The 53,515-nt window shown below is 41.0% G+C and overlaps 4 protein-coding genes across 5 annotated transcripts; 1 reads left to right on the top strand and 3 right to left on the bottom strand.

Moving 5' to 3' along the window:
- Nucleotides 1-13,058: 13,058 nt before the first annotated feature.
- Nucleotides 13,059-16,025, bottom strand: LOC115228225 (mucin-3A-like). Its single transcript, XM_029798864.1, has one exon. The coding sequence runs from the start codon at nucleotides 16,023-16,025 to the stop codon at nucleotides 13,059-13,061; it is 2,967 nt and encodes a 988-aa protein (XP_029654724.1).
- A 13,502-nt stretch (nucleotides 16,026-29,527) lies between these two features.
- Nucleotides 29,528-30,391, top strand: LOC115228224. Of its 2 annotated transcripts, none has more exons than XM_029798863.2 (4): nucleotides 29,528-29,655; nucleotides 29,749-29,880; nucleotides 30,065-30,161; nucleotides 30,213-30,391. In XM_029798863.2, the coding sequence occupies exons 2-4, from the start codon at nucleotides 29,761-29,763 to the stop codon at nucleotides 30,347-30,349; spliced, it is 354 nt and encodes a 117-aa protein (XP_029654723.2). In that variant the 5' UTR covers nucleotides 29,528-29,655; nucleotides 29,749-29,760; the 3' UTR covers nucleotides 30,350-30,391. The 2 variants fall into 2 exon arrangements, with proteins under 2 accessions (XP_029654723.2, XP_036354767.1); XM_036498874.1 differs by having other exon boundaries at nucleotides 29,637-29,655; nucleotides 29,729-29,880.
- Nucleotides 30,392-35,824: 5,433 nt separating this feature from the next.
- LOC115228223 (26S proteasome regulatory subunit 6B-like) lies at nucleotides 35,825-38,489 on the bottom strand. The gene is made up of 2 exons (XM_029798862.1): nucleotides 38,277-38,489; nucleotides 35,825-36,996 (listed from the first exon to the last, which is right to left on the bottom strand). Exons 1-2 carry the CDS (start codon nucleotides 38,487-38,489, stop codon nucleotides 35,851-35,853), a joined length of 1,359 nt encoding a protein of 452 aa, XP_029654722.1. The 3' UTR covers nucleotides 35,825-35,850.
- A 698-nt stretch (nucleotides 38,490-39,187) lies between these two features.
- LOC115228222 (SEC14-like protein 1) lies at nucleotides 39,188-40,135 on the bottom strand. Its single transcript, XM_029798860.1, has one exon. It carries the CDS (start codon nucleotides 40,133-40,135, stop codon nucleotides 39,188-39,190), a length of 948 nt encoding a protein of 315 aa, XP_029654720.1.
- Nucleotides 40,136-53,515: the final 13,380 nt, after the last annotated feature.

Here is a 53,515-nt window from a genome sequence, read left to right as displayed (position 1 = left end):
TATCAATCGAGCTCATTTTTTCAGGGGATCAGTTTGAAATATTTCTCGATAATATGCGCTTTTTACAGCTCGTCTAAAACTTTTTTATCTACTCTATTCTGGCGATTTAAAATTTTCAGCAAGATTTGCGTAATTATAAAGATCCCTACTCAGTTCTCCACGTGTGTGATAACAATCGAGCTCATTTTTTCAGGGGATCAGTTTGAAATATTTCTCGATAATATGCGCTTTTTACAGCTCGTCTAAAACCTTTTTATCTACTCTATTCTGGAGTTTTAAAATTTTCAGCAAGATTTGCGTAATTATAAAGATCCCTAATCAGTTCTCCACGTGTGTGATATCAATCGAGCTCATTTTTCAGGGGATCAGTTTGAAATATTTTTCGATAATATGCGCTTTTTACAGCTGGTCTAAAACCTTTTTATCTACTCTATTCTGGAGTTTTAAAATTTTCAGCAAGATTTGCGTTATTATAAAGATCCCTACTCAGTTCTCCACGTGTGTGATAACAATCGAGCTCATTTTTTCAGGGGATCAGTTTGAAATATTTTTCGATAATATGCGCTTTTTACAGCTCGTCTAAAACCTTTTTATCTACTCTATTCTGGCGTTTTAAAATTTTCAGCAAGATTTGCGTAATTATAAAGATCCCTACTCAGTTCTCCACGTGTGTGATATCTATCGAGCTCATTTTTTCAGGGGATCAGTTTGAAATAATTTAGGATAATATGCGCTTTTTACAGCTCGTTTAAAACCTTTTTATCTACTCTATTCTGGCGTTTTAAAATTTTCAGCAAGATTTGCGTAATTATAAACATCTATACCCAGTTCTCCACGTGTGTGACATCAATCGGGCTCTTTTTTCAGGGGATCATTTTGAAATATTTCTCGATAATATTCGCTTTTTACAGCTTGTCTAAAACCTTTTTATCTACTCTAATCTTGCATTTTAAAATTTTCAACAAGAGTTGCATAATTATAAAGATCCATACTGAGTTCTCCACGTGTGTGATATCAATCGAGCTCGTTTTTTCAGCTGATCAGTTCTAAACCTTTTTCGACAATATTTGCTTTTTAGAGCTCGTCTAAAACCTTCTTACCCTCTCTAAGCTTGCGTTTTAAAATTTTCAACAAGATTTGCTTAATTATAAAGATCCATACTCAGTTCTCCATGTGTGTGATATCAAGAAAAGCCAGGAATGCTGAAGGTCCTTATTTATCCTCTACTAACAGCCTCTTTAAAATAAAAATTGTTCGTTAAATTTCGTTTTCGTTCCGAATCCTTATAAAGTAGCCTTATGCTTTTCCTTGAGGATTTAACATAACTCTGATTTTTTTCTATTGAAACAAGAACGAGTGCTTCTTAGTGATTTCAACTTATCAGTCGTTCTCATCAGCCCGGACAGTATCAACAACCCGGACGCTATGACATTAGTTATCTGGGAGATTTTGGTCAAATTGTCATCATCTGATTTATCAATACAACAATTCATTACAGTGTTCGTCGGGAGTATTTAAAAGATAGGTCACTCTGGTATCTGAACCAAGAACAACCCCTCTCACATAAGGTACGGCTACCACTGTTGTGAAACTTGTTGGATTCTATAACAAAATTATAAAATTTTAATTCACCATTCGCAACATTGCTATTAACTTAACACGCTAAAATATTCATAAATATTACTTTAATCACGGTGTAGTGTTATGCCTACAACTTCAAAGACGCCACAGTCTGAAATTTCAGTATTTATTTATTAGGACCAAAAACACCTGCTTATTTTGCAAGCAGTATTCGATCAATTTAGAAGTTCCGACAAGATTCAGTGGGCCACAGAAGTGGTCCATTCGGCCAGGCAAAGATTTGGAAGGATTCCTCGTTTTGGATGGCTTCATATAACATATGGGATAAAACAGTCTTGGAAGTTGAAGACACACTCCGTTCAGTCGACTGTCTCTAATGAGGTGGTGGAAATACGCGTGGACACGACAATCAAGACGGATACTATAGTCAATAATAATAAACCGGACATTCTACGACAAAGGTCGGAACATTATTACGATATCGAAGTTGGGATTATTTCTCAACAATCTTTGAAGCATTTGAAAGTTGAGAAATTACATAAATACGACCGTTTGACAAGCGAATTAAGGCTAATCCATAATTTCAAAGGTGAATGTCGTACCGTTGGTTCTTACATGGATGGAATAACATCCAAATTCTATAAGCACTACCAGAACTCCCTACAAGTCCATGACTCTACGCGAACTTATATCCAGTCAATCGTGATCAAGAGAACATTGGAAAGAATGCGCCTGAGTACAAACTCCTGCCTACAGCGACTAAGCATGCAATTAAATCGGAGTCAAGAACAACCACAAAAGTGGCCTGCCCTTTAAAATGAATAAGTGTACCCGTCAAAGACATTTGCTCGGCCTCGAAGAGGATGAGAATCGACTGAAAACAGACGCAATAATTACAAATCAATTTTATCTGAACTTTTCAAATAAATTCATGATAACTTATTGCAAAATTAAATATTTATTTTTTGTTTAAATGGGTTCTTGTTATACACACGATATCCGAATTATAGAAGTAGTTAAAATGCAAAATAATGACTGGAATTATATTAAAAACAAACTCTCAAATGTATTGCACGATAATTATTTAAAAGCGAATTCCATTTATTATTCGAAATGCGGACGTCGGCTCCTGTACACACAAATGGACACCCGAATATTTAATTAATAAAGTCGGCACTAAAAATATCGTTGCTCACGTTTCTGACCAATCTAATCTTAATTTTTTGGAAAAGAACTTTAAATATAAGTTTGTATGTTTTCTAATACACCAAGAACGATGACTATAGCCGAACTCATACAGGATGAGCCATATCGGTACTATATGAGAGCCTTGGGGACTAATGCCAGGAAAATTCCCGCTAATTTCAAAGAAAATTTTCCCGAGTTGATACAAGATTTTGTTCGGCCTCCAATTATCGAGGAGGATAAAGTTTTCTCAGAGGTTTTACGACTGGCATCCCCGAATGTACAGTTGTGGACATGATATAATGGACAATATTTTGGTGCAGATTGTCGGGCGAAAACGTGTCGTGCTGTTCCACGACGCAGTGCATTTAATAGGTACCCCCACATTATAATATTCAAGGAGACAAATCTGCTGTGACTGACATCGACAACCCCGATTTAGAAAAGTACCCCAATTTTTCAAAGGCCGAAAGAATTGAGGGAATCCTGGAGCCTGGCGATATGATTTTTTTACCGGGTTTAGAATTGTGTTAATTTTAGCTTTATGGTTCCACAATATGTTGTCACTGGATTTTTCCGTGGCCTTGAATATATTTTGGCGACATATGCCGAGGGAATTTTATGACCAAGGAGATGTGTACGGCAATAAGGACCCTGTCTCCGTTCAACAGGCCTTCCAGTCGATTGACAGAGGAATCAATCTCCTTTCTGCCCTTCCAAAGGAATATGCACATTTCTTTATGTCCCGTGCAAAGGCAAAAATTGAAGATAAGTTAAAACTTTTGTGATTTTTTTATTTTATCCTGTGATCATACCAGAAAGTGTAATTATTTATTTATTTGCTCAGTCCCGGTCTGCATGTCGAGGTTAGGAGGTTCCTTTGCTAATTAACACATGTCTTCCTTTGTATACTTGTTTTTGAAGGGGGTCTCGTTGATCGATGTGTCGCATTAAATTATATGCAAACGATAATATCCGCCTGGAATATTTTATTTGGACTTGTTGCCGTTACATGGTAATTAGAGTCGGATACCTAAGTATATTTATTCAATAATATGTCGATCAAATTTTGCAGTCTTTTATAATTTTTCCGATAATAGGGCATTTAACAGAAAAATAAAATTCACTGCACTTCTTATGAAGCATTAGTATTGACATTCTTGGTAAATAGCAAGTGCCAGTATCTTTCACTTTCCAAGCAGATAATCAATTTGTGTTTTTGGTTGTTATCATGCTTTAGATAAGGACTATTATTTAGAAATTGAAAATATACTGATCATCAGTTATCATTAATTGATTTGCTTTATTTATAAGTTTTTATTTTTCGTGTTTAGATGTAGTTTTTACGGGTTTTTTGAGTAAAGATTTTGGTATTCACTATCATTTTTCACGTGGCCTAAGAATTGAGACTATACTAATACAAAATCTTTCGGAAGGTAGCATCTTTAATTAAAAAATCTACCTTTGTTTTTTTATCGCTTAAAATTTTTCTTTTCAAATAATTGATCTATTCGGACAACATAAGTAACAAAACCCGCAAAATCTGTTTCCTGCTTTTTGGACATCTTCAAAATAAAAGTTCCATGAACGTTCTCTTTCCCGGTCTTAAGTCAATAAATGTTCTCATGTTGATGATTTTTTAGTTTAGAGGCGTAAAATTGGCGTGTTTCCTGAATAAAATATCCGAATAGCACTAGTATTGATTTTTAGATGACAGATCAAAAACTGTATTGGCGTGTTTGTCTACAAATAAAAATACACTACAGTGTCTTGTCGATTTCCAGCACGACAGACGTATTATCTTTATTCATACCCTTTTAAACTGTGACTTATCTTCAGATTATTTTTCACAAGCAGTACGACAATACTTTCACTCAACAAGCGTAGGGTGCTCATGCTCATGCGCACATGTGTTTAAGAATCCATCGACAAACAGCAGAACAAACATAACAAACTCTTTCATCCTTTAAAACTTGGTTTCATATTCAAAAATATTTTAGGTCCCTTAACTGGATTACCCGTGAAGAATAGAATATATATAGAATAGAATAGTGTTTATTGACCGAAAAGAAAAAGAAAAACAAGGAAGAAATCATCAACGGGGAGATAAAAACAAGGCACCGAAGTGTCTCTTTCCATGCGTATCCCCAATTGTAGTCATAGTTGACAACGATTCTCCAAGACCATCCGGATCGTGGGCACAGAGGATTCTTGTGAGTCTTTTAACCTTCCGTCAAGTTGTACTCCGTAAGCCAATTTCATAGCGAAACGTCTTGTCTTTTCCAACTGTTCGATCAGGTAGTCACTCTCCTCCGTACCGTACCAGCCCTCGTAGCCATATGTGAGGACTGGCTGCACACACGTTTTGTATACGTACGTTTCCGGATCCAGATGGAACCTGGTTAAGCTTTTGAGGATCCTCACACTCCTCTTTCTCTGATTTGCTATATGATCTGCGTACGAGCCACGACAGTTGATGATTGCTCCCAGGTAATAAAGATTTTTGCTTTTCGAGAGATCCATCACATAACTACTCATCGCATATGCACACGACTCCGCATAGCGACTCCCTCTCCGCAACCATGAAATGGTGCTCTTCTCCGGTGCTAGGGTCAAACCCTTCTCTATAGTCCACATCTTTAGCGTTGCAATGTATGATTTCAGTCGTCTCCAAGACTGCGATATCCTTTTCGAGGTATCCATGACCAGGATATCGTCAGCATAGATGACGAGCTTGCCAGTACGTGTCGACGGCAGAGGAATGTCCGCCAAGAAGAGGTTGAACAGAAGTGGACTCAAGATAGATCCCTGCGGGACTCCCCTTCTAAGTTTCACACACCCCGATAGGCGGTTTCCACAGCGGACAAATGATTGTCTTCCTGACAAGAAGCTCTCCAGCCATCGATAGGTCTTTATCCCGGCTCCGATGTCATGGACTCTGGAGAGTAGCCCCAGGTGTCACACGCTATCGAAGGCTTTGGCCAGGTCTAGACACACTACAGTTAGCCATGCTTCATTTCTGTCAGCACGGGATAATTGGTGCTCTAACTCCCTGAGGCATTCCTCTGTGGATCTTCCTTCACGAAATCCCCATTGTTCGGGTAAAAGCAAATTTTGTGATTCTATATGACCAGAGAGTCTGTTAAAGACAATCTTTTCCATTGTCTTAGAGAAAGCACAAATGAGGCTAATTGGCCGGTAGTTCTCTGCCAACAGTTCGATTTACCAGATTTTGGAATCATTCGAACAATCGTATGCTTCTACACCGATGGAAGGTGTCCGAACGTCCAGCTGGCGTGAAACAACATAGTCAATGCTCGTATCAAAATTTCAGGGGCCTTCTTTAACAACTTCTGAGTGATGTAGTCGAAGCCAGGCGCCTTGTTTTTCAACCCAGCAATTGCCCTTTCAACCTCTTCCTGTGTTATCGCCCCACATAATGGTCCCTCCGATAATTGCGAAGAGCCAAGCTTCTTCACAATTCGGTCATAAGTCCCTCGTGGAACGGTAGATTCGACCTCTTAAACCTGACTGAGTTGGTTCCTGAGTACTTCCGGGATACGATCAGAGGAGATATATTTCCCGTCTGGTTCTTTTAGTGAAATTTCAAATCCTTTGGCATCATTTCTGGTAAGGCGTTGATATGCTTTCCAGAAATTAGGTTTTCGCTTATCCAGTTTTCTGCATTAGACCACCATTTACTTTCGACCTCAGTCTTGGCCATTTTTGCAATAGTAGATTTTATCTTGTCGATCTCCAATTTCAGGCGGCATTTGATTGACTCAACCCGACATCTTCTCCTGCGATTTTCCAGGGTACCTTTCGTTCTGATCAGAGTGACAAGTTTCAAATTCATCTGCTTTTGTACTAAGTTCCCGTTACCCGTGAAGGATTACATTTATGGGATAATTTTTAAACTAAATAATGCTTTTAAAAATATTTTAATTATAAAAACAATAATTAAGTGATGGCGTGGAGGTGGAGATGTGTTTTGATTATACTAACACTTATATTCCTCACACACTACAACCCCAAAAAATATAAATTTAACAAAAATGTACTCGCACAGTGTATTCAATACGCGAAAGGTGAATCTTTAATCTCACTCCATAGATATTACAGACCAACCACTACACGTCACTGTTGCAAGATATCTCAGAAATCGATTTCCTTCACATATTCTTCCCGCCAAGACTATGAGATGGCTTCCTACTTGTTTGAATGGACATAGTTCTCGTTTGAGCATCCTTCACCTGTCCCTGTTCGAGTCGGTGGGTGTCCTTCATTTCCCAATGAGTGGGTCCTTCTACATTTGTCCCCAATCTGAGACGTACATGGTCTTGGAAGGACACGTGACAATATATGATACCAATTTAAGACGAGTGGATTACTACGATGGAGACACTGTGACCATCCTAGGTCGTGGTCTAATTAATGTGGAAGAGGGGACTCATTTGCTCATTTATTCCCGCGGATTTATACTTACTAAAGTTTGGAGTCTATTTTGGCACGTGGTTGTGACTAGTCCTGATTGCTTTGGAGTGGCTGAAACGTGTTACCACGTCGTCACTTCTTTGTTGTTTTCATACACTCAAATGGCTCTTCCTCCGATTACTTTTTATTAATTTGTACTTTGTGATTTACTGTTTTGTAATTTTACCATCGAATGACTTGACTACAACGAATGAAACATATTTTCTGTCCAATATTCTTTATCACCTGTATTCCTTAATCGTGTGGTAGCTGCCTATATCAATGAGAATCCACCTAACTCACTGGACCAGAATTCGACTTAGTATATGCTGAACAAGTCTGCTTTTAAATATTTTTTTGAAAATTAATTAGTTTATTACGAAAAAAGAATTCGGTCAAGTGTTCGAAAGCTTCATGGACGGGAAGGCGACGCGATCGAGAAAGAATTAGAGCATACTATCGAAAGTGATATCCGCTCGAAAAACCATGCGGGCGTCTTCTGTGAGAGCAGACATGCGGGACCCAATCTCCTGAACGAAGCTGATTGCCTTACTGCCCAAGGAACCGGAAGTCTCGACTGCGAATGGGAAGAATTGGAACTTTTCCATAAGTGAGGAGTACTTTCGCATCTTTTTGCTTTCCGCGGTTGTGGCAATAGATCCGGGGGCGGATGCGGACATCAGCAGGTTCAGGACTAATCACAACCTTTTAAATATTGAGTATGGAAAATTCGAAAAAGTCTAATTGGAATATTAGTATAGAGGGAAAAATTAAGCAGTGGAGAACAAGGCTAGAGCATATCGAAAAGTTCTTTGCAAAATCACTCACGACTGAAGAAAAGCCGCTTGCCTGCCATACATTATCCCTCTTTAGATATAAAAAGAAAAACTCTAGAGAAAGAGCAAGAATAATCTCCTTAATAAATTGAAAAATCATGACGATTAAAAAGAGCTTATTTACGTACGAGACAAGAAAAAGATTCCGACTAGAAAATCACAAATTTGAACTCAATCCGAAAGCTTTTAACAGAGGATTGATAGGAGATAAGACTGAAAATCTTATCCAAGTGGATAGCAAAGAGTGTGGAACATATTGGGAAAATATGTGGGAATACACCAGCTGAGTGGTCAGACTATGGTGATTGAGAAGAGGATGATTGGAGTAAAAGGCGTAACAGTCAAAGTCTCGAAAAGTTTATTTCAGGTAAATCGTAAATAGCCCTGCCGCAAGATGTAAACGACATGTTGACATCTCGCTCAGACAGAAAGAAAACACGTTACCAAGGAACTAACTAATCCAAACGAAGTTATGTGTCTCTGCTCCATCTTGTCCCTCCCCCCCTTTTGTTCTGTGGCCGATCAAGAAATTCGGTTCCGCAGTGATAACACTGATGACGGCGTCACTTACCAATCCGGGTTGCATGTTGGATGCATGGAACCTTCAGCCGAAGTGATAACAATGCTGCTAGTAGTCGTAGGAGGTTCGCCCTGGCAAAGGAAAGAAATTGCCTTAAGAAATCCAACCGAATGACTTCTGATATAATGATCCTTATCAGATCATTGAACACTGAAAAAAGACTAGTAAAAACAGACACACCTGTTTGAAATGGAATCGGATCCCTACAGCCGTAAATCGAAATCGTTCAACAGGAGAAGTGTGGAAAGCCATTTGGCCCGGACAAAATCTCGGTCATTTGATTAAAAAATCTTGATGTCAAACGAATCACGTTTTTAACAGCTATCTTCAACTATTCAATCAACCATAATGTGATTCCGTCATTATGGAAACACGAACTAATAAGAGCAATACTGAAACCTGGAAGACCAAGAGACGAACGGGCATCTTTCAGGCCAGTTTCCCTGTTGACGGAATTCATTGCAACCAAATCAAGGCACCAAAAAAACGTTTTTGCCCCCGTAAACACCCACAAAGTGTTCTTGAGGAAGCTCCTTTCAAGGAAGATATTCCAAACTGAATTTACGCGGAAACTCAAACTATGGATCACCAACCTCCTAAGTGGACGAAGGGGAACAATTGGCCTCGGAGACCGGAAGTCCATGTCTTGACTCCTGCCCAACGGATTACGCCAGGGATCCCCTTTATTCTCGGCCCTCAGCCCTTTCCTGAAGATCTTCTGCCCCCTCTCGACAATTTTATCCTTTCATAGGCGGATAACATCGTATTGGCTGCACGGGACCGGGACATCCAGAAGGCCTTTAAAAGGCTCTAAGCTAACTTGGATCGGCTTAACGCATGGCTAACTGACAACCGGCTCGTGGTAAACGCGGCCACTCGGTCACGTCAGTTTTTACATCTGATAAAAGATTGGGAAGGGTTTTGGTCGACTTGAAGTTAAATAATAGAAGTCAGACAATGCTACTTGGTATGCATTTCTGCTTCTCTCCGAACGCAGACAACCTACTTTGTAAATGTGAGAAAAAAATGAACGTGCTCAGAAGCCTATCCGTTTATAGAAAAACGGTTCCCACCCGGTATTGGCAAATATTTATTTTCAATACTTTGAACCGTTTATTTCCTACGCCTGTGGGTCATGGGGGCGCGGTTATCTTGGTCCAGCAGGAGGCGAATCGAAAAGGCCCAAAAATAGGCTCACAGATTAACCGAACGTTGGTTGCATGATAATAAACGCCACGGACCGGCCCCTCTGGGGGATCTGATTAAGCAGAACTTTGGTTCGTTTGTAAATCCGGCTAGCCGCTGGGTACGATCTTCTATGGGCTCGTGAAAAGATCATTAAGCAAGGATGAAGTCCCTGGTTGAGTATATCGGGATCACGTGACTTTTGTTCGGTTTTTAGCCTCAACAAAATCCAGATCTCCATCAAATCGAGCATGTGTGACCTTATATAAAGTTTTGATTACTGGATAAAAAGACGTTAATGCGCGAAATTATAAAAATTTGAAATAATCTCCCCAAGAACTAACAAAAAATATGTTTTTAGTTTCCACAAAAGAGTTCTGGAAGTCTATGAGGAAATGAAAACACATTATGGATTAAAATACTTGCGGTCAGGTTTTTTGAACAAAGATTTTTTGGAATATGTTGTTACTTTAGAAATTTAGCCGACTCAGACAAAAATAAAGATGTAGATATATGTGCAAATAAAAAGATTTTAAATTTGGTCTTCCTTGAAAAATTTTAAAAAGAAAGCACAAAAATTTAACTAAACATTTATTTTCGAGTGGTCACTTTTTTGAACAAACAGTAAGTATTAGGTGTATCTAATATTCGAAACAACTCGATTTTTTTAAGTTTGATAATAAAAAAATAAAATTTTCTTATTTATGTAGGTATAACATCTCAGTATTCTTGAATTTTTCTAGGGGTAGAATACAAAATGATTCACTCGTTTTGAAAGACAGTAGACTCCAATAAAAAATATCAACGGATTTCGAAACCGTAAATTAAAAATAGAAGAATATGTAATCAACAATCAACCTCCATAGAAAGCCCTGCAAGAACTGGTATTTTGAGGACTCAACGACCTCAGATGCTCATTCATACGCTTCACGTCATAAACCTATTCAATTGGGCATGTTTTAAGTTATAATTTTTTGATTTTGATTTGTCAACCAACAACTCTAGTGAACAAGTAAATGAAACAGGCTATTTTTATTTCGTAGTAAAACAACAATGGTTATAAAAATTAGAAATCTAATGCCCAAGTAAGAAAGTCAACGAATAAAAGGAGGAATAATAAGAAAAGAAATTTTGAAACACAAAAAGAGAAGATAATACGATAAAAAATGATTAATTAAAATAATTTATGAATTTTAATAAATTATAGCATACGAGGAAGATCGAAATATCGAAAGTTCCGAGTATAGGTCTGACGAGAATCTATGATATTAAATAAATGAGAACAAAATAAATAGTCAAAAACCAGAGACTGAGACACGGATAAAAATAATAAAAAACCTATCAATGAAAAAACATTGAAAAATAAAGGAGAAAAAAGGATATGACCTAGAGATAATTAAAAAAAATACTAGAGGAAAAGAACAAGAAAACAGAATCTGAATAATTCAAATGATCAGAATAAAAGAAATTTCCTAAAAAAAGATGCCTCAAGATACTTTGAAAAGATGTTGGAAAAATTGATGTCGATGAATTATTTGTGGCTTTAGTTGTAAAATTATATGTTATAGAGGCATTTTTAGAAACGAATGTCGAAGATAGATTACTTGTCGTTGAAAAACTTTTTGTTGTAGATAAATTCCACGTAGAAGTACTTGACGATTTGATTGTGCTTGATTTATTTCCTGAGTAAGAATTGTTTCTTTGCGTTGGTTTAATTGAATCCGTATGATTATATGAATGAGTTGATGCTTTGCTTGTAATAGAGTTTTGTGTCGAAATTAAAGTTGTAGTTGGTTTGGACATTGAAGTGATATTATTTTTTGAACTCGGAGTAGTTTGCGTGGAGACGTTGGTGATAGTTGTGTCCTTATTTGTCGAATAAGATGATGAATATGGAATCACTGTTTTTGTAGTTGTAAAACTTGATGTCGATGAATTATTTGTGGCTTTAGTTGTAAGATTATATGTTATAGAAGCATTTTTAGAAACAAATGTCGAAGATAGATTACTTGTCGTTGAAAAACTTTTTGTTGTAGATAAATTCCACGTAGAAGTACTTGACGATTTGATTGTGCTTGATTATTTCCTGAGTAAGAATTGTTTCTTTGCGTTGGTTTAATTGAATCCGTATGATTATATGAATGAGTTGATGCTTTGCTTGTAATAGAGTTTTGTGTCGAAATTAAAGTTGTAGTTGGTTTGGACATTGAAGTGATATTATTTTTTGAACTCGGAGTAGTTTGCGTGGAGACGTTGGTGATAGTTGTGTCCTTATTTGTCGAATAAGATGATGAATATGGAATCACTGTTTTGTGTAGTTGTAAAACTTGATGTCGATGAATTATTTGTGGCTTTAGTTGTAAGATAATATGTTATAGAAGCATTTTTAGAAACAAATGTCGAAAATAGATTACTTGTCGTTGAAAAACTTTTTGTTGTAGATAAATTCCACGTAGAAGTACTTGACGATTTGATTGTGCTTGATTTATTTCTTGAGTAAGAATTGTTTCTTTGCGTTGGTTTAATTGAATCCGTATGATTATTGAATGAGTTGATGCTTGCTTGTAATAGAGTTTTGTGTCGAAATTAAAGTTGTAGTTGGTTTGGACATTGAAGTGATATTATTTTTTGAACTCGGAGTAGTTTGCGTGGAGACGTTGGTGATAGTTGTGTTCTTATTTGTCGAATAAGATGATGAATATGGAATCACTGTTTTTGTAGTTGTAAAAATTGATGTCGATGAATTATTTGTGGCTTTAGTTGTAAAATTATATGTTATAGAGGCATTTTTAGAAACAAATGTCGAAGATAGATTACTTGTCGTTGAAAAACTTTTTGTTGTAGATAAATTCCACGTAGAAGTACTTGACGATTTGATTGTGCTTGATTTATTTCCTGAGTAAGAATTGCTTCTTTGCGTTGGTTTAATTGAATCCGTATGATTATATGAATGAGTTGATGCTTTGCTTGTAATAGAGTTTTGTGTCGAAATTAAAGTTGTAGTTGGTTTGGACATTGAAGTGATATTATTTTTTGAACTCGGAGTAGTTTGCGTGGAGACGTTGGTGATAGTTGTGTTCTTATTTGTCGAATAAGATGATGAATATGGAATCACTGTTTTTGTAGTTGTAAAACTTGATGTCGATGAATTATTTGTGGCTTTAGTTGTAAGATTATATGTTATAGAGGCATTTTTAGAAACAAATGTCGAAGATAGATTACTTGTCGTGAAAAAACTTTTTGTTGTAGATAAATTCCACGTAGAAGTACTTGACGATTTTTGATGTTGATTTATTTCCTGAGTAAGAATTGTTTCTTTGCGTTGGTTTAATTGAATCCGTATGATTATTTGAATGAGTTGATGCTTTGTTTTTTGTAATAGAGTTTTGTGTCGAAATTAAAGTTGTAGTTGGTTTGGACATTGAAGTGATATTATTTTTTGAACTCGGAGTAATTTGCGTGGAGACGTTGGTGATAGTTGTGTTCTTATTTGTCGAATAAGATGATGAAAATGGAATCACGTTGTGTGTTGTTGTAAAACTTGATGTCGATGAATTATTAGTGGCTTTAGTTGTAAGATTATATGTTATAGAGGCATTTTTAGAAACAAATGTCGAAGATAGATTACTTGTCGTTGAAAAACTTTTTGTTGTAGATAAATTCCACGTAGAAGTACTTGACGATTTGATTGTGCTTGATTTATTTCCTGAGTAAGAATTGTTTCTTTGCGTTGGTTTAATTGAATCCGTATGATTATTTGAATGAGTTGATGCTTTGCTTGTAATAGAGTTTTGTGTCGAAATTAAAGTTGTAGTTGGTTTGGACATTGAAGTGATATTATTTTTTGAACTCGGAGTAGTTTGCGTGGAGACGTTGGTGATAGTTGTGTTCTTATTTGTCGAATAAGATGATGAATATGGAATCACTGTTTGTGTAGTTGTAAAACTTGATGTCGATGAATTATTTGTGGCTTTAGTTGTAAGATTATATGTTATAGAGGCATTTTTAGAAACAAATGTCGAAGATAGATTACTTGTCGTTGAAAAACATTTTGTTGTAGATAAATTCCATGTAGAAGTACTTGACGATTTAATTGTGCTTGATTTATTTCTTGAGTAAGAATTGTTTCTTTGCGTTGGTTTAATTGAATCCGTATGATTATTTGAATGAGTTGAAGCTTTGCTTGTAATAGAGTTTTGTGTCGAAATTAAAGTTGTAGTTGGTTTGGACATTGAAGTGATATTATTTTTTGAACTCGGAGTAGTTTGCGTGGAGACGTTGGTGATAGTTGTGTTCTTATTTGTCGAATAAGATGATGAATATGGAATCACTGTTTGTGTAGTTGTAAAACTTGATGTCGATGAATTATTTGTGGCTTTAGTTGTAAGATTATATGTTATAGAGGCATTTTTAGAAACAAATGTCGAAGATAGATTACTTGTCGTTGAAAAACTTTTTGTTGTAGATAAATTCCACGTAGAAGTACTTGACGATTTGATTGTGCTTGATTTATTTCGTGAGTAAGAATTGTTTCTTTGCGTTGGTTTAATTGAATCCGTATGATTATATGAATGAGTTGATGCTTTGCTTGTAATAGAGTTTTGTGTCGAAATTAAAGTTGTAGTTGGTTTGGACATTGAAGTGATATTATTTTTTGAACTCGGAGTAGTTTGCGTGGAGACGTTGGTGATAGTTGTGTTCTTATTTGTTGAATAAGATGATGAATATGGAATCACTGTTTGTGTAGTTGTAAAACTTGATGTCGATGAATTATTTGTGGCTTTAGTTGTAAGATTATATGTTATAGAGGCATTTTTAGAAACAAATGTCGAAGATAGATTACTTGTCGTTGAAAAACATTTTGGTGTATATAAATTGCACGTAGAAGTACTTGACGATTTGATTGTGCTTGATTTATTTCCTGAGTAAGAATTGTTTCTTTGCGTTGGTTTAATTGAATCCGTATGATTATTTGAATGAGTTGATGCTTTGCTTGTAATAGAGTTTTGTGTCGAAATTAAAGTTGTAGTTGGTTTGGACATTGAAGTGATATTATTTTTTGAACTCGGAGTAATTTGCGTTGAGACGTTGGTGATAGTTGGGTTCTTATTTGTCGAATAAGATGATGATGAAAATGGAATCACTGTTTGTGTAGTTGGCAAATTTGATTTCGATGAATTATTTGTCGCTTTAGTTGTAAGATTATATGTTATAGAGGCATTTTTAGAAACAAATGTCGAAGATAGATTACTTGTCGTTGAAAAACTTTTTGTTGTAGATAAATTCCACGTAGAAGTACTTGACGATTTGATTGTGCTTGATTTATTTCCTGAGTAAGAATTGTTTCTTTGCGTTGGTTTAATTGAATCCGTATGATTATTTGAATGAGTTGATGCTTTGCTTGTAATAGAGTTTTGTGTCGAAATTAAAGTTGTAGTTGGTTTGGACATTGAAGTGATATTATTTTTTGAACTCGGAGTAATTTGCGTTGAGACGTTGGTGATAGTTGTGTTCTTATTTGTCGAATAAGATGATGATGAAAATGGAATCACTGTTTGTGTAGTTGGCAAACTTGATGTCGATGAATTATTTGTGGCTTTAGTTGTAAGATTATATGTTATAGAGGCATTTTTAGAAACAAATGTCGAAGATAGATTACTTGTCGTTGAAAAACTTTTTGTTGTAGATAAATTCCACGTAGAAGTACTTGACGATTTGATTGTGCTTGATTTATTTCCTGAGTAAGAATTGTTTCTTTGCGTTGGTTTAATTGAATCCGTATGATTATTTGAATGAGTTGATGCTTTGCTTGTAATAGAGTTTTGTGTCGAAATTAAAGTTGTATTTGGTTTGGACATTGAAGTGATATTATTTTTTGAACTCGGAGTAATTTGCGTTGAGACGTTGGTGATAGTTGTGTTCTTATTTGTCGAATAAGATGATGATGAGAATGGAATCACTGTTTGTGTAGTTGGCAAACTTGATGTCGATGAATTATTTGTGGCTTTAGTTGTAAGATTATATGTTTTTGAAACGTTTTTAAAATCAGTTATCGACCATAGATCTCTTGTCTTGGAAAAACCTCTTTTGTTGTGATTTGTGTATTTGTCACTATTTTTTATATACTTTACACTTTTTCCGCTTTTTATTTGCCATATCAGAAGAATTGCCGTCAATAGTTTCATTTTATTTTTTTACAATTAATTTGTTTTATAAATTAATTTCAATGTTCATTGATCATTCGTTAATTGCCATTAATTATTTTATTTTTTTCTTCTTTTCAGTTCTAGATATGCTTTGTTATACGGAGAACGGCTTTATTTTCTATTTTTACGTCTGTTTGTTGCCCTTATAATATATTCTATCCAAAATCTGTGAAAGATTGTATTTTTTGAGTTATTTATAACTGCTTTCGCGGTTTAATTAATAAAGACAGTTTAATACAAGCCTTTGCATTTTATTATTTAAATGTATTAATGATTATAAATTTGTTGTACAAACCTTAAGCTCTTAGCTTAGAAAACCGATATTTTTCTTGACATAAGACATTCTATTGTTTACTAATAATCTGATTTTTTGCGCAAGAATCATTTTCGAACCAATGCATTTGATCAAAAAATTCGGTGGGTCTCTTTCAGTTCAATGTGTTGATATCTTTAACTGCGATTATGTTTGAGAACATGGCAACATGATGAGGTTCATTTGTGATAAGTATAAATTTATGAAGTAAACAAATCAAAATTAATAATTCCATAGATACCACTTTTTGGCTAGAGAGCTGTCGTGTCTCTAGTTGTGTGAAGCTATCACAGAAGTGACAATACATTTACCCAGTAGTGATATAATAGGAGCAAGTCGTTAGAAATTATGGAAATAAGAAAAAGAATTGTGCTGATATGGAACGAGGATAAGAAGAGATGCTGGTTATCTGCTTCTCTAAAAGTATTTTATTATTAATTCATATTTTTTTATTCATAACAGGAGTAGGGAATCAACTGATAGTTAAAAAGTTTTTTAAAACAAGCACCCTCCTCTCCAGTGTGCGTTTTGAAACCATTCTTTCGATCTCCTTCAAGAGTGCTTTTTACTGATGACACTGCGGACGTGCAACGATACTTTTCGCAATAAGATGGTGTTTAAATTAGCCAATAATGTTTTTTGTGCTACAAACAAGACCGTAATCTATTTTTCGACAATGCTGGACTATTGTGCAGTCACTGTAACTCATCACTTTTAGCACTCGTGACATTCTATAAACATCACTTCGACTAAATCGGTCTCGAGAGACCACGTGAGCTTATATTCAGTCGGTGGTTATTTAGTAAACATTTGAGAGTATGTGTACAGAACATAAGTTTGGAATGATCTTCCCGGAAGAATGCCGCAAGTCTCAAATTAAACTCAGTTAAATCAGCACTCACATTTTTGTCGTTTCATAATCAATGCCCATTGGTTATCAAGTTTCTTTATAAGGACCAATAAGCTATCGTTAAAACAATGTATGGAGATACCGTGAAATTCAAAATTTGTAAAGGGGTAAGACAAAGTTGTTTATTATCAGCCATCTTATTCAATATTTATGTCTGAATGATCACGTCTAACTTGGATGCTGTCTCAAATTGCGGGATGAAAATTGGAAACAAAACATTAATAATTTTCGCTATGCTGATGATACAACGCACTTGCCAAAACAGAGGACAGCCTCATAAAGTTGATTCTAAAATCCGTCTTTAGTTTACTGCTGATTGTCGAGAAGAGTAGAATTACGACAAACGGTAATGATGAAATTACAAATTAGGGATGAGAAAATAGAGATTTACGATAATGTTGTCTTTCTTGGATGCCTAATTAATGAGAATAATTACGGGGGATTAGAAATCAACAGGCGAATTGGCATAAGACGGAGTGCTTTCCTGAAATAACAGTATATGGAAAAACAAAGATATATTTGCTTATAAAACTTTAAATTTAACATAAAATATCATTCAATAAATCAAACCGGTTTTTTATTCACACGCAAAAATTTAAATCTTCAAAATTTTAAACGATTAATGAAATTTTTTATAAACAAAAAAATTATAAATCTAATAAACTCCAAAGAGTTCAATTCAGTTGGAAAATTGAATGCTATCGCCAAAAAAACTTAGTAACTGCAAAACCGGTTTTTTTCCACCAGCACTGTATTTGCTTAAGGACCAAATACAACCTGGTCAATGCAATCGTTTTCCAGGTTTTTCTATTCGGCACTGAAACATGAATATTGAAAAATGTGAATAGACGAAAATTTGATGCTTTTGAACTTTGGTGATAGAGGAGTTTAATCCCTTGGATAACAAACATCAAAATACTCAAACGAATGAACACGGCCACTTCGCTTGAAGGAAAGATCGTAAAATATAAATTGGCGTTCTTTGGACATGTCGCCAGCTCTGATTCATTGGAGAGAACCATGATGCTAGAAAATATTACTGAAAAGAGAAGTCCCGGCCAACCGAGAACTCGATGTGGAGACTAAGCACTATAGTCAGGAATATGGCAAAGTGTGCTTTTATATTTATCCTATAACTCTCCATAAATCCACATCGGCGCTGTCAACTGTGTCCAGAGTGTGGTTATTTCGACGATATTCTCTCCACGGGAGGTAATATGTAAGGATTAGCATGGATTCACTTAATGCTGTCTGCACTCAGTCGAATTGGCGGTGTTCCTCTCAATTGTCTCTTATTGAGGGAAATTAGGGATGTCTTTGCGCTGATTTACTCTCAGTCTTTTGATAATTAAACCGTCTCTGCTTCACTAGTTGTATCAATTAGGACGCGATGACACACTAATTCCATTAAGTTTTAAATTTTCATGATTTTCCTAGTGTTTTTTCTCCCTCTTACTTCACAAATTGCTACTGATCTTTATTTATTTTATCAATTTTGTCGAAAATCTTTTGTATTGTGGAGCCATTCTTTTCATTGCTTAAGTCAGTAGAAGATTACACTTATTGAATGTCCATAGTACTCCTCATGTTTGATAGTTCCAATGCGGTTGACCTATGATCGAAATTTGAGTGGAATCGTCCTCCAGGTTTGTCCAAGTGGGAGGGATGTGCAGTGCATGAATAAGTGATAAAAAAAACAAGTTTTACTCGTAGTAAAACTGCTGTTAAAGGCATTAATAGGGGGAGCAGGCATATATGTGAATTCTTCCATCAAGATCGGCGACTGCCAGATTGTTCTAACGTAGATAGATAAAGCAACATTTCCCTCGTCGAAAGCAATGCGAGTGTTCTTGACGAATTTGATGCACCGCGTCTTTAAAAACTTCATGTGTCTACAATCCATGACCGGACGCGCTCATAAGTGGGGTTGCCGCGATATACACAAACAATGTGGTTATCTGACTACATTAATGCAATGCACTGACGAGATATTGTCAGCAAGTGGGCATTGTCGTGCTCGTTTATAATTTCCAAACAAGAAATGTCTGATTCCGAGGATATTATGTGGTTCAGTGCTCCCTTCCTGTCCATCATACTACCCCAATGAACAAATGAGGTATACCTAATAATTAGGTCAGCTTTCATTCTGGCAATGCTTGGCTTTCATTCTGGCTTTAGAGGCCAAGTTAGACTTGCTAACCAGGAAACGAAACATATGCATTGTATGCTACATCGATATGCACTTGCTGCAAAAACATTACCTTCAGATTTAAGATATGTTCTCGATGATGTCGTACATATCATAAATTATATTAAAAAGAGTGCTTTAAATTCGCGCATTTTCAGACTTATTTGCGAAGAATTTGAAAAGGATGGAAAGGCTTTGTTATTCCACACTGAGGTGAGATGGCTATCTCGGGGAAACATTCTTGCCAGAGTTTTTTCTTTGAGGAATGAATTATCTGAATATTTTATTCGCGAAAACAATTCCAAATCATCGGAATTTATTTCGAAATTAATGGATAGTTCATGGCTATCTAAACTTGCTTACTTGAGAGATGTCTTCTCTCGTATAAATTCACTCAACAAATCGCTTCAGGGAAGACATGAAACAATAATTGATTTTGTGGATAAAATTAAGTTTGTTAACTGTTTCATATTAATTATTAGTGCTTTTTTGATGAAGTTAACACTGTGAAAGAAAAAGTAAAACTAAATAATTTTACTATGTTTGAATCTTTTGAAGAACAATCTGTAAATATAGATGCATTTGAAATCAAAAAAATAACCGAACTTATTTATGCACATTTAACATATCTTCAACAAGAAGTAAATAAATACTTTCCAGAATTGAACGAAATTGATTTGAATTCATTCGTACACCATTCAGTGTTGATCCACGTTTGGTCGATGAAAATATCGAAGAGGCTTTTATTGACATGATCAATAATTCAAACGCAAGAGATTTGTATGAAAAACTTGCTTTATCAAGATTTTGGTGCGAAATGTGTAAGCATTATCCTTCCGTAAGCGCAAATGCATTAAATTTGTTGCTTATATTCCCGACAACATATTTATGCGAACATGGCTTCTCAGCACTTCTCAATATAAAAAATAATCATCGCGCAAGACTGAATATTGAAGATGACATCAGGGTTTGCTTGTCGACAACCGAGCCTCTTATTAAAAAAATTGTCTCGAAAAAACAATATCAACCTTCTCACTAATTTTCTCTATTGATTTAATAATAAATTTTGTTTTTAGATAAGTAAAATTTTTTTGACAAAAAACTTAATAAATATGTAGGGGGTCCGCGAAATTTTGCATTTACTCACAAGGGGTCCGCGGACAAAAAAGGTTGAGAACCACTGACCTAATTTCAGTCCCATCGTGCACTATGAATAGTTCTGACGTGAATTTGTTGTATTTTAACAATATACGGCACTCCTTTGTCACGGACAGCTTCAACGAATTAGTTTTTTTGAAAGAGGAATGATCTGCCCATCAGAAACCTCAGTAATACCGTCAAAAATACAATTCTGGAATTTAAAGGACAGGAAAGCTCTGATTTGGTATTCTTTAAGTTTATTGAACAAACGACACTGGTTGATTAAGGACGCGGTGTTGAAGCTGGGGCGGACAAACTCGTCAATAAGTTTATCGAACAAGTCCAATTTTTGAGTGACACGATTGAATTCGGTTTTGACGGACTTAATAAGCATTAAGCGTACCTCCGGGTTGGTCATCGAGTTTTCATAGAGGGAGACAATGGCGAATATAATTTCCGTTTCGGGGGTGGTTGTTTGAGGAAAATTAAGTTCCTTCCCAAATTCTAGGCATTTCTTCAAAAAGTAAAAAATCAATCCCCGTCGATCTGGATCTTCCGAGGGAGCTAGGAAACAAGGAAGATAGGCGATGAGTATTCCACCCACCAAGAATAATGACTCCTACAACTCCAAATGAAGCACATACAAGTTGATTGAGGAAACAAATTTCTTTATAGTAGACAGTCCGAGCAGTATCGACTGCCTTGTTGAGAGATTGGAGTGTGTTTAGACACATGTCCGCCCGCGAGTCGCAGTCAACCAGAATTGATCAAATGGAGTACATCGCCTTTGTTTTTCTGGCATATCTAAAGTGAGTTTGACAGTAAACACTTTGGCGAGCAAGAAGAGGTAGACCAACACATATTGGCGATCGGCGGATCGTAAATAGTCGAGGCACAGGTCGATTACATCCCTGGCATTAATGGAATACTACAGTCACGAGGAGTGGCTAACCTGGTTGGAGGACATGGCACTTGCCAAAATAGCCAGGAAATAGGCCGAATATGCCCTGATTTCCAAGGAGGTGGCACCACGCAAATTGTAAATAAAAAGCTCGTAGAAATCGTCATTCATGCAGGCCTGCCGCGTTTTCTAAAGGAAATAATAAGTGAGAGAGTGCATTATCCGCTCTGAGCAGTTTTCCCCAAATATAAAATAGTTTTATCTGCAGCTCATTCTCTGCCACCGGCAATAAGTGGATGAGATAACTGGAAAACCCCACGGCCACCATCTCACAAGTAGGGAAAATTACAACCCTATGAACTTGCTCCTCGCCCATTGTCTCGACGTAGTCTGCAAGAGCACAGATAGCCCGAGTGCGGTTGGTTTGAACCAAAATGGCCCGCAATGCCAGAAATGTGCAAACCTGGAGCATTGCCGGCAACAGTTGTCCGTTGTTTCGGTGAAGTTGAGTGCAAGCCTGGAACGACGTGATCACTTTATCAAAAAAATCATTCCCAATGGTTATCCCTTTGGAACTTTCTCCCTCTTTCAGAAAAGAGAGAACTCTCCGTGGGACGCGTGTCTGCTCCACATTTGACTAATAATGGGAAGCGAGGTCGTACAAATTGAGGGACAGCAGCACTGGGGATAAAAGACAGCACGTGAACAAGTCGGCGGGGAGTCCCTCAGCGCGAGGAAGTGACTCGCCGTGTGAGCAAGCAGCGAAATGAATAAACTCCTTATCGGGGAATGTGTTCTGAATGGGCCAGAAGGACTAACCTGGAAACGACTGACGATGGTGGCTGCAGATGACCTGTCGAATATGAAAATGGAGGGGGCCTTGAGGTGTTCCACCATCAGCTCGTTGTCCACCTCGACCATCCGCCCCCTGTCGACGACCCACATCTTGTCAGAGGGAGGCAGATTAACTCCACAGTAGTGGAAGACTGCCCAGTTGTCCTAATGCGTCTGCATTCCCCCAATCACCCCAATGTGCTTCCTCGACTCTGCGCATTTGTTGAGCAGTGACGGCAGGTCAGGCTTAGTCAGGGTCTCGAATACTGTCCCTCTGTTGTCGAGAGTCCGGTAGAGTCCTTTCAGTCTCTTGGCAATATCTCTGAAGGTGTAGAACGGGTATTTCACACGGACATCTGCAGTGTGGTGGGCAGATTAACCAATCCAAGTGAAGAGGGGGCAGGTATCTATGACTAGTTCGTTCAGCTCGTCCTCCCTGTCAATGTCGAGATTGAGCACTGCAATGACGCTCAGAGTTCTTCTCTGTCGATAATATTACATTCCCACCTGCTCAGAGTGGCCACTCTCACGAATTATAGTCTCCTTGCATAGTTCTACTATGTAATTCACATGTGACTCCGCAGTGTTCATACACTTAATTATTTATAACAACATTCTAATTATTTAAGAGGAGTCTCAAGAAATAAGTGCCATCAGGCAACTAAAACACGGTTTGGGCGAATTGAGATCACTTACGGATGAATAAACTAATATTGTTTCTTCGAGTGTTGCGGGGCTATAAACAAGTCTCCATTCCTCACCAGACGGAGATAACTCAAACTTAAGGGGCATTACACTGGTGGATCTGACATGGTAGGTTCGTAACTTTCAGGACCGCCTCTATCTACAATGTCTGCTCCGTAAATCCCTGACAAAGTCTCATTCACCTCAATCTCGTACCTCAGTAGCCGACAATAGTCCTCAACTTACAGGCTGGGCATACTGGCTATAATTTGTGGGAGCGGGTGAGTTATCTAGATTAGGGATAAAATAAGTGACCACAGTAAATAACTACTTATCAACCCCCGTTGTCTTCCAGTCAGGGTTACTGCTTTATCAAACTTTTAGCAGATAAGTAATAATTCAAGCATGTTAAAGTAATGCCTTATAAACTCAAAACATGAACACAACTCAAGTAGGCCAAGTCCAGATGAAAGCACGGGAATCGGCTCCTGCAGTGAGAAGGATGGGCAAAGAATAATCCTCGACCCAGCATGTGGACATGACCGAATTGACATGCGACTAGGATAATGCCCAAGTTGGCAACCATTGGAGTACTACTCCTTAATCGTCCCAGGTTTGTCCCAGAAGAGTCAATGAAATTAATGAACCCCGAATCGAGTGGAATTGCGACAAGAGACGTCCCCTTACTCACCGCAATTCTACGATAATTGGAAGAAGGAGACCGATTGGGTGAGGTTGGGAGAGACACTTGGAAGAGACAGTCGGTTGACTTGCGGAGGTCGAATATTCTGACAGTCCTGTCCTCGCTGGATGAAATGACCATGTCAGTGGGTCCGAAGATGGCAGAATTGACCGGCCGAGGAATGACTCGGACAGCTTACTGTGAGTGGAAGGAATAAGTCTTGACGGCTGACCCTCCACTGCGCAAGTCCCACAACTTGAAGGTGCAGTCCGCAGAGGCAGAAAGAGCAAGACTATTGCACGTCACCACATTTCTGACTGGGAGAGAGTGCCCGGCCAGTCTGAGCACCACTTCTCCCCTTTCTGCAGAATAGACGTGGAGGAATTGGTCGCACGACGCCGTGATGACCTGGTCGAGGGAGGCGAGCCAGTCGGCCGCGGAAACACTGTCCTTGTGTCCTTTGAGTTGCACTGATGCCCCCGACTGGGATTGTGTCGGCCATATGTGAGCAGAACAGTCGCCCGAGGATGTGAGTGCCATTTCCAGGTGGGGGTGGAATCGGACTGAGTTGACTGCCCCGCCATGTCCTTGATATATCCCGACCGGCCGCCCTGAGTGAAGATCCCACAGACGAACAGTCCGGTCTTTAACACCACATTGCCCAATACCTGCAGAACACGTCCCGACTATGTGCTTTGTGACGTTCGAGTGATTGATTTCGTGTATCACGTCGTTGTGGTCTTTCAGGTGACTGGACATGTGCACTTCCGTCTGTTTGACCGACATCTTCTTGCTTCCATACAATTTGCGGGACACTGGTTGTGTCACATTCCACTCACCTTTCGAGTTTTTTCGAGAGTGGTCGTCTTTTCCCCTCAGCCGTTTCCTTACTAGAGGGTTGTGACATTGCACATACGCTCGTCGTTCTCCGAAAGCAGTTTGGCGAACTCCCTTTCGATTTGTTTGAAGAGAGGTTCCAAAATAGTTCTACTAACTTGCCTGATAAGCACTACCGCACATTCTTGTTCTGCGACTCGCTGTCCATCACAACCTCATTATTTTATTAAATAACCGACGCGAATAGACATAATTTGTTATTAAAACCAAATTAAAATAAACGACACTTGTTCTTACGGGGCTTTGGGGAGAGGGCAGTCTTGATTGCGAGGGATATCATCTCCTGCACATTGTACTGGGACTAGTCAGAAGACGACTAACGTCATTAATGGCGGACGTCTCGATGTAGGCTGTGAAACTTAATTGGGAGGCCAGTTTATCCCCCATTTCCGTGCTTATTGGACTGAGACCTCGTTTTTTTAAATCTTGCAACACTTTTGGGTCTTGTCGGAGATCGACCTGCGTTCCAACCAAAATGGCCGATGAGTTGGGCCTGAATTCCCGTCTGATTTCATCCAGCCACTGGGAAGGTCAATCACGTGTTGTACCTTACTCCTGACGTTGTGGAAGGAGTTTGGTTCGACCACCGAGAAGGCGACGAGGAACACGTCCGTGTTGTGGTAGGCCATGGTTCGGAGGGAGTGGTAGTCCTCCTGTCCAGACGTGTCGAACAGGGACAGATTCACTTGGCTGGGTCCTTCGTTGGTTTCAATGCCGATGGTGACTGTGAAGTTGTCAAAGACCTATCCTGTTAGACACCAGCCAACGGTGGGAGTGTAGATTGTGGGGTATTTTTTGTAGGCGTAGGTCATTATCAGACAGGTCTTTCCCACTGCCCCATCCCCCACTATCACGCACTTTATTGTCCTGTCCTCCATACAACAACACACTCCTCGTTCAATGCATTTATTCACCTCCCTCCAACCCATCAAAAATATATTCCATTTTAATATTTTTCTGTTGATTATAGTGGTGATAATAATTCCCCAGGCATTGCCCTGGCAGTGTCCAATCTCTCCTCGGATGGTTGGGAAACTAACTTATTAAAAAGTATTTTTAATGTTACTTTTATATTTATTAAAAATATAAAAGTGGAATAAAATAATGTCGAATATGAGCATCGAGGAGAATGACTCACTCCTTCAAACCCGCGTGCGTGAACAGTCACAGTTAATTGATATTTTGAAGACGCGAATTGTTCTCCTTGTTTCCGAACGAAAGGAGCAGAATTTGGTCATCGAAGGCCTGGTGGAGACCAAACGCCAACTCAACTCGTCCCTCATGGAAGAACGGCAGCTCACACAAAGCTTATTGGGGAGGTTGTTGTGACATTTCAAATTCAGTGTCGAACACTACAAGAAAATGTTAGAAATGAGAAATGTGGCAATTAGCAAGCGCGACAGCATTCTCAGGGAGACGAGATTGCACATTGTGAATGTCGGGGCTGAGTGTGCCTCTCTCAGGAGGAGTGTGGCGGCAATGGACGAAATTAAGTCTCAAATGAGGGTCGGGCTGGATAGGCTGGAGGAGAGTTGGAGGTTGCCGTGGAAATGAACGGGCAATTAACTTTATAGATTAGTCAAATCCAACAAATTAATGCAACAATTTTCACATTTGAGTGAATTGAGGAGAGAAATCAATGTTCTTTCCAAACACAAGTTAATCCTGCGCAATGATTTCATGGCTGTGCAGAAGGAGTTTGCAGGTTCACATGCATGTGACCAGTCCACAGATTTGCTGGCGCATACCACTCAGACAGTCCTTGGGAGACTACAGAATGTCCCATCAGTCTTTATTGCCTAGATAAACCCCCCGTCCACGGAATACAGCCAAGTCATTGAGCGGATGAGGAAGGAAATTGTCAAAATAGAGCAAGAGAAGAAGCTATTTCAAGAAGTAGTCATGTCCTGAGACGTGCGTAGGAGTTCCAGGCCTACAAAGCACACACCAATCACATTTTGGCGATGGAAAGGAACACGAGGCGAATCTCGAGTCTGATTATCGGGGAGAAGGGGAAATAATATCCCTCACGATATAATTAGATTAAAGATCAGTTTTTCTTCTTTCTGTTAAAAAAACTGGATTTGACAGATTTAGTGTCCTCCATAGACGCAGTAGGACTGTGGTCTGACTCCTCGTTGGTGGTGAGGAAAGAACGAGAGTCGACTGCCTCCAACTGGGCGGGAACCACGTCAATGCCACTCAACTCCCTGATCAGTTTCCACCGCCGCTTGAAGTTGCAGAAAAAGAGGTTGAACTCCTCCGCGGATTGACTAGAAATGTTAGACAGGAGGACCGTGCTCGAATCAACTTTTCGTCAATTTGACTGACGGAATTAAAGTAGCCGTACTTGAGGGCGGAGAAGGCGGAGGAGGCCCGTTTCCTGTTCATCTTGTCGACCTGCACGTCAGTCTGGACAGCACCTGATCTTTGATGGTGAGTACTTGGTGGTTGAACTGTTCTTTGACAAGTCGGACATATTGACACTCCACCTGGTATGTCTGGGAGAGAAGAGTCTCCAACTCCTGTCGAGCCTGCAAATGAAGCACAATTCACACAGATAGGTCCATCGGGCTGCGCGTCTTTAAGTCCTCATCGCTGGGAATGACCCACCCAGTAAACCTCTCCATTTCCTTTATACACGACAACGACTCGAGTTCCCTCAAATTCCTCTCCACCTTTTCGTTCAGTTCTCGCACAGCCGTCCGCTCTCGCTTGAACTTGGTGTTTTGGCGGAAGGCCAGGAGGAGGAAGAGGACGGCCATCACCACCGACGCGGACACGACGCAGTCCTTCATAAAGTTGTCATGGCCTGTGTCAACTGGACATACAACTTGGATATGTCCCGAAAAGGACCACGTCGAGGGCCATCAGTTTTAGTCGCTTTCTGGAGATGGGGTCGGTCACTCCCAGCACTTTGAGGAGGAAGGAGCCATTCGTGGCCAGTCTGTCGAATGGGGGCACTCCCAACCTCGGCATATCCCGTCCCGCAATGTGGTACCGCTTGAAGGCAGACACGTGCTGCGGCAACTTGACGGTCTTGCTCAACCACCTTATCATGTGTGTCTCCGACCAGTTATATGCTTAAATCAGTTTCTCCCCAAACCTTCAGACGATTTCCAAAACGTCCAAAAGTCCGAGACGGAGATGTGGCTATCCTTCGTGTGGAATGAACTCGACAACTTTTCACTGTCCGACATGTTCAGTTCTTCCTCAAAAAACTAGGAATCTGTGGAATAGACCGACCTCTTTCGTTTCGTTTGGCTCGACTGACCCGTCGTGGTCTTCGTCGATTTGACTGTGGATGAGTGAGATTGCTTCTTGGTTCAGTCTTTCCTTGATGCATTCCATGTCGTGTTCGTTGCACAGTTGGTCTGCTTCATCGGGGATGCCTGCAACTTACACATTCTGTGTACTGAGAACTGAGATGCAGAATGGAATCAATAGAATCATGCGACAATCAGATTCAAACATTTCTGGGTCGTCTTTTATTATTCAACAATAAATAATTTTATTTAACCTTTTTACTAAACAAGGGTCCATCACCTTTCTTGGTAATCTCGCGTTTTTCATCAGGTTAATTTATCGATTCAATTTATTTAATTTTTTATATTCGTCCAATTAGTGATATTCAATCGACTCGTTCATTCGTTAATAAAACTCACCACACAACACTATTTCTCATTTATTGCGTGGCTTCCTACGTTTCTGCAAGGAACTGGGTAACCCACTCAAGGAAAAGGTGGCCCATGCAGAGGAATTTCGGTCGGTTATAAAGAAATGCACTCCATTGAGTTCCTCTGCAGAAGGAGAGAAGGCGTTTCCGGATTACGGTCGGGTCATCAGAAGATCATGCAAGGAGAGTACGGCTGTTGTTGGAGGCAGGGATCACCTAATTAGTTAGTTCTGACCTATCTTCTCGGTGATCTTGGAGTTAATAATAAATAAATTGCGTGGCTAAGCTAGTCTTTATATGGCAACCAGAGATCCCCAGTATACACGATATGACTGCAAAATAAGCTTTTCTGCCTTATTGGGATTCTCACGATCCCTCCCCTTCTCTGTAGGGTCGTGTCTAATCTCTCGGTTTTGTGACTGCGGAAGTCTTTGTGTTCTTTGAAATTAGTTTTATGGCCGACGATATTTGAACAAATTGGGCGGAATTTTAAGTGAGATGATTTAGTCTGCGGAGAACATGATTCATCGACTCAAATCAAGAGCTATGCGGGGGTCATTTAGTAAATTCGTCATACAAATGTAAATCAATTAAACTCACTTTCAAAAACAGGAGTGATTGCTAGATAATCCAAAACAACCTCAAACAGTTCTCTTAACGTAAATCCTGATTTGTTGGTTTGGTTTTGACACTTGAAAAGTCGTAAATGTATTATCCCCTTTTTATTACCTTGAAGTGTCAAAAAGTCTGTCATGTTTTTAATCAATTCGGACTGATAATTTTAATCGAACATCAAGTCCAAGATAGTAGAGCGGGTATGAGGAAATGTAAGTACTTTAACGATGACCGTTAATACGTGAAACGACAAACAAAGACTGCGTTGTGACGTTCTTGGCGTCGTTTTTAAACGAATAATTGATTTGGTTCATCAATTTATTATACGAATGTCAGGCTTCGGATTGCCAAATGGAAGTGCCACATCACTGTCATCTGATTCGAGTGATAAATGTTTTTAATGACGAGTTCATTTTAGTACGAGATTCTGCCCAATTCATCAACCACGACAGTTTTCTAGTAAAGCAGGCTATATTAAGGTTTACGTTGGAAATAAATCTCAGTCACCCTCTCTACCCATTAATACGATTACTGTTTGCCCGATGCTATGTGGACGTTGACATCAGCAGGGAATCAGTCCACGTCGACCATGAAATAAAGGCGTTTTTGATGAATGTATCAAAATACATTTTGTTTGTAGCTTGTGCACTCAAACGAATGTGCCTATCGGAGGGATTCGTTGGTCGATTCTCTGGTTTTTAATAAACCTGACGACTAGATTTTCAATGCCATCAACGTCCTGAGAGACCAACTGTTCGAGCTTGACGAGGTAATTTATGTTAGTCATTATTGCTTTTCATATTTTGACATTGATGTATTATTTATGCCATTACTATTCATAGCGGTATTACACCACATTTAGATCAGGAGGAATATGCACGTCTTCCTCAACGAATCCCTCAATCGAGCCAAACATGTCACTGCAGAAAATTTGCAAATTTCGGATAAAAATGCTGCAAAACTACCTCTCGTCAAGACTTCTCAGCACCCAGAGGTTTGTTCGAAGACAATTAAATTATTTCATGCTGCTTTTTTAGCTTTTGGCAAGTGCTCTCCCATTAGCACATTGTCTTTATTTACTCAACCAAAAATTTTTGTAACAATTCCAGACTTGTATTTATGCTTTCTTGCGTTTAATTGCTTTTTTAATGATTTTTATTAGTTTGAATTGTTTTTAGAATACAAACTTGAATTTGGAAACCTTGAAGAAAGGTCCGAGCGGGACTAATCAATTCCACACACCTCAGCATGTCGAGCCCGAATCCCGCCATCTCGGTATTTATTGCTCCTTAATTCATGACTCGAGAATTTAATATATCATTTTAGAACAGTCCGGACAGACTAAAAAACGGCGGAATATGTTTTCCAAACAAGTTATACATATTCTTCGAGGTTGGCTTCATCAAAATATTGACGTAATGATTTATTGTAACTTCAGCACCCTTACCCCAGCGAAGAGGTGAAGAGGGATTTATGCAACCAGACAAATCTGTCGACTCTCCAAGTGAACAATTGGTTGTGTTATGCATTCTCAGATTTAGGTTCATCAACTCGCGTCGTAGAATGATACCACGAATGATGCAAAACCCCGAGAGACCTTTCCAACAAGGTTTACGTAATTTGTTCATTTCAGTTCCAGAAGAGAACAAGTTCGTTCCGAATAACTACATGGAGATGCGATTTCCAGCCTTCCCACCCACTTTTACTTCTAGCAATGCCCCTTATGCCTACCCATTCACTAGATTCAGTTCTTATTATCCTCAATAATTTTAATTCGCATTAATTCACTTTTACTTAAGCACGAAATATAATTAACGTGCAAAAATGAAGACCATTAGAGTTAGTATTTTATACGTCATCTAAACTATTAAATCCAGAATCGATGTTAATTGTTCCCCGAGATCCTGTGCAATCTCATTTATGGGAGCATCCTCAATATCACACTTAGTGTTGTTCCCCTGAATCCATGTGGACGTGTAACGGCCCAACCCTTGTTCAGACTCAGATTTTATCACCTCTATATCAGGCTACAAGTCCTGAAATTGGCGATCACCTGCAACAGAAGTTTCTCCAAGTCATTGATTATGTCCTCGAGTTTTTTGTTTTCTTTATATAGCACCTTAACTTGTATATTTGTCTGTCTTTTCCAACTTTGGGACTTTTTCAGTAAAATATTTTGCACGTCAGACCAGGAAGTATCTGAATGAAACGAATAAGAGTACCTTCGGCTTTATTAATTACCGCGTCTGAAGTGTCGGGAGCGTTTGTCAAACTAGGTGGTTTCTCTTCCTTTTCTCTGGAGGGTTTTTCTGTCCACATTATTGGCATTTCTGGTGAAAATATCAATATTTACCAGGATATTGGGGATCAAGTGTATTGCTAGGCTTAAGCTGGATGAAGTTATTTTCTTTTATTTTTGGCATCGTTCCTCCAAACTCTGGAGTTTTGCTTGTTCTAAACATTTGACTACTCCCCAAGTACTGCTCAATTCTGGAAATAGTGTTGAAATTCTCAATTGCATTTTCGAAATATAGCGGAGAGTCTTTGCTTGAAATACACATTTCCATTGATACCTGGACACGTACCTTTCCTCCTTGACTCCCTTCCCCTGCATGAGTTTGTTTTTGAATATTTTTGCCTTGTCCTTGAATTCGTGAAAAGTTTTTGCCTGGAAACTTTTCATCACTATTCATACCGTCACGTTCGAATAGGGTTTCACGGGATGCTTGCCAATGTGTGATCCTGAAGTGACTCCTTTGTAAAAACACGCTTTGCACATGTTGAAATTCATGCAGAAGAGGCATTTAAACCTGGGCCTAAGGAGCACAATATCGACTTGACTTGGGGGATTGCTGATATTTTGCATGCGTCGCAACGCTCATGAAATAACACTCTTCTCGCTGGGTTTAAGTGGCACTTGGTAAGCAACCACGGCAACATGAATTCGTCTTTTTTCCCCCATTTCACAAACTTTTCAGGAGTGATTTGTGTTTTCTGTGATTTTCCCTAGCCAGCTACCTTCGAAAATAATTTGCCTTCTGCGCTCTTTATGGATCTTTCATTGTACGAAGCCGACTCTCCAATGAACTCCATAACTTTTGTCAGATGATTCCCCAAAAAGAGAAATCTGTTTTTCTCTAAAAAAGTGGTTTTGGTCAAGATTTGGTAAAGCTCTGCAACTTTAAACAAGTAATGGAACCAATCAACTTTTCTTGCGGTTTTCCCCCACTCAGAATGGCCAGATTTATTATTACTGACCTCGTAACCAAATTATTTTCATTTCTTAAATTGTCAATAAATTCCTGACCTTTCTGATAGAATTAAGACCCAGTTTATTATTTTTTGCACAAATTCTGCTTGTTCTACCTTTTGTTTGAATATATAATTTTCCAAGTTGTAGTCATACACCAAGCACAGCACTTCCCTTAGCGAATCCACGGTCATCATTGATGTGATTCCATTTCGAATGAATATGCTTGTTATTTTATTAAGCGACGACCCATTCACTGCAACATTACCATTATTGATTAAAACAATTTAATTCGGTAGAAATTAAATTCAGTTTCTCGCCTGCCCTCCATGAAGAGTAATAGATGTCATTAAACTCGGCTAAGGACAATTTAATATTAATGTCTCACTCAGAGACAGCAGCATTCTCTCAAAGTTTGGGTGGATTTGAGGTTCTTCCGTCAATTCCATGGAAATATGAGTTTCAGGTGATTTAGATACAGTCATGGCAGCCTCTTGTTCTGGGGAAATGACTGGTTTATTATAAAACAATTTACTTATGCTATCAACGTTAAAGTCTTCCGAAAAGGATGAAGATACTTCTGATTCAATCGCTTTTTTACCAATATATTTGTTTTGCAACATTTTCATTATAACGAACAGATCTTTTTATCGGTTTTTTTGACGTAAATTCTGATTAATTATGCATTTCCAAAAAATCCCGGCCGCGTGTTAAATTTTCAATTTATGTGTTTTTGAAAAATAAACAATCCTCATATTTATTTAACGACAAAGAAAACGCTACGGCAGTTGGTTACTTTCCCAGTCTGATTCGATGCAGAACGTCATTACTCAAGGATGTCGAAGTGGATCACTTTCTCGTGGCGACATTCGGATGCCCAAACCGGGTTTCCATCAACTAAAGGACTTTCAGCTCTTCTCCTAGTAGACTCCATCAGTGGTGCTCCACAGGCAGCAATTGAACGAGCCCAAAGCTTACGCTTCCCGGATATCTTTGAATACTTCTCACTACAAAACTTTGTCTTGCTTAATAAGGCCTCGAAATTTTTCGTCACCACGATCCAAATCGCCGACCACAAATTTGTACCAAGAGGGTTTATTAAGGAGTCGGGTGGACCTTTCGGGTGCAAAATTGTGGATTTAATTAGAAAAAGCGCAGTCCTAAACGGACGAACCATTCAAGTGACCCCTGGCACCCAGAGATTGCTCTTATAAATAAGAAAATTTAACTCTTAATCGATGAAGAGAAAACAAGAAAATGGGGAACCTTCGTCTCGTCCTTCGACCACCAAACTAATCCATCTCAATTTTGGAAGACCCTAAAATCTATTGCCCTATCTCATTAAACTTGCACATATAGTTCTTGCCTATGCTCAAAAATGAGACAAAATCTTTTTCGGAACAAGCAAACTTACTCATAGACCATCTAGCAAAAATTAGTCAAATGAACATGAACACAAAACCCCAAGCAAAATAGAAATAACTGACTCCCAGGTCAAATACCTTATAAAAAACTCCAATTCCCAACACGCTTTTCGCTCGGAGCGGTCGTTTTTGATACATTTCTTAATAAGTACAAAAAAGTTCCATGAAGGTATTTTTTGAGTTCTTTTTTTGTCTGGATTTTCGCATTTATATCGCCAGCAAAAAATATAAGTGAGGAAAACAATGCTCAATTGACAAACAAAAATTACAAAAAATTCACATTCTACATTGCCTCCTCTTTCTAAGTCATAGAGTAAGTCCACCTCATCACTCACCCAGCGTGCTGCTAAATTAATCACTGTTCCTCAGGACGCAGAGTTCACTCAGCAATTCCCTTCTGCACAAAATACGTCAATTCCTCCTTTTCAGGATGTTCAACAACTCGAACAACAACACCAACAGTCGCCAACGAGACATCCAAAACTTGCGAATTCGCAGTGCCGATAACACATTTAACCTCACTAATTAAAAAAAAATCACTAGCCACTAATAAGGTCACTCATTGTTATTACAGCAACTGTTTTGCAATCGTACTGATCAATTAAATTTACTCAAGTTTCCCTATTTTTGTACAATAAATTCTAACCTAGCAGTACGCCTCAGTAGAATATCTTTTGATCGCGGAAAATGCTTTGAAAGCATAATTAGTGCGACAGTGATTAATACTATTGCTTGTGAGGTGTATCTATAATGGGTAATCGGGCTAATAAATACAAGAACACAGATTATAAATATGGACCACAAACAATCACAGTGGACGAGCTTTGCCATTCGCCAAACAGTCTATAAACAGTACATGGAATTCACAATCAGCTATGTTTGCGCAGGAAATACGATCAGCTACACTAACCGGGATAAATTTTCAAGCAAAACTCTAGAATGACCAAACAAAAAACTAAATGTTGCCACTGTTGAGGAGATCTTGCAATGAAACGGGCGGATGACATTCGCAACGACTCACCCGCTGCGCCCTTACAGGAAATGTGCGGGAACAGGGGAAGAACGTCAGGGAAAAATGAGGACTCTTCTTAGAAAAGCCGGGATCACCTGATTAGTTATTTTTGGGTTTTAGACGGTGGTCTTGGTTGAATAATAATAATAATCACGAACAAAACTTGTTCAACAAAATTATACAGTGCAAAAATCACGAGACCCGTAACTTTAATGTCGGGTCGTCTACATTGTCACCACTCTTGAGGAGCCTTTTCAGAGACATCGTGCTCGTTTGAAAAGCAAACATCTACGAATTTCTGATCTCTGATAACAAAAAACAAAATAATTTGGACGGAATTAATATTTCGAATAGCATAACATGGATTATAAAAGAAGCATGATCATCGAAATATGTGCTCACCTCCGAGATGGGGCACTGCAACATTGATTGCCAACGTATTCCTTGACATATAGGGAGGTGGGTACTCTTAAATTGCATCACTCATACGCTGTTCATTTAAAACGCCTCTAAGAAACTCGCATTAGTCAAACAAGTTCATTAAATAAATTAATTAGTCATTGTCTTCGGGAGACCAAATATCCAATTCTTCTAACAACGACGCGCACTTCTTGGCAACTGAAGAACCAATCAAAACACTGACAAAGGTCAAAGTCAATGCTGAAAAGATGGAAGAGTAGTAAGTCACGGGCTTCTCAAAAAATGACCCAGAAGTATTGCAGACATCATAACCCCTTTCCGCGATAACTTTTTGAGGAAAGTGAATTTGAGACATGTTTTTCGCCGAACTAAGTTTTAGTCGGTTGTGAATAAGAGTGATAATCCGAAGATGCATGGCTGTTGTAGCAACAACGATTAGTTTCAAACCAAAGTATAATTTGAACAATTTGAGCAATTATTAACAGAAATTAAACTAAAAGAGATGAGAAGCGAGAACCTTTAGGAGAAGCGGATTGCCAAGCAATTTCCGCAAACAAAGGCTACAGAGAAACTCAAAAGGAATCAAAAGGAACGTGGTGTCTTTTGGACGTTACGGGAGCCCTCTTGGTGATGAATCCGTCCGGATCAAGCTTTGTCTCCATCTGGGTCTTTGCCAGCCTCATGCTTGTTGAAAGACTGGCCCTCTCTTTTGAGTGCGAGTAGATTTACGAACATTTACTGGTTTCTCCTTTTCTGGAGTACAATGTGGACTCTTAGAGAATCTCTGTGTGCTTTCCCGTGACATTAAGCAATGAAACTAATTTATTGGGAATAACCAAGAACAGCCAAAGAATGTAATCAGTTGTAAAAGTCGTACTCGTTCTGCTTTCGGTCGACCACCTTTGAGTACGCCTTTTCAAAATCAGCATTGGAAATGGTGTATCTATTTTCCCTCACAGCCTGCATGCCCGCCTCCTGACAAATGCAGTTGATGTCTGCTCCCGAAATCTTGTCCGAGCGGGCGACAAACTCCTCGAGGTCGAGATCAGACGACAAACTCATAGAAGCAGTGATGGTGGAGAAAATGAGACGCTTCTGTCTTCTGTTGGGAAGAGGGAACTCGACTTTCCTGTCGAGTCTGCCCGGACGGAGAAGGGCCTTATCGAGTGTGTCGACTCGGTTGGTGGCCATAATGACCTTGACATTAATATTCTGGTCAAATCCGTCCATTTGAGTGAGCAACTCGAGGAGAATCCTCTGCACCTCCCGGTCTGCCCCTGTTTGGGCATCGAATCGTTTGGTGGCGATGGCATCCACTTCGTCAATGAAGATGATGGCAGGGGCATTCTCCTTGGCCAGTCGGAAGACATCTCTCACCATTCGCGGACCCTCCCCCAAGTACTTTTGCACAAACTCCGACCCCACAACTCGAATGAAGGAGGCTGCGGGTGATAAGTGGGGGGTACCGGACGTGTGGTGTGCCACTGCCTTAGCGAGCATAGTCTTGCCACATCCGGGGGGACCATACAACAGTACTCCGCAGGGGGAGTCAATCCCAATCTGCTTGTACAGTTCGTACTGGTTGAGAGCGAGTTCGACGGCCTCCTTCACTTCCTGTTTCTGCTGGTCGTACCCCCCAATGTCGTTGTAGGTGACTTGGGGCTTCTGGTCTGGTCGGAGCATCATAATACTGCTGTCGGCCTCGGGGGGGAGCACATTCACGAGGGCATTGCTGTGCTTGTGGAGGGCCACCGAACACCCCGTCCTCAACAACTCCCGGTCGATTATTGACAGAATTTTGACGTAGTAGTTGGACCCAGTGGTGGACCCCACGATGGCCGAGTCGTGGCTCACTATTTCCTGGAACTGTCCAATGACGAGGGGAGGGAATTGTATTTTGCGTACTTCCTCCTGAGCGTGCAACAGTTCTGACTTGAGACTCCGAATTTCGTCCTTGATGTACTCCTGCTGGATTTGGACCAGTTCGGATTGTTTTTGCAAGCACTGTACTCAGCACACCATCTACCTTGTATTGCAAGTACAGGTCGTGGACTCGCCCCAGACCGGCCTCCCCTTCCTTGCACGCGGTGGGAATGTAGTCAGACAGATCACACAAACTCTGCACATTAACACACCACCACAACCATTTATTAATTATTATTTATTATTAATAAAATGACTCAGGTTGTGGACAGGTTGGACCCACTTTCCCACACATACATTCACTGCTTCATTAAGGGAATAGCAGGCACAGCATTATAGTCATCCCTAGCACAACACGTGTATATCCTCGGAGTAGTCACCCACCTCCAACGATATGCCACACGACTGACCTGCACGGTGGATGACGGGACGGACTCGATTGTGTGCACTCTGTGGAAGGACGGACTGTGCTGTTCGCGAGTGCCCCCGATTGGGTTGTCCCACCACTGCTGGTTTTGTTCGGACGCCCTCCAAGTGGGGCTGTTTGTGCATGTCCTCGGGTTCCTCAAAATAAAGAGGAGAGAAGTGGCAGTCAAAATAATGAGGACAGTCCGAGGAGTGGACGAGGAGACCAAGTGGATAGAGGACTGTCTGTCCCTCCAGAGTGTCTACTCCTCTCCCACCGACACTCACTCCCGCCTACAACAAGTCGTGGCCGACAGTCTGCTCAGACAGCAATTAGAAAAGGAGAATGAGTGGCTTGCCACTTTCCTCGAGGATAATCGAATATTTCGGTTCATGGCCTGCGAGTTGCTCGACCTCCCTCAGATTAGGCACTCATTCACTCCCCAAGGACTCAAACAGACTCTCCTACGACTGGAGTCCTCAGGAGTGCTCAGACTGGACAGACACCATCCCAACGGGGGGGAGTACTGCCTGGTGAGGGTGGTGGTGGGGATGAGTCTGGAGGGGATGGTCGTGCGGGCAATGGGCGGGATCCCCCAATGCGGGGGAGAGGAGGTGGAGGGCGCCTACTACACTCTCATTGCCCGACGAGTCAGACGAGTCTTTGACCTCCACCAATTAAAGGACGAGCACGTGCTGACTGCATTGCACGTGTTGGAGGAGAAGAGTGTGGTGTTGGCCCATTCTGACTTGTGTTTCTCTCTGATGCCCACAATTTAATAAAGACAGTAATCTAGTCAACACAACTCACTCGTCGTCCTAAACAGTCATCAAGGAAGGACAACACTCCACGAATCAAAGGAGGCCAGTCCCGAGTCGTTGGGAGGCAGCAGTGACAATTCCCCATTCGGACACCCATCAGAATACAAATCGTAGGCGGAGAGGAAACAACTGACGACAGAGGCGTGTTTATTGTAGCACTTGCGGAGGTGAGTCATTTCCCCTCTCCTGTACTCGGGGACTACTCTTAGGCCTACAGGAGTACTGATTGGTGTGATCTGATCAATGGCGGGGGCAAAGACGTTCTCGATGATATCACTTCGAGTCCAGTCGTCCTTACTTGCATGTGGAGTTACCAGGTGGCCGTACAGGTCGTTCATTCGGGACATTGTGAATGGTGAGTCCGGTCCTGACTTTTTGCTGATGATTTCCAGTATTGATTTGAGGTAGATGATGTGGTCCACCAAGAGGGAAATGGTGTCCTCCTGTCAAATTGATTGTGGATAGGAGTACGTCCTCTATCATTGTGTCCACCTCATGTTTAGTCTCCCAACTGCAGAAATGTTTTGCCAGTTGTTTGGAGAGTGCGTGCAAATACATCAAATCTATCTTGTCTGCTAGAATGAGAGAACACTCATACCCATTATTCTCAAACTGTGCCAAAAATAGTTATTTTTATACATACGATGGTTTGCCGTGATTAATTAATTCAAAAATAATAACAAATATTAATCATAATAAAATGTATAGAGTCTGCCTTCGAAATATCGCATAGACTGGAGTATTCTGTAACTAATTAAATTAATCTTGTGTCGATGGCGAACATAGTCTACCTAACCAGGGTGGAATCATAGGTATCCTGCAGTTCTTAGAGGTGGAGGTTCTTCGATCGAGGGTAGCCATGTGAGGTGGCAGTGCCTGAATTGTCACCCTCTCAAACCGGACTGTGAGGGCACTCAGAGGGTGTGTCAACTCAATGGCCCTTACTGCGACTTATTTATAAACCCTACTCCAAAATATAAGATATATAAAATGACTAAATCACAGCGACCAATTGACTGAATTGGACAAACTGGAGAGTGAGCCCCTAAGAATACTGAAAACAGTCAGACCTGATGTCCTCCCTCGTGAACAGTTGGGCATAGTACATAAACTTGCTCTTGGACTGGAGGAAATTGGCAGAGGCACTCCACTGGAGGACATACAAGCCTTTGACAGCCACTTTGAGTGAGTCCTGGACACTGTTGCCAAAGTGGTACTCCAAGACGGGGATGACTGGGTCGAGTTTGTGGGAGTGTCGCAGCAGTCGGCGAGGACTCATTCCACTGCTGATCCCCACGAAGGAGTACTTCCTGGGCTTGGGACACACAAACTGACTGTCCTCCTCCTTCACCAGGAAAATGGAAAAGAGGACGTCCCCTTTGAGCACATCAAAGTCCCAGTGGATCACATCACACGAATTGGCCTGGAATTCAATCTCATGTGGATTGTCCTTGACGACGTAGATGGAACGGTAGAGGGAAGTACTCCACAACTTGTTACCCCGGTGTGTCTCCATTGTGTTCCCCTTGTCGTCGTCCACTATTAGGGTCCCGTTGCAGTAATTCTCCATCGGCACTTGGCAGTTGTCCAGCTTCAAATCCACCCCCGACTGGGAGGGCCCCCCCAAAAAGGCGGGGATTTGGTCTGAGGGGATGAACTGGGCAAGTCCGGCGAGTTCGTTTTCAGTGAAGACGGCAATCTTGGAGTGAGAAATGCGGTCGAGGAGTGATCGGAGGATTGTACAAATGAGGGGGAAGGTGGAGGGCACCCGCGTGATGAGGAGAGTTTTGAGACATTCGGGGTAGTTGGCCTGACAGAGGTCGATCACATTCACGAGGAGACTAATCCAGGGACCCCACAGGTGGCGCAGACTGAGACCGTCAATGTCGACGAGGACTGTGATGCCTCTACGAGTGAGTGAGGGGAGTACTGGATGGGGTGACCAGTCGCCTCCTCGCAGGCACAGCGCACATTGACGAGTGCCTCCTCGCATATGAAGGAGATGTGTCGAATTATCTCCTCCTCTCCCAGTGACTTGAGGAGACCCTTCACATCCATCTTGGACAGGCACACGAGGAGGAGGGGTGCCCCATCTGCCAGTCACTCAATGCACTAACGAATGTCCTGTCCATGCCACGACGTCAGGAAGTAGTCCTTCAGGAGTGGACTGGGACTGTACTTGTCGTACAACTTGTCGATTTCGTTGGCCTTCCTCCACGCAATGGAGTGTTGGAGCATGTCCTTGGCCCGCCCCACCGACATTTCTGCGGCGTGGAGGAATCGGTAGCCGACGGAGTAGGAGGGCAGCTGGAATGGGGGGAGGACTCACCTTATCGTGGTAGACAGGGCGGAGGTTGTCGTACAACTCGACGAGGGCACTCTCCGTCATGGAATTGATTCGGCCAATGTATAGGTTGATGTACTCACTGTCCAACTTGCCACTCTTCCCCTGCACTGTCCTCCCCACACTCCCCCCGTCCCACACAGGAATGTCCCCCACTCCCTCCTCACGCAGTCGACGGAGGAATACGTGCATCACTTCCTTGCCCTACAATAAGCGTGTCCCTCACCATGTCAATGTTCTTGAGGTACTGCTTCACTCCTATCTTCTCCACCGTCTTCTCCAGGCCGAAGAACTTGAAGATGGTGAGGGAGGCCTGCTGTTCGAAGCACGTCCAGTGGGGGTGTTCGGGGTGCACCTGTCGTAGTCACCACCACTACGTAGTATTTGCAGCACTCCTCGATCTTTATCCGCGAACTGAACGTCTCGTTGTGTCCGAAAATGTCCAGTGTCCGTTCCCGCAGGTCCAGCACGTTTGTCTGGATAAAGTACCCCACGTCGATTCCGATTATCTGCTTGGTTGTCATTGCAATCTACTTTCTTGACCATATACGGCACGTCCAGTGCGATTTTGCATTTCCGCACGATTGTGTGGACTGCCCCGTCCTCAGACAACTCCTCCTTCAATACTTGACTGGACAGGAACACGGGGATCAGTTCCGTCGAAGGGAAACGGCATTCGTAGGCCTGCCTGGTCAGTCACCCACCCACCTTCATCACGAACTCAAATGGCTCGTGGTAGACTGTAACTGCAGACTTGTAGTGCTGGACCATCTCACTAATGAATCGCTATAATCCACTAATAATCTGTGGTTAATCAGTCCAATTATACAACCTGATAACTTATAACTAAATTAATAATATTCCAATTTTAATCTTTTTAGTTTAAAATTGGAGTAGTGAGGTCAGCCTAATTAACACGTCCAATAAGGTAAGAACAACGTCAATGGAAAAATATCGACCGAAAGTGTCAGCTGGTCACACACATAAAGACTGTCTCTTCCTCTTCTTCCCACAATCGACCCCCCCACGTCTCTCCTTCTCCGCCTGGGATGACACAACCCTCTACCTCTTGGCAGGCCACCTCCATGACCTCCGCGTTCGAGGGAGGGTAGTCCCCACCCCCCAGGAACTCGAGCTTGTTCTCCATTTGCTGCTTCAAATGTCTCCCAAACACACTCGTGGGCACATCTAGACATCCCCCGGCCACCCAACCAGAAAAGGAGTCAATTCTGGAGGCGATTGAGCACTTGTTGGCCAGCACACGGGCGACACGTCCTTTGTTCTCGGAGGTGGCCCTCCCGATGTAGGTTGTGTGGAAGATGTGTCCATATTTGGGTGTCTTTCCTCGACTTTTGATGGCCCTGTGGTAGAGAAGTGGCAGTACTTGAAAAGTGCATTTTCTGCCCCCATAATCTGGATGGTGGAGGCAGGCAGTTTGGCCAGGTTGGTGAGACTGCCGGCGTGGGAGATGAGACGGGCACCCATCGAAGGGCCCACAATCTCGGCCAGGTTGGGGGCAATCGACGTCATTTTGTTGCCCAAGTACTCCTGCACTTGCTTGCGGTACATGCAGAGGGAGATCAGTTGGGCTGTCAGTCTGTTCAGGTTCAATACATCGAAATCAGCCAACTCCATGCCTGCAATGACAGGAGGGGGACACCAGTCGAGTATTTGGCAGTGCGGATGATCAGGTCGGCCTGGGACTCGTCCTGTGTGATGGCCACCAACTTGTCCCTCAGTGCGGGGTCTCCCTCCACATGTGCCCTATTCCCGATGGCAGCCACGACTTGTGCATATTTGAGGGCATCGGAGAGGAGGCCGGCCAGTTCGGGGTAGTGATAGGAGTACCACTCCCTCGTGCGCATGTAGAACGTGTTGATGTTCTTGTCCAACTGTTCCAACAAGGACACCCCCTGCACCACCATCGTGTCCATTCTGTTCACGTTGAACTTGACTTTGGAACGGGAATAGGAGTGTGCCAGTCCCAACTGCGACTGTTTCTCCGCCCCCCTGGCCACCTTGGTCACAAAGCGAGTGTAGAATGCACGAATGCCTGCGAAGGGAGGGAGGGGTACCTCGCAGAGTCTCATTCACTGCCTCATTCGTCACACACTTTATGCTCAGTTCGTCCCCGATTGCCGAGGCCAGTCGGTGGTCCCCCACTCCCAACACATTCTGCTGATGTTTCACACGGGGGAGGAATGTCGTCAGCACGTTCTTCAAGTCGGAGTGGACAAGTCCTGCACTGACAGCCACAAAACACCTTCGGAGACTGCAATCATGTTGTCCAGGGCGTTCATTCCCGAGAGGAAGGGGGAGAATGCCACGAGTTTGATCACCGAGTTGAGTTTGCTGAGGTCTGAACTGCCGGCCATCACTTGGGGGAGCATCAGAGATATCTCCTCGAATTCGGACACTCGGAAAATGGAATAGCCTGTCGAGTGTTCGTAGAGAACATACAGCACTTGCGTCTTTCGAGTCACACAAATACATTACAGCTATCTTCTTGCCCATCTCAGCTAAAATGCACGATATTATTAATACTACTCTCAAACACCCTTTTTTGGATTAACTAAACAAATAAATATTATTCCACTCCACATACCTCCTTTCTCCATTTTGAACTCCCCACTTGTGCCCGACAACTTCTCATACTCCAAAATATTAAAGTCAGTAAATTGCAAAGTAATTACAGAATAATTACGTCCATTCGTCGGTTTATATACCCCCGGGGTAGAATGGTCATCATTTGTGGTATAATGGGGGAAGAAAGAGTCCTGAATTGGATGGATATGGGGCCTGAAATGCAACTCAATCATTTCATCGAGCATAATTGTCGATTCGTAGAAATAATATTCGACAGGTTTCCCCGCATCCGAACGATAGATTCCCGGCAGAAGTAATGTTGCCTCTCCTCTCCCAAATCGTGACAGCCCCTTCCTCTTCACAGGCGACCGTGGTGGAGTGTGTGGAATGCATAAATAAATACACGACATTCAACGGCGACTCGGTCAAAATAATTCCCAATTTGGACGAAGTATTGGTCGTCCTGATCCTCCGCCTGTACCACGCTCATATGTTCGCTCGGCCGAGTATGTTCTTCCAAATGCTCGATTGCATCATTGAGGTATAGTTCCACCTCACCCCAGTTAATTAATTCTCTTCCACTACAACTCGTCTCGACTGCGGACGTCCTGATGGCACTTACGGAATGTCTCCACTTATTTTTGACTAACTCCGACAATTGGAATAACCTGGCCATTATACTCGACAAAATAGGACAACTCCTCGAATATGGCGACGACGAGTCCACTGCTCGGATTCTCCACAATGTCAACGAAATACTCACAAAGAATATTGACTCGCCATGGCGTACTCCTGTTGGTCTGACCCCGTTCATATTAGATTGTCCTGTCCGCTTCCAGAGTGCTTTTGAAACATCTCTCTTTATTCCAAATTACCCACTCTTTGAACAACCCTCCCGATCTGTACGGGCAAGCCAAGTTGAACATTGTTCTTGAAGGATTCGGGAGAAGTAAACCCTATCACCAAACGAGCACCATTTACCTGAACCCTTCTTGTCCCCTGCACTGCAGCAAACACTCCTGCATCCCCACACACGATGCGATTATGTTCAATGCAACTATTGTAGATGATTTGCCTACTTGGATCGAGATGTTTACTTCGACAATATTTTTTGAAAACAATCTCGGGGATTGCATGTGTTACACAACATCGCAGGACATTCCCAGTTCCCCATTCTCCCAACCAGAAGGGGCATATGACCTTGCATTCCTCGAATACTGCCAAGATGAGTACGTGGTGCCCCCTTCCTTTGTGGACCACTTCACTGTGCAGGCTGTGCTCTACCAACTCACCAACTCCATTGACATTCTTGCAAATAATTTCAAAGCACAGGAAACTCCACTGCCTAACCGTAGTGACTATTTATATGGTCTAGTCCTCTCGGTGATGGGCATTCTGTTTCGATATTTCCCCACTGAATCCGTGGAGAATGGGGTAATCCATGCAATGGTGTCGATCACTGACTTGATCATCAACAGGTGACCGGGTTTCCACATGGTAGAACAGAATTCTGCGGAATCATCCACGAACTGGCATTCCTTGTAGACAATATAATTACTGCTGTTGTCAGCTCGTGTTCCTATTTCCAGTTTCGGATAAAGCCACGGAATTTCAACAGGGCAGTTATTCTGTCGCACAATAAATGGACAATCTCCCAGTCCCAATTCAAAGCTGTGGACGTCCAATTTGCAGGTTCCCCCTTCCCCTTACTGTTAGCGGCTATTCGTGCTCTTGGCTCTATCGAGACAGTCAACTTTGACTTGCTGTTCGAGTTTGGGATTGCTCATCAGAATTTGGAAATCGCGCGGATTTGCCCTCTCTACAGTAGGGGTGCTGATATATTACAGGCCACGTCTACATGCGAAGTATCAACCCCCCACCACACACGGGGGAGATATTGGTATTTCAAATGCTCTGTCCTCTGTTCAATGTCGTCACATTAGACCTTGATCTGGAATTAAGGTCGTATTCCGATTGATTTGTAGACAGCCACTGATCCTGCTACTCGACAAACTGGTATTTCTGATGAGCAACGCCACGCTCGACCAACTTATCGAAACTGTCGATGACTTTAGTTTCTGCATCGATAACTTCCTCATTCATTTCAAACGATTCTGTGAAATCTTTTCTGACCTGGGCAACCAGACTGTCTTCGAACAGCACGTGGAGTATTGCATTTACTGCATAACCATAATTTACAACCTCGTCCGCAAGAAACCCTCGTATTTTGTGCACATACTCACGTCCAACGTCTGCTACAAACAAATCAAGGAATTGAGGAGATTATACTCTACTGTCAAAGACACCGTAGTCTATCCCTCCTTTCCCATCGAGGACAAACTGGTCACCAACCAACTCTACCAGTGGCTGGACTGGTACATCGTCTACGACGGGACTCTCTCCATTTGGAATACGTCCTTTGTCGTCCGAGTATTCCGAGAAAATAATGGGTCGATTATGTTAGTCTGTTTTGTCAGTGTAGAGTATATTCGGATGACTGGGCATACCCCATCATGGTAGCGGGAAACTTGGCCTCCAGCCTCACGTATGATTTGATCGAATGTACTATTCCCTCCTCAAATTTAGCATTCCAATTTAATTTACAGCATGTTGAACTCTATCCCGTCACGATATCTCCTGGATTGAATATTTTTTCAGGAAACTGTCTACCCATCAGTGAGACTCGTCTTTCAATCAGCATTTCTGCCATCAGCATTAAACTGTTTGAACAAGTCGAGGAGAATACTATTCTCGTTGTCCTTTCACTCCATTCGTAGTCCTTCACGAGTAACCCCAATTTGATTGTCTGCAAGTTGCAAGGCAATGTCTCTCATTCCATACCAGCAAGGGGAGCTGCATTCTCCTCGATTGCCCCTCTCATACGTCCCAGGATAGTACCCTCCATCGAGATAGTCAGGCATCTTTTTGATGTGGCAGATGTCGCTGTGTGCCACCCAACTGTGCACACTTATTATGTCTTACTCTCCCGAGGAATCCAATCAAAGCAAAGAATTGAATACTATCGTCGAAATGATGCGAGTTTACATTTCCTGACAGTGCAGGTAGGCGAACCCTACGAAAAATACAAACTAATCTTTGAACATCTCGGAAGTGTCGTCAAAAGTGATTCAGTGTTGCCTAATGAACTCGTAAAGTGTGAACTGCTCGACTCTCTTTTAAAAACACTTTCTGAACCTCAGGCCATTCGAGCCTTCGTCAGTGTCTTTATCGACTCATCGTTCATGCTTGTGCTGATTGTAGTTCTGGATTCGAGTCGTTTGGCTGTTTAATCAAAGCCGTCCTCAGAGCATTCCAAGCCTTCCAAAATCTGTCGAATGTGGTCCCTAACACTGAGCAGGAAGTTCTGCCTTTTCAGGCCTGGCAAAATGTCCCCAAAATCATTTTGTTCGTCAAACCACTATTGCACGGACGTGACGGTCTGCCTGACTTGGGGTTCTACTCGATTGCGGTTAATGGGCTGACTACAATGAGGACTATCACCTCGTTTGTGAAGAAGCAGGTACTGTCTGTTGAGTAGTGTAGTTATATCAAATGTGGTATCTTGTAAAAGAAATAAATTGGAGATATGGAAGATGTGCAGAAACTCTCATCCTGAGGGTGGGCTCTTCCGTTTGATCGGGAGTAATGGAGGGTAAATCACTTGTCTATGCCAGTTCTCGTCCCTACATTCCCCCCTGCTGCAATGGATTGATTTTTATGGATCATTTCAGTTGTTCTGGCTGCCTCCTCGACCAGAATGGGTGCACATGCATCCTCACCAGAGGACTTGGAATTGCTATTGATATGGGGGTGGTCTTTTCAGTTTCCAAATTTACGTTTCAACTGAGAGACTCCACCATCGACAAACTGATAAAGTTGTGTTGGCCATATAATTCCCAGGATCGGGGCAAATTGGAGAATTCAAATTTTGGACGGCAACCGGTGGCTTAGTCTACCTTGCCAGACTCGGTTTAAGAAAGTAGAGAGTGGGTATCCCCTGTATTGTCACTGCAGTGTCGATTTTGTGCATACTCTGACGCAGCCTCGGAAGATCGACCGTTATTGCCGTTTATTCATTGACACCCCATCTGAGTCCGAATATGTCTTCTCCATCCACGACCTTGAAATGTTTGGAAATTTGTTGCATGTATACAATGACGAGGAATTTATGGCTACTCACTTCTATGACATTATGGACAATTTCGGACTGCCCTTCACGGGAGAGCCCGTCCCTGGGAGTTGTGTGCGAAAATACACCCCCTGGATCAACAATTATTGCGACTTGTCTTGGAATTCTGATAACTTTCTCAATTCCCAAGACCCTGAAATCCTGGAAAATGAGACTGTGATAACGGCCCCCCCTAGTTGTCGTGTCTTGTTCACTGCAGACTTTCGTATCGACTTGAACGAGCCAGCCTCGTCTCGAAAAAACACTATTTTGTGGAGGAAAATAGGAAAACTTCCACGTTGGGTCCCGAGTAGGTCGGCTAACCAGGGAAACATACTGAAACTCAAATTCTCGCTGGGATTTAGATACACTCAGCAAAACCGATTGATATTCGTTGACGAAGCATTCGACGCGCGGACGGGCACGACTATCCAACAATATTTGGAGGCATGCCAACTGTACAACCCAGTCAAGCAAGACCAACGTCCAATACTGTATTACAGCATTAACCACTCTAAAATGGTAATGTGCTGTCACATTTCCAGACGGAGAATTTGAAACGGACTGAGTTTTTGCCTGAGAAAGCACTTAGTTTAATGTCGTCATGTGCTTCCCAGCGACTGTACTTGAATTACCAGTCCTGTGAATGGCAAAGAACTCCCGGTCAACTTGTCAGTCTATATGGAGTTGTCATTCATTTGTATTCCAGGAATTCATTGAGGAAGTGATGCAAGACAAGGAGACGGTGGAATGGTCGAATATGGTTATGAGGAGAGTAAAATTGACTGGGGGAGACTATGTGGATAGTCAGGTGGGGAGTGTCGTGGCATACTATGCACTGTTGGTGCTGAGACTGCTACACAACTTGGTGGACATGTATTGTTCCGATGTGGTCGAGTACTCTCACCTATTCATATCCCCTCTCCTGTCACGCATGTTATGTCGATCCCTCCATTCCCCCTCCACGGCGGCCACCATGTCCTTCCCCTACTGGATCAACTATCTGACTGTCAGATACAGAATGCTCTTTTCTTATCAACTCCGCTACATGTTGTTTCAACTCTCTTTCATGAACTGTACTCGTGCAATACTCAACTACCACACATGTCGAGTAGTCCCTTCCCCCACCCTCCATCTCCCAGTCGCCTCCCTTTCTCCTTATGACACTTGCCGGTTTCATTTGAGGAATCGAGTCTACAAAGTTGAGAGGGGACCTCGCTTCCTCGACTGGGCCTTCTCTGTGCTCGTCCGGACAGCCAACAGTCCTGAGTTACTTTTTGCTGTGTTCGCGGGGGAGGCGGGGGAGGGAATTGGCCCCACCAAGGAGTTCTATCATTTGGTGTCCGTCCACCTCAGACAAAGAGCGAGTGCCATGTGGTTGTCTGAGACTGAATCGGGCCTCTTTCCAGCCCCACTCGTCCAGAACTCGGACATTGCTTCTCGGACAAGTAGTCTCTTCTTTCTCCTTGGAGTGCTCATTGGCAAGTGCCTGATGGACCGTGTCCTCCTGGACATGCCTCTCTCCGAACCATTCTTCAGGATGATCTGCGAACGAAAATGTCTCCGAACGCCTGTACTCTTTTTCCTGTCACTCCAGGCTTCCATGCAGACACCCCACAACTCCAGTCTGTTAGACGCTCTCGACTCGATGGCTCCAACCGGCAAAAAGCTTAATCACAATGAATACTGGTTATGTCATTGGTCATTTTGTAGGTTTGCTCGTTCAATGCGCTGGGAGGACTTTTTGATGATTAACCCACACTATGCTAAATTATTGATGTCACTTAAAAACGTGATTGACCGAAAGAAGGAGTGCATTTCTGGGGGCAACATCAACTTGGCCGAGCATGTGAAAATTGAGAACGAGAATGGCACGTCCACATGTATTGACGACCTGGGGTTACTCATTTTGTTATCGCAGATTGTTTTTTGTGTTGCCCATGGATGAAATATACCAGTCCGGCCCCTTTGTCGAGTTGGTCAAGAACGGAGAACACACTGTTCACTTTCCGTACTCATTCGTAGCCCTTGACGTTGGAGAATGTCGAGCTGTACACGTGCCATATGATCAGGTTTTTAATGCTCGATGGCATCAAGTCTCAAATCACGGCGTTGATTGGTTGACTTAATAATTGGCACGTGCAGGCGGAATGAAGAGAGTCATTAATCCCACTGGACTGTACATGTTTACTCCTCAAGAACTCAAAAACACTGTTTGTGGACAGCAGATTTTCGACTGGACTGTTGAATACCTTCTCCTGAACGTTGCTGTTTGCGAATACACTTCCAAGACCTGGTAGTCCCACCGTTTCAGTTTAGTCCTTGCTTCCTTAATTTCATTCAAATTTTGGTCGACTTTTCGCATTCGGACAAGGCCAATGTTCTCAAATTCGTGACCGGGTCGTCCTTCCTTCCAATCGGTGGCCTGTCTAGTCTCAGGCCGCCTCTCACAGTGTCCGTGGATTATAGGAGTCGTCTTAGTGACTTGCCTTCTACCTCCACGTATCGGCACTTCATCAAAATACCGTTTTGTGAGTCTCGCGATCAGTTGAAAAATTTTTTATTACTTTCGATCAAGCAGCAAGAATTTTGCTCTACTTGATATTTCTGTTGGCATTTGTTTGAAACTAGTCTGGTTAAAATGGTTGCTCCTTTGCCTGACTGTCAAATGAAAGAAATGTAGACAAATAACTAAGACATTGCAGAGTGCCATATGAACCAGTGTTGATCATCAGTAACCTAAGAGATAACAGTGGTTAAATCAGGTTTACGATCCTAGAACGTCTCTTCTTTTTCAAAAATTCAAACTATTGTTAGTTTGCATTTCCTTACAACACAAGAATAGCAAGTTATATAATTATTTTAGAATTTATGAGTTCAGAGCAGTATATATAATCCTAACAGAGCAGTATATAACCTCTGGAGTGTTAACAATTATGAATTGTTTGATGATAAGCGTTGTCGTTCGTAGTCCTAATTTGAATAATTCGGTGGAGAAATAAGAGGAAAATAAAAAGTTAATTGATAGAATTGCTCTAAATGACCTAATCAGAGCTTTGGAAGTCGCCGGAATCCTTCCATACTTGAACCCACTGGGATCGATCTGAGAGATGGGAAGAGACCGGACGGGATCACTGTGTTCACCCGACGCCATGTATATGGACACATTCTCGCCTCAGAACGTGCTAATAATAATTCACGATTAACAGGGAATTATAGCAAAGGCTGATAATTTGTAACTTTGACAATAAAATTAAAAAATAATATATTTGTAAAAAATCAGGACTTGCGTAATGTACACTTGTCGGGCACCCTTTCGACATACAATCTCCAAAAAATACCAAATTGTGATTGGATACAGACAAAATGGGGACTCCCGGTACTTTCCCGATCCTTCTCTTCTGATCTCGGTCACAGGTGGCCACGATATAGCACTTATCCTTAAAAACTTCTTTCGAGTTGTTCCACCTCCACTGGGGGAACTTACATGAGGCATGTCATCAAATTATCAATAATGTCCAATTTGTTCCGAATCGATATGTTTATGAAGTTGTTCAGAATAACAGGGAGGACCAAGCTGAGTGTTGTAGCTCAGGAACATTGAGGATGATATCTTGTTTCTGTAATATTAAGACTAAGCACAACGTTTTTGACAGATCTGATATTTTAACCAAAAATAATAAATATAAAATAACTGTCAAGCTCATTATTATTAGAATGTTCAATTCAAACTAATTATTTAGTTTGACACTTCCCGAAGTTCGGTTACTTTTTATGATTTCTGCAATGAACTTTTAAAATTTTAGATTATCAACTGTGGTGACGTTGGCTTACACTATTTGTACATATCTGGTTGGTTGATCGAAAACATATAGAAATTCATTTTTAATTTAAAATAATTTATTGTCTGTGAATTTTAGACGAGACGGACTTTTGATTTTTTAACGGTGACTTTCTCACAAGTCCGGTAATCCTTGTGGAACGTTTAAGGGACTTTTTGACCGTCAGAGAGCAGGCGCCTATGGTGGAAACCACGTCAGAGCATTGACAACTTGCTCATTTGAGAGTAACGTCTATTCGTACTAGAATCGACGAGGACTCAGTGAAATCTCATAAAAATCAACTTTATTTCCTTTTGGTTATATTAGTATTTTTTAAGTAAATGATTAGAATATATCAACTTAATGTCTTTTCTACCATTTTGTTAATTCTTATTCTGTCAATATCTGCTTTAGTATGAATTGTTTTGAATTGTTGTATTTGTTCAGTGAGGAACTTGACTTTATCATCACATTTTTCATAATTTTTTATTAGTGCTCTGTCTTCGAGTAGTCCGTAGTTGTTTCTAAGTTCTTGATTGCTCATCCTCAAATGTTCCTTCTCCTGCTTTATAGACGACAGTTCCTCTCTTTTCTAGCAATAGTTATTCCTTTACAACTGTTGAAAGTGTTTGTGAGACCTGATCATACACGTCGGTTTTCTCGCTTATCAACTTTTGTACGAAATCAAGTTTTTCCTTAAAGTGGGTCACGATTTCGACGTTGCTTTTGATTTTCTTCTTCAGTTTCAGAATTTCCTATTTTGAAATTTCAGTTGCAAACTTCATTCCGTTCTTCTATTTTTTCGTTGTAAGTCTGATTTTCTATTTTAAGTTGCTCAAAGTCAATCATGTTCAATCCTTCAATTAATTCTTCCTGTCGGGTTAATTTGAACTGTACTTTCGATTTCATAGTGTTCTCGGCCTCGCTCAGCCGCCTTTCGTTGTCGATGTACTGCCGGCGTTCCTTCGCGAGTTCTGCGTCCAGTTTGTCGATTTGGTGCAGAAAATTGTCCACGACCTAGTTTCTCGCACCAAAGCATTCACCTCATTCGAGATAATTTTATTGGTGTTAAAATAATATGCTTTCTGAGTTCTATCACGCCTTTTCTGCGATAATTTATTACTTTCTTCTTCCGTCTTTTGATTAAGTATTTTAGCTTCCATGTCGAATTGTTCCAACTCTTGTTCGCATTTTTCTTTCTCCCAAATAAAATTCTGCTTCACTTCGTCGATTTGCACTGATTTGTGACCTCACATGTGAATTTACTCATTTGCCGAACATATCGCTGATTTTGGTCGGCAATGCTGTCCTCGAATTTTTCGATTTGCTTCAGTTTTTTGAAATAGTTCGACAATTTGTTTTGTGTATCAAAGCTTCTTTGTTTTAGCTTTTCTTGTTGTTGCCGCAATGTCTTTAGGTTGTAAATTTTATATTAAAACGTGATATTCTGTTACTAAGTGTTGCAGATTCTCGTCAGTTGCCATTTCTACGTCCGAATTTTCCATTCGTTTTATTTCAAAACAATAATACAGTAATCAAATCGTTTTAACCGATTGATGCAAATTTGAGTTTATAGTCATAGTTACACTCTTATTTGGAATAATAAATAAGAAGTAAACAATTTAGCATTTATTTCTATAATTTATTAAATGATACCGAAAACATTTCGGTTTCTAAAACGAGAGAAAGAAGCAGCAGAATTTATGTCCATGCAGAAAATCCGAAAAGAAGGATGGTAAGCTAATCTCGTGAATGTCTTGGATTCCATGATATATTTGAAAGAGCGAGATTTCATAAAAACCCTACTATTATAGGACCCTGTAGACAAATTTAGGAGCGAAAAGCAACTTTGTTGGCAACCAATGTAGCAATAGACAGCTTTTAAGTTAGTGTACGAAATTCAACGAGGTTGTCTGTGATGGCTAAAAACAGGAGCGCCAGAGAATCAAAAAATCCGTTGAGAGCAGAAAAGTGACACATTCCCTTAGTGCATGCATAATTTGATAACTTCTCACAACTTCATCCAAAAACCACCAAAGGGAGTATCCTCACCTCGATTATAAATAACGCATCTTTTTGCCTTTACTTACTCGATTAACACAAAAACCTATTGTAGTGTCCTGTCTTGTATGCATAGAAAGTTGTGTGCTAAGTGGTCAAATGATATAAGTTTATAGTTCAGTGATTCTCAAGTGCGGCCCCTAGGATTTAATTGAAGGGCTTATGTTTCTATAAATATTTTATTTTTTCAAAACGGCAATCGAAATATTTGCATCGGAATGTTGTTTGCCCGCTGTTTTCGATATTGCACACAAATTACCTCTAAGTAACGATACTGTTACTCTTGTCTCAAAAGGTCAATTTCTTTTATTTTTATAAGTAGATTTTATCAACTTCTTACTGAAATTATTTTATTAACTGAAAATAAAGTGGACAATGCATTATTGAAAGAGA

The sequence above is a fragment of the Octopus sinensis genome, unplaced genomic scaffold, assembly GCF_006345805.1.
Source record: "Octopus sinensis unplaced genomic scaffold, ASM634580v1 Contig10057, whole genome shotgun sequence".
NCBI lineage: Eukaryota > Metazoa > Mollusca > Cephalopoda > Octopoda > Octopodidae > Octopus > Octopus sinensis.
Note: the sequence above shows the minus strand (reverse complement) of the source record. Positions and strands in the feature narration are given on the sequence as shown.

Coding starts and splice junctions, on each gene's coding strand:
- LOC115228225 (XM_029798864.1), bottom strand. CDS start 16,025: ATGAAACTATTGACGGCAATTCTTCTGATATGGCAAATAAAAAGCGGA.
- LOC115228224 (XM_029798863.2), top strand. CDS start 29,761: ATGCACGTCTTCCTCAACGAATCCCTCAATCGAGCCAAACATGTCACT. Junction 29,881..30,064: donor AGACTTCTCAGCACCCAGAG/GTTTGTTCGAAG, acceptor AATTGTTTTTAG/AATACAAACTTGAATTTGGA. Junction 30,162..30,212: donor GCCCGAATCCCGCCATCTCG/GTATTTATTGCT, acceptor ATATCATTTTAG/AACAGTCCGGACAGACTAAA.
- LOC115228223 (XM_029798862.1), bottom strand. CDS start 38,489: ATGTCCCGAATGAACGACCTGTACGGCCACCTGGTAACTCCACATGCA. Junction 36,997..38,276: donor ACAATAAACACGCCTCTGTC/GTCAGTTGTTTC, acceptor TGCTGAGTACAG/TGCTTGCAAAAACAATCCGA.
- LOC115228222 (XM_029798860.1), bottom strand. CDS start 40,135: ATGCGAGGAGGCACTCGTCAATGTGCGCTGTGCCTGCGAGGAGGCGAC.